Source organism: Telopea speciosissima, chromosome 2 (genome assembly GCF_018873765.1).
Source record: "Telopea speciosissima isolate NSW1024214 ecotype Mountain lineage chromosome 2, Tspe_v1, whole genome shotgun sequence".
Lineage (NCBI taxonomy): Eukaryota > Viridiplantae > Streptophyta > Magnoliopsida > Proteales > Proteaceae > Telopea > Telopea speciosissima.
In genome coordinates this window covers 50,018,075-50,072,414 of record NC_057917.1, presented here as the reverse complement: position 1 = coordinate 50,072,414, position 54,340 = coordinate 50,018,075, and the positions used below count along the sequence as shown (strand labels likewise).

The window sequence follows — 54,340 nt, the reverse complement described above, 5'->3', positions numbered from 1 at the left end:
GAGACAGCCCTTGGTTTTATGATGCAAAGTTGGGCCTTTGGACACCAGGCTGACCTTGATGGTTAAAGTTGGATGGGCCTGCTTGGTTCCCTTGATTCCAGGGGAAATTGAAGTGATTTCTCCATCCTAGATTGTAACTATTGCTATATGGGTTATTTTGGTAGAGAGCACTTACATTCTCAATACTAGAATTGCCCACTAAGGTATTAGGACATTCCTCAGAAAAGTGTCCAGGGGTTTGGTACCAACTATATACCGACACATGGTTGACCTAATTAACTGGTATAGACTCTTTAAGAACTATGGACTCCAATCATTTTATGAGGCTGTCAAGTTTGGCCTCTTTGGCTGGCATACCCTCAATGAGATACCCCTTAGTGGTCCTTTTAGCCTCTTGGGAAGATTCACATTCCCTAGTTAAGAATGTCCATGCATCATTCTCCTCAGAAAAAGAAGTAAAGTCTGCTGGACATATGGACTCTACAAGTTGCTTGGTCTGATAATCAATACCCTCATAAATAATTTGGCATAATTGCCATAAGTCGAAACTATGGTGAGGGCATTCTAAGAGGAGGTCCTTGAACCTTTCCATAAATTTAGAAAAAGACTCATGTGATTTCTGCCTGAACTGGAGGATGTCACTCTTAAGCTTATTGGTGTTGTGAAGAGGGAAGAATTTTCTCAAAAAGACAATGGTGAACTCATCCCATGTATTAATGGAGTTTGTAGGCATTCCATAAAGTCACTTCTTGGCCTGGTCTTTCAGGGCAAAGGGTATAAACCTAAGCCTAACTGCATCATCAGTCAAATTCTGGACCTTAATTAGAACATATACCTCCTCAAATTCCCTAAGGAAAAGATATGCATCCTCATTAGCCATCCCATGGAAATGGGGTAACATGTTGATGAAGTTGGTCTTGAGTTCATAGTTATTCCCTGTAACAACAGGCAGACTAATGCATGAGGGCTGTGTAGCCCTAGTGGGGTAGAACTTATCCTTAAGAGTCTTGGGTTGTTGGTCAACCATGGTCAAAGGTGGGGTTAAGGGTAGTGGAGGAGGTGGTATTCTAATAAGACGATTAGATGAATCACGAGTCCACACCATAGCCACCTAAACAGATATGAGGTCTCCTTTGAAAAATTAAAGAAGAAAAAAAATAAAAGACTTAAGGAAAAAAAATACTAAAAATAAGAGGGAGCCCAAGGTAGATAGTGCATCTATCCCTAAAAAATCGAAACAATGGTTCCAAAGTTGTAAGGATGTCATATAGGTTGACAGCAAGGGAACCTATATAGTCTTCTATAGCCACCTACGGGACTCCAAATGGATTCTGATATAGAGTGGAGGACTAATATACGTTTATGTTTTCAACACTCTCACTATGTTGCTTTCCTGTTATCAAGAGTGGTCACCTCCAAAGATAAGTCACATGCCAATCCACCCAACCAAGTCAAGATGTAACGTTATAGGTAACTTAATCCTATGAGGGACACCAAAAGATGGAGGGTTGAAGCATATGAAGGACTTTAGATTGGGCGCACACTATTTGAAACAGAAGAGAAACAAGAAGAGGTTTTCAAAAATTTATTTTTTATTTTCAGAAAAAGAAGAGAAAATAATAAACTAAAACACTTCGAACTACTTAAAAATCAGATAAATAAAATGGACAATAATCTCCCCAGCAGCGGCGCCAAAAACTTGTTTGAGTTAAAATAAAACCGCAAGCGTACGGATCAATCGTAGCTACGGGTCGAACACGAGGAAATATACGCCACTCTATTTAACTAACTTAAAAGTAATGCATAGTGAATCAAATTAAAGTGTTAAATTAAACTAATTAAACTAACGAAAATCAATGCATCCTAATTCATAAGCATCTAACAAAATTAAGGGATTAAGTCAACGTCCTAATACATGAGCATCTAACCTATCACACTAAAGCGAATTGAAAGGAATAAAAATTACAGCCACACATACTAACCACATAAAAAAAAATAAGGGAATAAAAATACATCCACAAACCACAGCCATATAAAATTAAAATAAAAGAAATAGAGGGAGAAGAAGAAGAAGATAGAGAGAGATAGAGAAGATGGAGAATGAGATTGAGAGTTTAGATAGTAAAACCTGGATGTGCTTGCATGAATGTAATTAAAAAGCTTGAATACTTGCATAAACTTATCATGGCCTCCTCTTCTAAATCTTCAAGTCTTGTCATCAACTTAAGAACTTAGACTAGAAGGCTTAAAACCTAAACTAGAATTAAGAAATTACAACCCAATTGAAGACTTAAATTGAAATTAAAGCATAAACTAAACCTATTATAACCATTAAATGAAAATAAAAAAAGCAAACTAAAACTTAGAAAAGCCAAAAATCACAAATTAGAAGGAGAAGAAGAGAAGAAATTTCACTAAGTGAATGAGCAATTTTTTACAAGAGAGGTAGGGGTATTTATAGGGGGAAGAGAAGAGAAGAGAGAAGAGGGATGTGTATGAGAAATATTCCCTAAGAAAGAGAATATTCTCTTCTCCTTCCTCTTTTACAATGCCTTGAATCCCAAGAAAAAAATTAAAAATAGAAAGAGGGAGAGAACAGAATATTGGTTACATAGACTTTCTATTTCTAGAAAAGTAAATTTCAAATTCTGACTTGTGCTTCTTTTTCTTTGAAGATATCTTCTCCAAGCAATAAAATCTTTGATTTTTCAACCTTCCATAGATGAAAAAATATCTTTCAAAGTAAATCTATCGCAAGTGAAGTTCCAGGAGTGCCCTTGAAAAGTTGGAGGGGAGAGAGAGAGAGTGATGACTAGGATTCTACTCATAATTAATGAAATGTCAAATCTATCCTTCAAAAAACGTGGAGCATGGGGTGGTTATATAAGCCTCACCATTGTGTTCCTTGCGAAAAATCACCCAAAATAGACCCAAATTTCGTCCAATTTGGAGTTCGGGAGCCCAAGATATCTTAAGTTGAAGTTGGACTGTCCAAAGCCCTCCAAATGGAATCTCTCGGCTAACAGAAAAACGTCTCAGAATTGCGCTAAAGCCCCTCGAATCCGAACTTCCACTTTATTTTGTCCCCGGCCAACTGTCAATAATTATAAATAAACCCCTACAGACCATTTTCGCGCGTCATTACGGAAACAGCCGTAATTTCTTCGTTTCAACTCGGAATCAAGTGCCGTTTGAACCGTTACAAAGCTGACTCGATGAGCTACGTATCCATACTAGCTTAAAAACATTTTCTTAGCATCATCTCCTCCATTTTCATAAGAATTCACCTAAAACCTAAACAGTACAAGAAAGCACCGAGTAACTCTGTCCAATGTGGTAAAATGTATGCTTTATGCCCTAAGATTTCACACATAAATGTGCTCATCAATCCTCTACTAAGATAACTGGTCATGGTATTGTTTCTCCAACATCATCCATGACTTTCTCTCCTGTTCTTCATGGTCCTAAATTACCCTTAAATCTTGTTTCTGTTAGCCAACTTACTAAATCCCTTAACTGCTCTGTAACCTTTTATCCTTCTTATTGTGTTTTTCAGGACCTTCAAACAAGAAAGAAGATTGGTGGAGGGCTCAAGCATGATGGACTATATTATCTGGATGGCATTGGACCTTCCACTGCTGCTACATCTACTACCATACCATCTCCCATGCAATGGCATCTACGACTTGGTCATCCATCCTTTCCTAAATTTCAATTAATGGTTCCTAGTTGCAAGACCACATCTCACCTTGAACGTGAGGCTTGTGATCTAGGCAAACATCATCATTCTTCTTTTTCTTCCCGTACTTTACCTAGAAGTTCTTCATTGTTCTCTTTAGTTCATTATGATATTTGGGGTCCGTGTTGAGTTCGTAATAGGCTAGGGTTTTCTTATTTTGTTAGTTTTATGGACGAGTATTCTCGCTCCACTTGGGTTTATTTGTTACAAGACCGGACTCAGTTTCTTGCTGTATTTCAAAATTTTTATCAAGAAATAAAAACTCAATTTGCCACATCCATTAAAACTTTTCGTTCAGATAATGCCTTAGAGTACACTCAGTCTGCTATTTCTAATTTTTGTCTTACTCATGGTATTATTCACCAAACTAGCTACTCGTACACTCCACAATAAAATGGGGTGGCCGAATGCAAAAATCAGTACTTACTCGAAGTTGCCTGTTCTATTATGATCCACATGAATGTTGCCAAATGTTTTTTGTGTGATGATGTTCTCCCAGCCTATTATCTTATTAATGCTGTTCTCACAGCTTGTTATCTTATTAATCGTATGCCATCTTCTGTTTTACAAAATAAAATTCTTTTTTCTATTCTTTATCCTGACCGTCCATTGTTTTCCTCTCCATCGCGTGTTTTTGGTTGTGTGTGTTTTGTTCACATTCTCCATCCCACCATTGATAAACTCTTACCTCGGTCTGTTAAATGCCTTTTTCTTGGTTATTCTCGTACTCAGAAAGGGTATAAATGTTTTGATCCCATTTACAACAAACAATTTATTAATGCCAATGTTACATTCTTTGAAAATACACCTTATTTTCCCTCTTCTACTGTACCATCTATAGTGAACAGTGAAGATCCTTTAGGTCCACCCATACCTGTTCCTATACCTGTTCCTTCACCAATTCAGGTCTATCACCGTTGTCGACGTCGACCACCAACATTACCTGCTCCCACGGCTCTGCCACCTGTACCCATCTCTAATCCATTACCCACTCCTACTACAGACCCTGTTCCTACTATTTCGGTACTACCTAGTGATACAGCGGATGCCACTCAGCCCGATACTCAATCTGACTCCGATGCTAAAGGCTCCATCGACTTACCCATTGTTGTTCGTAAAGGTACTCGATCTTGTATTCACAAACCTGTTTATCCTATTGAGCACTATGTAACCATTTCTCATCTTCCTTCTCATTATCACCCCTTTGCTTTCGCATTATCTACTAACTTTATCCCTCACACCCACCATGAGGCATTCTCTCCCCCTGGTTGGAATTCTGCCATGGACACCAAGATGGATGCATTGCTATCTCGCAATACTTGGACTCTGGTTTCGTTACCTGCTGGGAAAGATCTTGTTAAGTGTCAGTGGATTTATACTATCAAGTACAATCCCGATGGTTCTATTGAACGACTGAAGGCCCCGCCAGGTTGCAAAAGGCTATACTCAAACCTATGGTGTAGATTATTTTGAAACTTTTTTTCCAGTTGCTCGTCTGGACTCTGTTCGTATCCTTATTCCCTTGGCTGTTAATTTTGATTGGCCATTATATCAAATGGATATCAAAAATGCTTTTCTCTATGGTGATCTTCACGAGGAGGACTATATGGAGCAACCTCTAGGGTACGTTGCTCAGGGGGAGTCTTCTTCCAAAGTTTGCAAACTTCGTAAGGCAATTTATGGTTTGAAACAATCTCTAAGAGCATGGTTTGATAAGTTTGGATCCATTGTTACTAAGGTCCGGATCTCGCAACGTTACTCTGACCATTCTGTCTTTGTTTGCCGTCAAAATTCTAAAGTGGTGGTGATGGTCATCTATGTGGATGACATTATTGTATCTGGTAATGATGCTTCTGGTATTGCCCAAGTTAAAGCATATCTTCATCAACATTTTCAAATGAAGGACTTGGGTGTTCTCAAGTATTTTCTTGGTATTGAGGTTTTGTGAAGCAAGACCGGTATTAGCTTGCCTCAAAGGAAATATGTTCTTGACCTTCTAACTGACACTAGAATGCTTGCTTCCAAACCTGTAAATACTCCCATGGATCCTCATTAGAAACTTGGATCCGTTGAGGGTGAGGATTTTTCAGATATTCATCAATATAGAAGACTAGTTGGCAAACTTATTTATCTTACAATTACTTGCCTGGATATATCCTTTGTTGTTGGGGTTATTGGTCAATTTATGTAGTGTCCAAAGAAAATTCATTGGGATGCTGCTTGTCGTGTGTTGTGCTATCTGAAGAGTGCTCCTGGTAAAGGTCTTATTTATCGACCTAATCGAAATGCTAATCTGGTTAGGTTCTCTAATGCTGATTGGGCTGGTGTTGATGGTGATAGGCGGTCTACTTCTGGTTATTGTACCTTCGTGGGTGGAAACTTGGTTACTTAAAAAAGCAAGAAACAAACCACTGTTGCTCAATCTAGTGCTGAAGCTGAATATCGAGCGATGGCACATACTACAGCTGAGTTGATGTGGGTCAATCCTTACTCCAGGAATTAGGGTTTCCCATCAACCAGCCTATGCAAATGTTTTGTGATAATCAAGCCACTATCTATATTGCAAGTAATCTTGTTTTTCATGAGAGGACAAAGCACATTGAGGTTGATTGTCACTTTGTTCGTGATGCTGTTATGAAGAAGTTGGTCGTTACTCCTTTTGTTTCTACTACCAATCAACTTGATGATATGTTTACAAAGGCACTATTTGGACCTACTTTTCATTAAAGTTGTTCCAAGTTGGGTCTTGGTGATTTGTATGCTGAGTGTTGAAGTACTGTTCACGTGATACTATTCACATGAACAGTGATTTTAGGATTATAATCTCCTAGCTCTAATTTGAGTTATGAGTCCTAGTTGTTAGTCCTAGTTTTACTTTGAATTGTTAGTCTTAGTTTTATTGTTATTGTAACTTGGAACCCTATCATGATTAGGAATTCCTAATCTGAATAGGAGTTCCCCTTTTCAATGTAATTTCATATTATAAATACAACCCTTTTGAGGGAGATAGCATCTGTCTCTTCTCCTTCTCTCCATCTCTTCTTCTTCTTGCCTTTCTTTCTCATTCTCGATTATGGTGTTTTAGCTTTATACTTTGTTACAATCATATTTTGGACCTTGCATAGATTCAGGGGGTGTCTATGGTGCCATGGGCTAGTTCTCCTGGCTGTCCACATGATGTTGTAGATGTACGACACTTGTACCCGCGACACTGCATTTGTACCTTGTACCTTGTATGACCCTGAGATCCCCGCGACGCCGTGAGTGTGGCTCTTGTACGCCCACGACACCGCAAGCTGGGATCCCTATAAATAGAAGGGCCGCCTCACTTCTAAGACACAAAAAAAATCACCTATGGAGGCATGACCAAGCCATTTTTACCCCCTCTGATGCCTTCTTAGCATCCTTAAGGTCCCTCCCTCTCCTGGGCAGTCCCTTGATAGTCCTTCGGTGCCTTAAGCTTGTGAGTAGAGAAATTCTCGAAGTTGGCCCAGAATTGCATGCTTTATTCATTTCTTAGCCTAAAATACTCCAAGGAGTTAGTCCATCAAGAGAAAGAGAGAGAGAGAGAGAGAGAGAGAACCAGATAATTGGTCCACCTCCATCTGAGTCGGGAGATCTTATTCTTTCATTATCTTCGGAGTGAAGGAGTCCTCCCCTTTCGACCCTCATCAAGGTTGACTTCAGATATAATTTTCTTTGTTTTCTTTTTCCATTTGGCATAATGTAGACCATTAAAGCAACAGGTTTTAGTGTAAATAGTAATATGCATGTGTAGAGAAAATATGTAGTTCTCTTTTGATGCAGTTGGTATATAATAGTTAATTATATGTTAGCCATGCATGTTGGTATAAGATATTTTATTTTGGAATAATGTTTAAACATCAGCATGTTGTAGAAAGCAAGGCTTAAAATGTCGTTTCGTTTTGGTGTTTCGGTCTGACTGAAATATTGTATTTTTCCTGCAAGATTTCGGTTGGTCATTTCAGTGGGTTTTAAGCCAAATGAAGACCGAAAACTTCATGGAAACCATATTTTAGGCTATATGAACACATATAAATGTTCAAATTGCAAAAATAGCCACCCAAAGTAGTGTTTTGGACTTGTACCCTTGATTGACAGTATACGGTCGAATCCTAATGTGTAGCTTAGTTAATTAGACTTTAAGTACTAGTGGACATAATTATTAATAAGCAATTTAAACAAATAAATTCTCTAGGAAACATAAAGTCAATGACTCATAAGTCATAATATTAAGTACAATAATGGGATGACATCAATATCCTAATATAAGTTAATTAGTGATCAAGTGACTCAAATATCTATTAATAATAATTACTCCACCATCTAAGATTGACCCCACTCATAGTCCAATAGAGCTGACGTACATTATTCTCTGACTGTACGACATATGAGTGTCGTATAATAGTCTGGGAGAATAAACGAGTATAGTCCTCCATAGTTGTCATGTAAATTGCATCATTGACATGCTGAAGGTAACCTATCCTAGGATATGGGTCACCAAAGTGTGAAGAAATATCCACTGATCCGCTGTGATATGATGGCTCTGGGAGCATGTACGGCTACGGCTGGTGGGTTGGGTAGGAGAATATATCATCCACCAAAGATGATCCACTATGTCCCTATGAGTGGGAGTCGTACTCAAAACTGGGAATGGATGGAGAAGATATATACTCCCCCCTGCCCCCCAAGTCAATTTCCTATATAGATGTGAATGAGATGAACTATACTCTGATGGTGCTATAGATGGACTGCTCTCTCCACAAAAAGATGGGGGCACGCTAATGCCCACTCGATCTGTCGTCCCTGTCGCCAATACTCAATCCACCAATAGAGCAAGATAAGGTATCAATGTCCATAAGATTAGCTTGCCTACTAGTATCAGGAGGATGAAACTGGCTATGACTCCCTCTCGAGTAAGACTTACGTGTGGCCAATGTAGGGGCACGTGTGTCATGGTATGTATCCTGTGTGGCATGATCAAATTGTGTTTCTCCAGTGAATCGGATCGACTCCTGCTGCTCTTCTACCATATACTGCTCTCGATTTCCATCATATGTTTCACCACCACCACCATCACCATCATCATCTCCATGACTACTAGTATGAGTAACTAGTGGTGAAGATCTGCGAGTTTGAGTTTGAGTCCCACCACCAAAGGACATGGACTAGTCAACTTCCTCCTCATCAGCATTGTTACATGTAGGCTGGAACAGTATGGGTGACGATTCCTATGCATGTACCTGACCCTCTTCAGCCATGAACTCATCCACATCACCACCTATTTGTTCAGCTATCATGGGGTCATGCCTACCTCCAGCCTGATCCAACACTGGCTCACCTCTATCCCTCACCCAATCCACAGTAGGATCTTCATCATTTGAATCCACCTGGAAAATGTCGGCGAGATTGATATTTTTCCTAATACCCTCTTGTCCCATGCGTATGTATTGGATCTTTAGCCTCAAATTGTAATGCACATACACCAAGTCAGATAGACATTGGGAACCAATCTGCTTCTCCTCTTGAAGTAGATCAGAGAAAATGTACTCCAATTCCATTCATAGCGATGCGAAACATGTCTGGGAGAGGACCTTGATTGTTATTTTTCCTTAAATTCTTTGTCGTACCCCCATACAACACCCACCATTTAATGCATTACAACAAAAAAGACATGTTAAATCCATTTCACAAATTTCAATATATATGTAATTGAAAGAATAAGATATTGAATTGAGTAATGAGTACCTGCATCACCGCGTGTCCAGCCTTACTCTGCAACATCAGTTCCAAAACTCCCCAATGCATCCCTAAAACTCTTCATCTATACTCATTTGAAAAATATTTAAAATTAATAATGACTCATTACTATTTACTGAGGTAATTCTAAATGAATTATAAGACTCACCTTAGTGTTGCAGATAACTTGTAATTTGCTGTCTGGCTCTAACTTTAAAAGATGTAATTGCATAAAAAAAAATACTCACCAACCTTATGCAGCGGATGCATAAGTTGAAGCTCCCAGAGATCCTTGATAATTTTGAGGAAGTGTTTGCTACCTAGTGGATTCGCATTATACACACTTTCATTCATCAAGTCTATGGCAGCATACAAATATGGCATGATTGGCCCCTCGAGCAGAGTCAATTATATGCAAAACCTTGACCACTGAGTCCAAAATTTGTACCAATTTATGCATCTTTGTCCAAAAGTCATCTAATGAAATGGTAGTCTACGCTTCCTGATGAGCACATTTATGTGTGAAATTTTAGGGTATAAATTATACATTTTACCACATTGGACAGAGTTACTCGGTGCTTTCTTATGTTTTTCAGGGTTTAGGTGAATTCTTGTGAAAATGAAGGAGATGATGCTAAGGAGATGTTTTTAAGCTTTTTAGAAGTGTAAATGGATGCATAGCCCATCGAGTCAGCTTCGCAATGGTTCAAACGGCACTTAATTCCGAGTTGAAACGAAGAAGTTATGGCCGTTTCCGTAACGACGCGTGAAAATGGTCTGTAGGGGTTTATTTATAATTATTGACAGTCGGATGGGGACAAAGTGAAACGGAAGTTCGGATTATAGGGGCCTTAATGAAATTATCAGAAGTTACTTTACTGTACCCGAAAGATTCCATTTGGAAGGCTCTGGACAGTCCAACTTCAACTTGAGATATCTTGGGCTCCCCAACTCCGAATTGGATGAAATTTGGGTCTATTTTGTGTGATTTTTCGCAAGGAACACAATGGTGAGACCTATATAAGCACCCCATGCTCCACGTTTTCTAAAGGACAGAATGGGTATTTTATTTATTCTTGAAGGAATCCTAGTCATCACCCTTACTCTCTCTCTCCTCCAACTTCTCAAGGGCACTTCTGAAATTCTACTTGGGATAGATTTATATTTTCTCATCTATGGAAGGTTGAAAAATCAAAGATGCTTTGATTTTATTGCTTGGAGAAGATATCTACAAAGAAAATGAAGCACTTGTTCAAATTGGAAGTTTATTTTTCTAGAAATAGAAGGTCTATGTAAACAATCTTCTCTTCTTCTTCTTTCTATTTTTTTTCTTTTTTCTTAGGATTCAAGGCATTGTAAAAGAGGAAAAAGAAGAGAATATTCTCTTTTCTTAGGGAATATTTCTCCTACACTTCCATCTTCTCTCTTCTCCTCTCTTCCACCTATAAATACCCCCTACCTCTCTTGTAAAAATTTGCTCATTCACTTAGTGAAATTTCTTCTCTTCTTCTCCTTCTAATTTGTGATTTTTGGCTTTTATAAGTTCTAGTTTGCTTTTATAATTTTTAGTTAATGCTTATAATAGGTTTAGTTTATGCTTTAATTTCAATTTAAGTCTTCAATTGGGTTGTAATTTCTTAATTCTAGTTTAGGTTTTAAGCCTTCTAGTCTAAGTTCTTAAGTTGATGATAAGACTTGAAGATTTAGAAGAGGAGGCCATGGTAAGTTTATGCAAGTATTCAAGCTTTTCATTTACATTCATGCAAGCACATCCAGGTTTTACTATCTAAACTCTCAATCTCATTCTCCATCTCCTCTATCTCTCTCTATCTTCTTCTTCTTCCCCCTCTATTTCTTTTATTTTAATTTTATATGATTGTGGTTTATGGATGCATTTTTATTCCCTTATTTCTTTCTATGTGGTTAGTATGTGTGGCTGCATTTTTATTCCTTTCAATTCGCTTTAGTTTGATAGGTTAGATGCTCATGTGTTAGGACGCCGATTTAATCCCTTAATTTTGTTAGATGCTTATGAGTTAGAATGCATTGATTTTTGTTAGTTTAATTAGTTTAATTTAACACTTTAATTTGGTTCATTTTGCATTACTTTTAAGTTAGTTAAATAGAGTGGCGTATATCTCCTCGTGTTCAACCCGTAGCTACGATTGACCCGTACGCTTGCGGTTTTATTTTAACTCAAACAAGTTTTTGGCGCCGTTGCCGGGGAGATTATTGTCCATTTTATTTATCTGATTTTTAAGTAGTTCGAAGTGTTTTAGTTTATTATTTTCTCTTCTTTTTTTTTTTTTAAAAAAAAAAAAAATCAGTTTTTGAAAACCTCTTCTTGTTTCTCTTCTGTTTCAAATAGTGTGCGCCCAATCTAAAGTCCTTCATATGCGTCAACCCTCCATCTTTTGGTGTCCCTCATAGGATTAAGTTACCTATGACGCTACATCTTGACTTGGTTGGGTGAATTGATATGTGACTTATCTTTGGAGGTGACCACTCTTGATAACAGGAAAGCGACATAGTGAGAGTGTTGGAAACATAAACGTATAGTAGACCTCCATTCTACATCAGAATCCATATTGGAGTCGCACGTAGGTGGCTATAGAAGACTATACGGGTTCTCTTGCAGTCAACCTATATGGCATCCTTACAGCTTTTGAACCATTGTTTCGATTTTTGAGGGATAGAGATGCACTATCTACCTTGGGGTCCCTCTTGTTTCTAGTTTTTTTTTTTTTTTTTTTTTTTTTAAGTGTTTTATTTTTCTTTAATTTTTCTAAAGGAGACCTCATATCTATTTAGGTGGCTAAGGTGTGGACTCGTGATTCAAGTAATCGTCTTATTAGAAGACCACCTTCTCTACCACTTTTGACCATGGGTGACCAACAACCCAAGACTCTTAAGGATAGGTTTTACCCCACCAAGGCTGCACAGCCCTCATGCATTAGTCTGCCTGTTGTTACAAGGAATAACTATGAACTCAAGACCAACTTCATCAGCATGCTACCCCATTTCCATGGGATGGCTAATGAGGATGCATATCTCTTCCTTAGGAAATTTAAGGAGGTCTGTGTTCTAATTAAGGTCCAGAATTTGACTGATGATGCAGTTAGGCTTAGGTTTATACCCTTTGCCCTGAAAGACCAGGCCAAGAAGTGGCTCTATGGACTGCCAACAAACTCCATTAATACATGGGATGAGTTCACCATTGTCTTTTTGAGAAAATTCTTCCCTCTTCACAAGACCAATAAGCTTAAAAGTGACATCCTCCAGTTCAGGCAGAAACCACATGAGTCCTTTTTTAAATTCATGGAAAGATTCAAGGACCTCCTCTTAGAATGCCCTCACCATGGTTTTGACTTGTGGCAGCTATGCCAAATTATTTATGAGGGTATTGATTATCAGACCAAGCAACTTGTAGAGTCTATGTGTCCAGCAGACTTACTTCTTTTTCTGAGGAGAATGATGCATGGACATTCTTAACCAATTTGGCTGATAAGACTAGGGAATGGGAATCTTCCCAAGAGACTGAAAGGACCACTAAGGGGTATCTCATTGAGGGTATGCCAGCCAAGGAGGCCAAACTTGATAGCCTCATAAAACGGTTGGAGTCCATAGTTCTTAAAGAGTCTATACCAGTTAATCCAGTCAACCAGGTCAACCATATGTCGGTATGCAGTTGGTGCCAAACCCCTGGACACCTTTCTGAGGAATGCCCCAACACCTTGGTGGGAAATTCTAGCACTGAGAATGTAAGTGCTCTCTACCAAAATAACCCATATAGCAATACTTACAATCCAGGATGGAGAAATCACCCCAATTTCTCATGGAATCAAGGGAACCAAGCAGGCCCATCCAACTTTAACCATCAAGGCCAGGTTGGTGCCTAAAGGACCAACTATGCACCACAAAGCCAAGGAATGTCTCCTAACCCCTTTCCCCCTCGTCCTCATCCAGGACCTTCTATTAATTCTGCTAGGCCTCCTCTCCTTGCACCTTATCAGCAACCCCCAGGGTTTACCAATATAGGAGAGGCAACAACACTGAATGAGATGGACAACAAGATAGCTCTTCTCATGATAAGCCACAATAACATAGAAAAACAACTCACCCAGCTTGTCACAATCCAGCATGAGAAGGAAACAGGAAAGTTACCTAGCCAGCCTGAGCCAAATCCTAGGCATCAGGTTCATATTCAGCAAGGTACCCAAGCTCCTCCAACCAATGTTGCACAAGGCCAATAGCACCAAGGGCCCTCTAGACAAGTAAATGTTGTTTATGCTTTAAGGAGTGGCCGTGAGTATCAACAGGCTAGTGCACCTCAGTCTTTATCATCTCATACTCCTGTTGACTCTCCCCCTTCTGAAGAGGCCATTGAAGTGCCTACAGTTTCAGGTTCGTCTGATGAACCTAAAGATATACCAGATGATTTGGTTGAGGAAACCAAAGAGGATTCTGTTGAGGAAGTTAAAAAGACCAACCCTGAAAGAATTTATACCCCACCTGCCCCTTTCCCAAATAGGTTGGTTAGCAAGAAGTTTCCTTCTATGGAGAAGATATTGGATGTGTTCAAACAGGTTCAGGTGAATATCCCCTTGTTGGATGCTATTGCCCAGATCCCTGCTTATGCTAAAGTCCTCAAAGACTTATGCACCCAAAAGCGGACCAACAATGTGCCCAAAAAGGCATTCTTGGCTGCTAACATTAGTTCTCTAATCTCACAGCCAGTAGCAGCCAAGCATAAGGATCCGGGAAGCCCCACCATCTCTTGCACTATAGGCCATACTACTATTGATCATGCCTTATTGGACCTTGGTGCAAGTGTGAACCTCTTACCCTTTCATGTCTACCAACAATTGGGATTGGGAGAACTGAAACCGACCAAAATTACTCTTCAACTTGCAGATCGGTCGGTTAAAGTTCCTAAGGGAATGATTGAGGATGTCCTGTTGAAGGTTGGGGAATTTATTTTTCCTGTAGATTTTATTATTTTAGATACCCAACCCACTGCCAACTTCAAGGACCAAATCCCAATCATATTGGGTAGACCATTCCTAGCTACCAGTAATGCTTTAATCAATTACAGGAATGGTCTCATGAAATTATCTTTTGGCAATACTTCTATTGACTTCAATGTGTTTAGGTTGGGCAAGCAGCCTGACATGGATGAAGAGGTGCATATGCTTCAAGGATTTTCCGATGATATTGATACGTTCTTTGAGATTGATTTTGATTCGGGATTTCAAGAATGTATGCAAGAATTGGAGGGTGTTGATGATACTCCTTTATCTGAGGTCTGGAGCATCCAACCACCTTTGGAGCCCCTTGGACCCCTATCCACTTGCATTCCCAAATTCTCTATTATTGAGCCCCCCATATTAGAGTTGAAGGCATTGCCCTCCAACCTCAAGTATGTCTTCTTAGGACATGATCATACTCTTCCTGTTATTATTGCTTCTGATTTGACTTCTATTCAGGAAGAAGAGTTGATTAAGCTTCTAAAGGACAATAAGGAAGCCATAGGTTGGACCATGTCTGACATCAAAGGTATTAGCCCCTCCATTGTTCAACATCATATACATCTGATGGAGAGTTCCACACCTTCTAGGGAACCCCAAAGGAGGGCTAATCCTGTGATGAAAGAGGCAATCAAGAAAGAGATCCTAAAATGCTTGGATCATGGCATCATTTATCCTATTTCTGAAAGCCAATGGGTGAGTCCTGTGCAGGTTGTGCCTAAGAAAGGAGGAGTCACTGTAGTTGAGAATGCTAATAATGAGTTGATTCCAACCCGTATCCAAACAGGATGGAGAGTGTGCATTGACTATAGAAAATTGAATGCGGCAACTTGGAAGGACCACTTCCCCTTACCTTTTATTGATCAGATGTTAGAGAGACTAGCTGGCCATGAATATTATTATTTTCTTGATGGTTATGCAGGCTATAACCAAATTTTTATTGCTCTAGAGGACCAACACAAGACCACTTTCACATGCCCTTATGGAACCTTTGCTTACCGGCGTATGCCTTTTGGGCTTTGCAATGCCCCTGCTACATTCCAAAGGTGCATGATGAGTATCTTTTCTGATATGGTAGAGCACTTCTTAGAGGTGTTTATGGATGATTTTTCTATTCACGGCTCTACTTTTTCTAATTGCTTGCATCATCTCTCTTTGGTTCTTAAAAGATGCATAGAAAAGAACTTGGTCCTGAATTGGGAGAAGTGCCACTTCATGGTAAAGCAAGGTATAGTTCTTGGTCACATTGTGTCCAAAGAAGGGATCAAGGTTGATAGATCTAAGGTGGACCTTATAGCCAATTTACCACCACCCAAGAGTGTGAAGGACATTCGATCTTTTCTTGGCCATGCAGGTTTTTATAGAAGATTCATCAAGGACTTTAGCCAGATAGCTAAACCTCTCACCTCTCTTTTGGCAAAGGACTGCCCATTTGATTTCTCTTCTGAGTGTCATGATAGTTTTGAGCAATTGAAAAGAGCGTTGACTTCAGCCCCCATTATTCAAGCTCCAATTTGGACAGTTTCATTTGAACTTATGTGTGATGCCTCTGATTTTGCTATAGGGGCTGTTCTTGGGCAAAGAATCAATAAATTGCCCCATGTGATTTATTATGCAAGTAGGACTCTTAATGATGCACGCATTAATTATACCACCACCGAGAAAGAATTTTTAGTCGTTGTGTTTGCTTTAGAGAAGTTTAGGCCCTACTTGGTTGGATCACATGTGATTGTTTATACTGACCATGCAGCTATCAAATATCTTGTGCAGAAGAAAGATGCCAAGGCTCGCCTCATTAGGTGGGTCCTTTTGTTACAAGAATTTGATCTTGAAATTAGGGATAAGAAAGGGTGTGAAAATTTGGTTGCGACCCTTTATCCTGGCTGCCTAATTCCTTGATCGTTGATTCTCCACAACGAGAATTTTCCGATGAGTATCCGATGGCGTGTCTAGTGAACCTTGGTTTGCTGACATTGTTAATTATCCGCTACGGTGTGACACCTGCACATTGGTCCACCCAAGATGAGAATCGTTTCTTTTCACAAGTTAAGTATTTCTTTTGGGATGATCCTTATCTTTTTAAGACCTGCCCGGATCAAGTAATCCGGAGATGTGTCCCGATCATGAGCAACAATCTGTCTTATCTTTTTGCCATGATCAGGCTTGTGGAGGCAATTTTGGGCCTAATAAGATCATGCGCCAAAGTTTTACAAGTGTGGATTTTATTGGCCTAGTCTGTTTAAAGACGCTTTACTTATTGCAGGGGCATGTTCTTCATGCCAATCCTTAGGGCGTCTTACTAAGAGAAATATGATGCCCCTCAACCCAATTCTGGTGGTTGAGGTGTTTGATGTATGGGGTATTAATTTCATGGGGCCTTTCCCTAACTCTTTTGGTAACCTATACATATTACTTGCTGTGGACTATGTGTTCAAATGGATTGAGGCAGTTGCTTGTAAGACCAATGACCACAAGGTGGTTGTGAAATTTCTGAAGGAGAACATCTTCTCCCGTTTTGGTACTCCCCGGGCTCTCATTAGTGATCGGGGCAAGCATTTTTGTAATCGGCCTTTTGAGGCCCTCATGAAAAAGTATGGTGTCGTCCATAAGTTGGCCACACCCTACCATCCCCAGACTAGTGGCCAGGTTGAGGTTTCAAATAGGCAGATCAAGCAAATTCTTGAGAAAACCATCAACCCGAACCGCAAGGATTGGTCTAACCGATTGATAGATGCGTTGTGGGCCCATAGGACAGCCTTCAAGACCAATCTTGGTCAATCTCCGTACCGTCTGGTGTATGAAAAGGCATGTCACTTACCTGTAGAGATTGAGCACAAAGCCTTTTGGGCTATCAAGAAGCTTAACTTTGACCTACGCACTGCAGGTGCCCATAGGAAACTCCAACTATCTGAGTTGGAAGAGCTTAGGAATGAGGCATATGAGAATGCTCGAATTTACAAGGAAAAAACCAAGGCTTTCCATGATAGGCACATTTTGAGAAAATCTTTTGAGGTAGGCCAGAATGTTTTGTTGTATAATTCTCGTTTACATATCTTTCCAGGTAAGCTGCGTTCTAGATGGGATGGGCCCTATATTGTTCAAAAAGTTTATCCTCATGGGGCTGTTGAAGTCCTCAATCCAAGTACATGAGCTACTTTCAAGGTCAATGGCCAAAGATTGAAGCCGTACATAGAGATGCCTACTCCAGTTGACGAAGAGGTCATGAATCTCCATGAGCCTCTTTACCTTGACCCCTGATATCCTGGTATGTATCCCCTCCATTGTCCTTATTCTTTCTTTTCTGCATGCATTGAGGACACTGCATGAATTAAGTGTGGGGGGGTGTGTTGGACTTTAATTGTGAATTTTGTGAATTTTGAATTTTGTGAATTTTGATTGTGGCGATAGTTTTTGGGTATGTACATAAGTCTCTTCGATTTGCAAAGCGAGAGTGAGAGGGAATTAGGTGCCCTCCTAGCATGAGAAATAATAAAAAAATCCCTTTTCAAGGATGGTAGTTGGTTTGTATCCGGTGATGGGGATTGAGTTTGAAAATATGAGTGCTACTTCATGTGATGGTTAGATTCCTCTATGTGTTTATGGACCCCTTTGATCTTTTGGCTAGTAGTTGAGACCAATTTGTTTGTGGCAAGGTAAGGCATGAAAGTGGAAGTGAATGAAAAAAAAAGAAAAAGAAAAAAAACAAGGAACAGAAAAGAAAGTGGAATTCCTTAGGACTAGACAGGGCACTATGCCTCATGAAGCAGGGTGACTTGATCGAAATTCCTTGGAAGGAAACTCAAAAAAAAAAAAAACTTTAGCATCAATGTCTCAATGTCTTATGGATATATGCAAAAAGCGAAGCTACCAAGTATTTGGGTGTCTGGTGTATGCTCCACCATGTCATTCAGAGAACAGTAGTGGAGTAGAAATAGAGTTTGTGGTTGAGAAAGAAAAAAAAACTTTTGCCTTAATGCCTGAAAAAAAAAAAAAAAAAGTATGGTCAACAATACTCAATGCCTAAGTCTTTGGTTCCATCGATGCTATGGGGGGTTTACTTGAAGATGAGTAGTGTTCAGAAAATATGAGGAGATCCCTTGAACTTGATGCATGCTTGTTACATGAATTGATGTGGGGTGATAAAATTCAAGTGTGGGGGAACCTTTGGCTCCTTGATCATTAGTTGAACACTTTTTGCGATTATGTGCACTGTCCTACTTATGCCATGATTAAAATTTGTAACATTTATTTACAATTGAATTTTGGGTGTATATTCACTGCAAACACCCACGAGACACAACTCGTCCACTAGGGGTAACCTAGGGGTTTAAAGGCTTGTTGCACATGCTAAGTGCAACCGTGATTCCTACGAAAGTGAGTTAGGATTTTCTGCATTCTAGGTTAGTTTTTGTTTTTGCTTTACTTGAGGACAAGTAATGTTCAAGTGTGGGGGAATCTGATGAGCACATTTATGTGTGAAATTTTAGGGTATAAATTATACATTTTACCACATTGGACAGAGTTACTCGGTGCTTTCTTATGTTTTTCAGGGTTTAGGTGAATTCTTGTGAAAATGAAGGAGATGATGCTAAGGAGATGTTTTTAAGCTTTTTAGAAGTGTAAATGGATGCATAGCCCATCGAGTCAGCTTCGCAATGGTTCAAACGGCACTTAATTCCGAGTTGAAACGAAGAAGTTATGGTCGTTTCCGTAACGATGCGTGAAAATGGTCTGTAGGGGTTTATTTATAATTATTGACAGTCGGATGGGGACAAAGTGAAACGGAAGTTCGGATTATAGGGGCCTTAATGAAATTATCAGAAGTTACTTTACTGTACCCGAAAGATTCCATTTGGAAGGCTCTGGACAGTCCAACTTCAACTTGAGATATCTTGGGCTCCCCAACTCCGAATTGGATGAAATTTGGGTCTATTTTGTGTGATTTTTCGCAAGGAACACAATGGTGAGACCTATATAAGCACCCCATGCTCCACGTTTTCTGAAGGACAGAATGGGTATTTTATTTATTCTTGAAGGAATCCTAGTCATCACCCTTATTCTCTCTCTCCTCCAACTTCTCAAGGGCACTTCTGAAATTCTACTTGGGATAGATTTATATTTTCTCATCTATGGAAGGTTGAAAAATCAAAGATGCTTTGATTTTATTGCTTGGAGAAGATATCTACAAAGAAAATGAAGCACTTGTTAAAATTGGAAGTTTATTTTTCTAGAAATAGAAGGTCTATGTAAACAATCTTCTCTTCTTCTTCTTTCTATTTTTTTTCTTTTTTCTTAGGATTCAAGGCATTGTAAAAGAGGAAAGAGAAGAGAATATTCTCTTTTCTTAAGGAATATTTCTCTTACACTTCCATCTTCTCTCTTCTCCTCTCTTCCACCTATAAATACCCCCTACCTCTCTTGTAAAAATTTGCTCATTCACTTAGTGAAATTTCTTCTCTTCTTCTCCTTCTAATTTGTGATTTTTGGCTTTTCTAAGTTCTAGTTTGCTTTTATAATTTTTAGTTAATGCTTATAATAGGTTTAGTTTATGCTTTAATTTCAATTTAAGTCTTCAATTGGGTTGTAATTTCTTAATTCTAGTTTAGGTTTTAAGCCTTCTAGTCTAAGTTCTTAAGTTGATGACAAGACTTGAAGATTTAGAAGAGGAGGCCATGGTAAGTTTATGCAAGTATTCAAGGTTTTCATTTACATTCATGCAAGCACATCCAGGTTTTACTATCTAAACTCTCAATCTCAATCTCCATCTCCTCTATCTCTCTTTATCTTCTTCTTCTTCCCCCTCTATTTCTTTTATTTTAATTTTATATGGTTGTGGTTTATGGATGCATTTTTATTCCCTTATTTCTTTCTATGTGGTTAGTATGTGTGGCTGCATTTTTATTCCTTTCAATTCGCTTTAGTTTGATAGGTTAGATGCTCATGTGTTAGGACGCCGATTTAATTCCTTAATTTTGTTAGATGCTTATGAGTTAGGATGCATTGATTTTTGTTAGTTTAATTAGTTTAATTTAACACTTTAATTTGGTTCATTTTGCATTACTTTTAAGTTAGTTAAATACAGTGGCGTATATCTCCTCGTGTTCGACCCGTAGCTACGATTGACTCGTACGCTTGCGGTTTTATTTTAACTTAAACACTTCCCTACCACTTTGGGTATTGGACCCATTCCACTCAAACCACTCTTCAAAAGCAAACATAGCTGTAAATCTGGACTTCGAGGTCTCAATACTCTTGAGTGCAATGTAGTTGGTGGAGAATCTAGTTATGCCCGGCCTCACCAAGTCATCCCCACATTTCTTCCTCAAGAGGTTTAATGCAAACCCATGGTTGTATACAAAATTGGTCATTTGTCTTGCCTTTTTCACAATACTCTATACCAATTTGATCTTCCTCATATCCTTCAGCATGAGGTCTATACAATGGGCATGACAAGGTGTCCAAAATAATCGATACTTACTATTATTCATCAACCTCTCACTGGCCTTCTTGTAGTTGCTTCCGTTGTCTGTTACAACCAGGACAATATTATCCACTTCTACCTCTGCTACCACCTCCTTCAATAACTTATAGATATATTTTGTATCCTTTCAATGGATGCATCCATAGACTTGAGAGATATTGTCCTCCCATCGCAATACACCATAAAGTTGATGATGAACTTTCTTGTGGGACCAGTCTAACCATCACACATGATAGTCACCCCATAGCTCTCCCACATCCCACTCATTTTAGCAATATAGTCTTCAAACTCACTCTTCTGTTGGGATAAATAAACATTCATGATCTCATATGGGGTGGGCCCCTTATACCCTGGGCCAGCTTCAGCAATAGAATCTATCTTAGTCTGATAAAAGGGGCATTGTGCAGTGTTTGCTAGGATGGTATTGTCTAACATCCACTTAGCTATAGATTCCTTCACCATCTCTTTCAAAATTTTCCATGCTCCCTTTAATATAGGCTGATTGTTGCCTTTCTTCCTGTAAACGCTAGGATCCTGGTGTAGTGCAGGGTCAAGTTATGGTGATACTACTAGAGGTGGTGGAGGCAGAGCTGCTCTTGTACTCTGTGATCTGCTAAAGGGACTAGGCAACCCAAGCTGCCTACCACCTGTTCTAGAGGTACCAGCTCCTCCACTAACACCTACTCTTTGTCTCTCTAAGTGGCTCTGCTCCTCAACTGTGCTCGTCTCCAATCCCTAGCCTCTTGCTCAGTCTGTATATCATTAGGAACATAGGTAGGATCATCACTGTCATCATCATCATAATCAACATCATCGTAACCTCCCACTATACTCCTCACTACATCATCAAGTTCTACCCTTGTCTTCTCCCTATGAGTCTTCCTCTTACTCCCTCCCTTCGTGTACTCAATGACGGCCCTAGATATCTCAACAGGGACCATATGGCATGAGACCACTTCAGGAGAATTCCCAGCCAGATGTTGTTTGAGTCTTGTGGCTCCACTTCCCCAAAACTTCTGGTGACAGTAATTGCACTGTATTTTTCTTTTATCCCCATCAATTGGGACTCTGTGCGATCATGCAATGTCATCCCCAGTGCGCTTGGGTGGTCTCTGCTCCCCCTGAGCCTGGCTCTGCTCCCCTTGCCTCTGTCGTCTATTACGTTCTGCCATAATCTAACTTGTTTACTGTTGCATGAATAAAACAATTTATTAATTATTGAAGCACATCAATTCTTTTAGTTTGAGAACACTAAAACAAGTATATAGATATTTAGTATTTTTACCTTAGCCCTTATATTTTTCTCATATTTAAAAATAAAATTTTCAAATATTTTTCAAATAAATATTGGCCTAGCACAACAAAACTGAAAATGATATGCAATGGGCATCACTTAAAAAACATGTAGAATTTACTTTCATATTTTTCATTAATTTTCAAACCAACACCTCATATTTTTCCATATTTTCCCCTTTTTATTGAGTTTTTAAATAATATTCATAATTTTTGAAAATTAAACTAATTAATTATTGGCAAAAAATTATTTTTGACACCGTGAGGCCGTAGATCGGCCATGGTGCTCTACGGCCTCATGTCTAACATATATGAATTGATCCCCATACAGTTTACATAACCCTTATTTTTTTTGTAGGAAAATCAAAAATTTGAAATAAAAAAAATAATAATAATATATATATATATAGAAGAAAAAAAATTCGACACTATGAGGTTGTAGATCGGCCTCCGGTGTTTGAAATACAATAGTTTTATCACTAACAAACATTTATTGATCATATTTTTTAAAAAAAATTAACATATTTGGAGAAATAGTTTTATCAGAAATAGTGGAAAGGCTTCACTGATGTGCTAAGAAGATTCAATACTGTGTTTACCTATCCAAAACCGAAAAGGTTCATTACTGAGTTTCCCAAGTGATTTCGGTCGTAGATGCAGTGAAGCTTCGAAGAAGAAATAAAAAAATACCAAAAACAAGTGAAAGAAGAAGAAATGAGAGTAAAAAAGTGAAAAAAATAAAGGCTTGTGAGCTCAGAAAAATCCCCAAAAAATCTGTTTTACTGGTTTTGCACTACATGCCACGTGGAAAAGTGACCGGCATGGATTTCGGTCTTAAAATGAGTCTTTTAATTAAATGGGTCGGACTCAAAAAGCAGAGTTTTCCGTCTGTTTGGTTCGGTCCGGATCAGGTTTTCCCAAAAAAGGTATAGCTGTCCATCATTACTCCGCCGAAATTAATGGGCCAACTTCCAACTGTTACCCGTTTCAATTTTCAGATATTATATTATATTCAGTCCACCGTCCTCCACTCCTCCACTCCTCCATTTTATATGCAATGCTTTTCTCAGCGATCCAACATGAGAGAGAGAGAGAGAGAGAGAGAGATGAGTTGGTTTTGGTTGCAGGCTATCGTGTCTCCACCTCCTCCATCTATCTTCATCGGAACCATGTCCGCCGTCGGCTTAGTATCACTAGCTTATTGTGGTTACTCCGAGGTAAGTGGTAAACACTTGCAATACTCCAAATTCTGGAATGTAAATCCACAGAAGAAGAAGTCAATAGTGAAGGAGATTACAATCTCTAGCAGAACCGGCATGCTTATCTTGTACACTCCGGCCTTTCTGGCTGGTGTTGCCTCTTTTGCCATTTTTCCAGATAAAGATCTCAGGTTTATGCTTGTTAGTGCAGCTCTCTCCATCCATTTCTTCAAAAGGGTCTTAGAGGTACTCTTTAAAATTCCTTTTTCTAATTTCTTCCTCTTAATTTTCTTTATGTTCCTTATAGTTGGGGACTCCCTAATCCCTATCAAATCTCTTGCTTTAATTTGATATTTGATGAGGAGAGGAGAGGAGAAAAGAAAAAGGGGTCTGGAGAAAAGTTTTAACAAGTAGAATAATCACTCAACAAATTGCCAATTCATTGATTAGTTTCTGCCTTATAGGTGCTCTTTATTCACAAATATAGTGGAAGGATGGTTCTTGATTCTGTCATCTTGATCTCCCTCAGCTATTTCATCAGCACAGTAAGCATGATCTACGCCCAACACTTGACTGAAGGAATCCCTGAACCAGCACTTGATCTGAAGTATGTAGGGGTTGCTCTGTTTTTAGTGGGAATTAGTGGAAACTTTTACCATCATTACCTCCTTTCAAGACTAAGGGAGAAAAGTGATCATGGGTATAAGATCCCCAAGGGAGGTTTGTTCAACCTGGTGATTTGTCCACACTATCTTTTTGAAATTGTAGGTTTTGTAGGAGTCTCCTTCATCTCCCAGACTGTGTATTCGTTTTCATTCACTATGGGCACCATTCTGTACTTGATTGGAAGGAGTTATGTTACCAGAAAATGGTACCTCTCCAAATTTAAGAATTTCCCAAAGGAAGTCAAGTGTCTGATCCCTTTTCTTTTCTGAGTTCATAAGATGGAAACAGAATATATGTAAGGTAATTGAAGAAGTTATTCTTCAATACAGACTATATGTAAGGTAATTGAAGTGTCTGATTTACCATCTTTTCTATATTTGGAAGATTGAAGCTGGATTCTAGAATGAATACAAAAGGGTTATTAATAATTATTGAGAAATAGTTTTCTGTCGGAGTGTGGCCTATACCAGCACTCTGTCTATTTCTATCCTCCTCCCAAAAAGGGGGCAGAAATATCTTTTCATATTGGGAGGAAATAGATAAATTCATTAAGAAAATTAGAAAACTTTTTCCCATAATTATTATTGGACAAAGTTTTCTTTTGCAGGGGATTAAATAAAGAATCCATTTAGCTATTTTTTTAGGATCTATCATAGCAGAATGATTAAATCTTGGTCATTGAATATAATTTATGTGTTAAATTATACATTATATCTTGTATCAACTTCCTTCACTATATATTGGTGCGCTGGATTTATGGTATTTAGTTATGAATAAAAAAAACACTCAACAAGTAATCTACTTCTCTCAATGAGAATATCAAACAGGGAAAATATCCTAAACATGATTAGAGAAAATCCGGAGATGTTATCATGTTTTGTAAACTATTTACAAAAGGTTATGAAAATATTAATTAGCATTAATATTTATTTAATAAAGAATTTGGTGATCCAATAAAAAATTTAGATTCTCTGTATATGAAATTACAACGGACTGAGGAGGATAGTAATTATTTCTATGTCCGGAGGTTTATTATGTGATATTGGTTAGTGGAGAGACTTATACATAATTAACTATTACTTTAGGAAATGTAAGTGTTATATTTATCTTAGATGCATTTATTGATAAATATCTTTAATTGTGAATGAAGGATATTACCCAATATTGTGTTTGAGTTAGATTATCCCAATTGGGTTCCTATCTCTTCCCAATTTAAGCAAGCATAGAACTCTACGTATAATGAATCAGGAGAGACAAGAGGTTGCTTCACTTGAGGATTCTTATCCAAAGTTAGAAACAAGAGATAGAGACAAGAGGGTGAACAATATTAGGAAACAGCGAGTAGTTTCCAACATACTTAGTAAGTTCAGGTATGGCAATAATATGGGAACGATATGTACGGTAATTAATGGGCACATATGGTAATAATACATTTTCAAAAATCCGGTGCAATAAAACGTGTACAACAATTAGTGGTGTAAATGAATAGCCGAAATTCGTTTCCGTATATGTGTCCGTATCCGTTTAGCACTATTCGAATTTGTCCGAAAGCTAAACGGATGCGGATACGAATACGGATAGGCTATAGCTATCCGAAAAACTATATTTACATGTAAATGGATAAAATATCCGATCCGTATCAGTGTCCGTATCTGTATACCACTATCCGAATCCGTCCGATAGCTAATTGCATGCGGATGCGGATGCGGATATAGCACTATCTGAGTTGAATCCGATCTGTTTACATCTCTAACGACAATGATACGGTACGTGTTTTTATATGGTTGCTCTGTAAAAGTTCAAGAGTAAAAATACGGGTTTATCCTAGAAAAAATTAAGGAGCATACTAATTTTTTTTTTTTTGCAATTAAATTCTAATCTCTCATCCCTTCATTAACACTTAAAACTAGGGGTGTGAATGAATAGCCGAAATCCATTTCCGTATCCATGTCCGTATCTGTGTAGCACTATCCGAATCCGTCCGAAAATTAAACGGATGCGGATACGGATAGGCTATAGCTATTCGAAAAGCTATATTTACATGTAAATAGATAAAATATCCGATCCGTATCCATATCCGTATCCGTTTAGTACTATCCGAATCCGTCCGATAGCTAATCGGATGCGGATGCGGATATAGCACTATCCCAGCCGAATCCGATCCGTTTACAACCCTACTTAAAACCAATATGGCTTTCCAATTTGAAATCATTTCTCATTCTTTTGGATCTCTACAGTAGTGGGAACCTAGTGTATTGGCTATGGTTTTTTTTTTTTTCCCTAGATCGGAGATCAATCGGTATTTGATAGGGTAAGCAGGTGATTTTGGAGATCTAAAACCCCTGCTATATCTAAATAGGCTACATTCATTTATGCAAGTCAAGAACCAAACCACTTATTGATTATACTACATAACCAAACAATTGACTGTAAACTGATGCGACTTGAAAGAGCCAAGGTAGGTATTGGTACCAGCCATTAAATATCCACCATTGTCATGGATCAGACACTAGGGTCGGAATCCAGAGAGGTTTTTTTTTTTTGGTAAAAGAATCTAGAAAGTTATAGCTAGCACTTGAACGACCTAACAGCCTATGCTCTCTCTTATGGTGAGTCCAACTTTGGTTTCAAAATTGTAATCGGACTGTAGTATAACACAAGATCAAGAGGATCAGATTGTTTGTTATATGCGATGGTGGAAGTCCAAACCTTGTTGGACTCTTGGATTCTCTAGTACAGATTTGGAACAAGCCCTTACGGTTCCTTAGGATACTACACTCTCAGGGAATACCAGATCGAGAAGGAAATGAAGGATTTTGATTCAATTAGGAAGCTGGGATTCTATGCTTGTGCGTAATCCTCCACTATGAAATGATAAAACCATGAATCGAAAAAAACTAACACAAAAAAAAAAAACAAAAAAAAAAAAAAAAAAAAAAAAAAAACGTAGTTCATGAAGAATTGCAGATCTTATCAAACACAGAGAGAGAGAGAGAGAGAGATATGAAAGATACCTAGCTCTGATGGATATGGATTAGAACTAGAGTCTTTGAGGTTGATTAGGAAACCAGAATGCTTTCCCTAACTATGAGAGTAGATGGTTTACTAGAACTAGAGTCTTCGGGTTTCAGGTTTGGGGTTTTCTCATCGGCTTTTGGGCTTTTAGGTTTTAGTTTTCATTTTGTTTAATTAAAACTCATAACTTTGTATTAATATGCGATTGATATGGCAATTAATATGCATATAATACGGTGTTTCCTCAAAGTCATGTATAAAATTAGACTACTTGATAAAATACGGTAATAGTTGGCTTATTGATTCATACGATCAGATACACATTAATACGACAATTAATATGTGAATTGGACTTAAAAACTATATATGGTTTCCAATAAATAAGGGACGATACGGAGAGGGCCGGCCATGCACTCTCTCTCTCTCTCTCTCTCTCCTTTGGTGTTGAGAATAAGGGTTGTGAACCCTTAAAGTGATTGTGGGAGATAGTCTTCTATGTATTCTTCGTTTAAGAGTTGCATATGTGATTAACTTCTTGGAATCTCTTGAGTTACTAGGTTGTGGAAGAGCTAAGTTCCCTGGGAGGCACTATGCTTCTAGTGTTCAAGGTAATTATTCTTCCTTCCAATTATTGGAAATTTCAAAATACCATATAATTATGTGATGCATGATCATAGGGCAATATGATTAGAGAACAAAACTATTAATTTTTCCACTGCTTTTCCAAATGAACTCTTGTAATAATTAATAATTATTCAGAAGCCTACTATTCATTCCAACTTGCATCTTTTGGATCTACAAATGATGGGGAATCAGAAACTTAACATTCTTCAAACAATTTTCCAATCTCTGAGGTAAGATTTTCTAGTTAATTCCTTTCCTTCAAGAAGAGGGTTGTATCCATAGTAAAAGAAAATGAGTGGTGAAGAAGAACATAAGAACCCCACATGTTTATTCCCTTCAAGGTGAAGCACTTAAACAAAACCAAGAATGTTATATTCTATATAGAAGAATAACTTCTCAAATTAAGTAACATTCATTATGTTTCCATCTTTTGTACTTAGAAAACAAAGGGGATCAGACACTTGACTTCCTTTGAAAGATTCTCAAATTTGGATAGGTACCATTTTCTAGTGGCATAACTCCTTCCCATCAAGTACATCAAAGTACCCAAAGTGAATGAAAAGGAATACAAGGTCTGAGAGATGAAAAACACTCCTACAAAACCTAAAATTTCAAAAAGATAGTGTGGACAAAGCACCAGGTTGAACATACCTTCCTTAGGGATCTTATACCCTAGGTCACTTTTCTCCCTTAGTCTTGAAAGGAGGTAATGGTGGTAAAGGTTTCCACCAATTCCCACAAAAAACAAGGCAACCCCAATATACTTCAGATCAACTGTTGGTTCAGGGAATCCTTGTGTCAAGTGTTGGGCATAGATCATGCTTGCTGTGCTGATGAAATAGCTGAGGGTGATAGGAATGACTGTATCAAGAACCATCTTTCCACTATATTTGTGAATAAACAACACCTGCATGACATAATGATACTCCATCAACCAAATGATTCATGAAATTACATAATAAAATTGAAATATAGAAAATCACACACATATGCTTGCCTATAGGACTATATGTTGGATGTGTGTTCATTAAATTGATTAATTAAGTATTTAATATTATTGGTATGCAAAATATTAATGGGTAATTGGTTGTCCTTAGATTTTAACCTAAAATTCATTCATAGCTAGGGGTTCGACATTCTATTCATATGGATGTCACACGGTGGGTTCTTATGGATTGAGATTTCGAGATACAAGTGTGACTATACATATTATGTGTATGTTGAACTAGATCATATGAGAATATTCAAATGGACTATTTTTTTTTTTGGGTGAATAATTAATTAATTCATTACCAAAGGAAAAGGGGGGGGGGGGGAGAGCGTACAAAGGCACAAGGCCACAAACAAATTACAAGGCCCACCTGAGAGGAGACTAAGCCTGTAAAATCCAAAGCCCAAAGGGCAAAACCCAGAAAAGAAAGCCCAAGAAACAAAAGCCCACAAGAGCTTAGAAGTCTAACTGAAAGAGAAGGGCAGCCAAGTCATTTCCATGTAGGAAACTACAAAGCCTAAGCTAACTATCTCATCTCATCATGGACCAACCACTGAGGCAAAAACGGAGCATCACCGGAGCCAAAGAAACAGCCGCTGTAGAGGGGCGCTAGCCTTGTGGAGTAGCACGGCCAAGCTTGAAGCAGGCAAGCGAAGTGACAGCCACGTCGGAGAAGCACCAGCCTTGCAGAGGGCAAAGGTGACGCGGCTGCCGGCCAAACATAGGTTGCAGATGGCAGACTATGCAGCTGGAAGAAGCACGACATTACCCGAGCGAGCTAGGCGAATCAGACAGAAGACTGACCGAGAAGAGCTTGCAGCCAAGCAGCTGCAATCCAAGGTCGGGGCTAGCGGCAACTAAGAGTTCCGGTGATGAAGAACGTCTCGCGAGAGAGAGAAAGCAAGCAAGCCTAGACTACTAGCACTTCGTGGGACCAAATGAGGAGACCAAACTCAAAAATCCAAAGAAGCAGGGAAGAAAGGAAAGGAGAGAAGTCGAAGAAGAAGGGGAAAGGAGGAAGAAAGGAAGGGCGAGAGGGGGAGGGGGGGAGGAGAAAGAGAGAAGGAAAAGGGGGAAGAAGGGGGAGGAGCAGCCTAGCCGTGAGGCCAGGCTGCTCCTCAGTGACGACGTAGGAGTTCTGGTTTCTTGTTTTGACTAGCAGAAGAATTGATTGCTAAGAAAATCCCTCCAGAGGAAGTTAAAGAAGGTTAAGACGAGAAGAGGTAACTACGCTTTATTCAATGGACTATTTTCAATTGTGTTAGATACAAGATTATCACTAGTAGCTTACGATTGGTCGTCATATCTGAGGTCCTTATAGTTGCGATTAGGCACTATGGTTTTTGGTGTACCAATGGTTGATGTTTTTCTTAAGACTTATATATCCGTGCACTTGATTAATGGTGTTTAACTGTGAATAAAGGAGACGCACAATAAGGAATTTACTTCCCTCAAAAGAAATATCAAAGAGAAAGCGATAGAGATTATCTATACATTGGTGGCATGATTAATAAATAGTTTACAAAATATTTTTGAAAAATATTAATTGGTATTAAAATTCATTTTATGAATGTTTTGAAAATGTTGTAGTGGTCCAATCAACAGTTCAGATTTTTTGTATATGAAATTGCGACAGAGATGGTGACAGTAATTATTTCCATGCCCTTATCCACTGTGATTTTTTTAATTGGAGAGATCTAAGCGTAATTAATTATGATTTTAGAAGATATAAGAGTTATATTTACCTGAGATGTACTTATCATTGAATATATTATACTATGAATTTAAGATATTATCCAATTATATTTTAGGTAGAATATTCCAATGAGATCCTACTCTTATATTTTTGAATGTTTATATGTATTATTTTGGTGATTCTAATAGGATTGGGATTAAGTGTGAGCCTTGAAAACACCTAAGTGTGCTTGTGAACCTAGGAAGCAACCAGGCTTACTGTGAGCATCGAAAACAACTGTAAGGATATGATTGGTGTCGTTGAGAAGAACAATCGATAATGGAAATCCATGAGTGAGGAACTCTTGGTAGTTGACGTAGGTCAAGAGGACCGAAACACTTTACATCTTGTCTCTCATTTTGTGTGTCTATTCAATTATTCACTATCCCCCTCTACCTTCTTTAAAAGTAAATTGCATACGTGTCGATGTCTATACACCATCCAATTCACCCAGGATTAAAATCTTCTGCAGTTCAGGCATCTTGTGGTGCCTTGCAGTTCGGGCCTGAAAGCTTGACACATGAAAGATGCTTCATTCAACGGTGCGGGTTCGATTGACCCAGTTTTTTTTCTTTCTTCTCAAGCTCGGCACCGTTGGATGTCGAATCTTCCATGTATCAAGCTCTCAGGCCCGATCTACAAGGCACCACAAGATTAAGGCACTGCAGAGGATTTTTTTCCATTCATACCCTCCCTCTTGGGTTGCCATATAATCCAACACCGACCTCTTTCTAATTAGGGATGTAAATGGATAAATTCGATCCGCATTCGAATCCATCCGAATCCGTTTAGAGGTATCCGTATTCGACCAAGGGAATATATAGATCCGATCATATCCGATCCGTATCTGAGCCGAATCCAATCCATTTATATCCCTATTTCTAATTTAATAATCAAGCATATAACTCTATGTAGGATGAAATTAGATAGAAGAGAGGGGAAATGACCATGGGCAGCTCCATTTCCACAAGTTTATCTAATAGAAGGGCGGAAATGACCACCCTACCCCCTGCCCGAACACACTGCTCTGATGGGGTCCATCCTCCTCTATTAGAGGAACTAGGGGAAATGGAGCGGGCATGAATGGAGCAGATAAAATAGGATGAGAGGTTGCTTCTTTAAAGAATTCTTATCCAAAATAAGTAGCGAGAGAGAGAGAAAAGATAGAGCATTAAACCCCCATATCTCTCTTTCTCTCTCTAAGTGGAGAGAGTGAGAGAGGACTGGTCTCTCTCTCTCTCTCTCTTTCTCTCAGACCGGTCTCCCATCTCTTACCAGCCCCTCTTTCTCTCATAGAGAGAGCATTAAAAAGGAGAGAGGGAGAGAGCACCGGTCCCCCTTCCCATGCCAGCCCCTCTCTCTCGGACCGATCCTCCATCTCCTACCAGCCCCTCTCTCTCGGACCGGTCCCCCATCTCCTACCAGCTTCTCTCTCTCTCTCACTCACTTAGTCTTCTACGGTTAGGGATCTTCTTCCCTAATTGTAGTGTATTTCTGTCTCTCACTTTGTGTTGTGAGAACAAAGGTTAGGAACTCTTGGAGTGATTGTGGGAGATATAATCCTCTAATGTATTCTTTGTGCAAGAATTGCAAACGTGATTCATTATGAGGAATTCCTTCGCATGTTAGATTGGGGAATGGCCAAGTTCCATAGAAGGCATACGTTTGTGGTGTTTAAGGACGATCTGAAAAAATTTCTTCACAGACAAAGAAACGGAATATTTCACTTCCCCTTTTGGTTAAAAAAATACCTTCTTAGATTTTATTATTTTCCAAAAATACCCTTGGAGATTTCATTTATTTGTCTTTGCATTCGGACAGCAGGAAAGTTCTTGCAACCCGGGTAGCAGCAAAATTTTGTCCAGATCTCTTAGGTAGGATCCATCAAATGTTGGGTGATTCCCACCTGTGCTATTCCATGTTGTTTCATGACTCAAAATTGGGAATAATAAAAATGAATAAGAATTAATTGGCACAAAGGACTTTAAAGAGAAGAGTACCTCTAAGATCCTCTTGAGGAAATGGATGGTGAGAGCTGCATCGACAAGCATAAACCTGAGCCCCTCATCTGGAAAAATGGAAAAAGAGACAACACCCGCTAGAAACGCCGGAGTGTACAAGATAAACATTCCAGTTCTGCCGGAGAGTTCTGTAACCTCTTCCTTCCCTATTAATGTCTTCTTCTTTTGTAGATTATTTACGTTCCAGAACTTGGAGTACTGCATGTTCTTGCCTTTTACCTCCGAGTACCCACCATATGCTAGGGACATTAAACTCACGGCGGACATGGTTCCAATGAAGATGGATGGAGGTGGTGGAAACACAATACTCAGCAACCAACTCATCTCTCTCTCTCTCTCTCATGCAGATGTTGGTATTGCAGTGATAAATTGCACAAAAAATTGAGGACTCTAGACGAGACATCTACATGACCATAAATAAGCCACATCATCATTAAAAAAAATCTGAAAAATTATCAGATTACCCAAATTTGGATTTGGATTTACAAAATTACCCACCCAATGTTTTTGTTAATCGAACTCATCAAATTGAAATTGTGGTCTGTTTTTTTTTATATTTCAAATATACCCAAAACAGTGTGGATCTAAAACTCTAAACGTATGCCATACCTTTTTTATGAGGAATTGTCAATATACAGCCATTTGATATTTTCACTCTCAATCCCCATTCCCTACCTACTTGTGTTTATGTTTAACAGCTAGTGCTATAAATTGATAGCCAAAATTTGTATCCGATCCATGTTCGAATCAGTTTAGGAGGTTCTGAATCTGGAATTTTGGTTTCCGAAAATTATCCGAATCCGTCTGAAGATAGTCGGATTCGGAGTCAGATAGTTCCATATCGGATCAGATAATACCCAGCTAATTTTGTATCCGATTGTAAAATATATTTAATATTTTTTATAAAGACATGATTATTATATAAGTTATTTTGGTAATATGAATCCTAACTCCTAAGTCCTAAGAGTAAGAGTGTAAGACTCCTTTTTTTTTTTTTTTTTTTTGATAAAAACAAAGAAAATAAATTAAACAGATGGCAAATTTTTACATGGTTCATACACATAAGGATTTTTAAAGTATAGGCTTGGTGGGCCCATGAGATGATTGTGGTTGGCGAAAAATCATTCTGAATAGGTCGAAAGACAACGTCCTTAGTCCTTTCAGAAATCTGCAAAAAATAGGTTAGGACCTCCAGCGGCCAAGGAGAATGGGATGGAGTTGGAAGAAGTCCAAGTAGCAGTCTATTTGAGCACTAGACTTCTTTAAGCTTCAACCCTTTTTTCTCTGCAAAATTTAAACCAGCAGTGATTCCAACCAGCTCCTGCTCCATATCATGATGACTTTGATCTTATAGAATCTACAGTGAACAAAACGAATTTGTGCCCATCCAAAAGATCTTAAGTCTCTGGAATTAACTCCTACACATAACAAAACAAGAAATTGTAGAATTGGTAAACTAGGCAAATGATTGGTATGTAATACCTTCTTAAAATAATTAGTTACAACCAATGATGAAAATTGGGGAGGGGAAATATGCAAATCCTTCATCCATTGTTCAATCCTTTTCAATACCACAAAAGGATTAGGTTTAACTGAATATAAAAAGAAATTGTTTTTAGCATCCCAAAGAAAGTAGCAGGTTAAAATAAACACTGAAAAAAACCAGATGAGAATTGATTTGTCAAACTTGTGATTCAGGAAAATATAAATGTTCCAGAGAAGGGTGGGTAATGAGCTCAGTTCTTAGACCCAAAGGACCAGCTGCCCAGATATGTTTGTCCCAATCACAAGAGAGAAAGATATGCCAGGGGGTCTCATCACAAGTGTCACAGAAAGCACAAGTGGGATCGATCTGAGTCCAGTTTGAAATAATATCCATAACCGGAATCCCTACATATAATTCATGCCAGAAGAACATTTTAAATTTAAGATGTAATTAAGCTTCTAAAAAAAATTCCACCAAGAGGAAATAGAAATATCACGATTAGTGGAATAAGAGTGTACTATGTCCTACGAAACTCTAACGAAACATTCAGCCATTCTAAACTTTCTCGGCTTCTCCATTTTTGCACTTCACCGTCGTCCACCGCTCTCTCCACTCTCCAAACCATAACCATTTTTAGGGTTTCAGACTTTTAGGGACCAGTACACCACTCCAGAGAACAATCTCTGCCAGCATCTCCATTCTCCACAACAAATCGACATTTAAGAGATCAAAGAAATCCCTCTGGAGAATCTATTCTCAGAAATTAACCAAAAGTTCGAAGTAACCAACCCCTTCTCCCTCTCTCTCTCTCATCAAAACCCTAATTTCTTCAAGTGGTTAGTATTTCCAATCTCTTCTTTATCAGTTATTTTGTTTAAGAAATCATGTTAGAAGAAGAAAGATTACAGGATGATAAGGAACTTATTATTAGTTTTAGGGGGCGGTGGGAGAAATGGGATCTAAGGTTTTGGTCCTTCTTCCTTGATATTACTTAAGCATATGACATTAGTATTCCACTGTCAACCCTACTCAGTTCTTTCTGTCATGTTTGTTGTCCTTTCAAAATTTCTTCTGTTTATGTGCATTTTCTGTGCTCAAGGTGTTTTTACTTTCACGCAGGTAGTGGACTAGTGGTACATCCTTTCCGACTCTAATTCATCGGAGTGCTCACATTTCTTAATCCTCTCTATTACTGGACATCTCGGTATGGTTCTTTTCAAGTTTCACCCATGGGGTTTCTCTCTGGTGTCTCCCCGATCTTTTGCTACTGGAGTTTGATTAAGACTTGTCTCAACCTATCATCGAGGATTGCCATCTTTTGACAATTAGATCAGCTATTTTTCACAATTTGCTTAGCTGTAGTGTAATCATTTCTTGTCTTCATATGCTTGATCTACTGTAATTTTGAGTCTTTGTCTACTCTATTATTGCATTTCCTTCTTGTAAATCTAGTTATTATATGGTTTTCCCTTTGGAATACCAATCTCTGTGGATCTCTCGTATATCTTGCTTTATTGTGGTTTGTGTTGACGAGTTTTAGTTCACTTAGTTTCTTCTTCAGATCCTATTGTTTTGACTGTAGTTTCTTCTTTTGCATTAGTTTCTCTAGATTGTTTGCTTTTTTCCTTGATCTGTGTTGCTAGGCTTTTGTTCATTTAAGTTCTTTCTAACCTTATTGTCCTTTGTATGTTTTCTATCCTTTGTCTTAGATTATTCTAAATCCATCCTTGTCTGATTTTCTATGATACAATTTCATTTTGAATCCTTTATACTTGGCTTTTAGATTCAATTAAATATTCTTTTTATGACCTCATTTTGTCTGAAGCTCCCTCTCTTTTAGGATTGTTTACTTCTCTTCTTGGTTTCAAGTGGTCATTTTTGGCGTCCTTTGTTTCTTGCATGGGTAATTTGTTTCGGTTTCTTTGGATTATTTTCTTTAGTTCTTTTGTTATCCGTTTCTATCCATGATTCTTTAGATTTTCTCTGTGACTTCGTTTCTGATTGTATGAGTATCATCAGTCATTTCTGATTTAGTATACATTGTTTGGTGTCTATATTGTTGATTCATTTTAGTTTTGCATTTCTGATTTGTGATTTTATTTTGATACTTATGCCTTTAATTTGAATTTTGATTCTAAGTTTGCATGATTGATCAAGTTGATTTTAACTTGCTATAAAAATTCTTTGTGATGAGCTATTATATTCCCTTTCTAGATTTGGTTTAATTTGATAAAGGATTGTATTGAGAAGTTTAGTTTCTTATTAATGAGATTAAGAACTTGATTTGCGGCCCAACATTAGTTAAGGATAACACCAAGATGTCTAAGGTTCAAATTAGTTCGACCCAACATCCTATGGTTGGATTTTGGTAATTCCAGGCAAGATGTGAGCTTCAACTACTGAGTGCGTCGCGGCTATGGGTCGTGGCAAGAAAGCGGGTATCGGAAGTAAGAAAGGGGATCATTGTGGTGACGGAGGAAAGATGGGGGTCTGCAGCGGTAATGGAGGTAAGAATGGGGTTCCTGCAAGGTTGTACATGGAAACCCTGAGGGAGACACGTCGGTTTCAAAACATGGTGGGATTGCTTGCCCATCTCTGGGACAAGATGCATTCCCTCCTTTAGTTGGCCATGTGGGAGTTTCTTTGTTGGAGTTGGATGGCGGTCAGGAGGGTGTAGAAGGAGGAGAGGGGTGCTAGAAGTTGCGCTCCCTGTGTCTGGTGGTGAAGGGGTTGATGGTGAGAGCTTGGTGGGTCGAAGTCCAAGCTCCGGTGCTTAGTCTTGCATGCCGGAGGTTGATGCTGATGCAATGCCTCTGCCTTCTAAGGAGACTGCTCCTTTGCCTAGTAATGGATCGATGGTCTTCTCTTTTCTCTTCTTCTTCTTCGGAGGAGATCGGTTCAAGCTGCATTTTATTGAACCTTAGTCTGTGGATGGCATTCCCATGGCTGTTTGCCCAGCTACGGTGATCCAAGAGGAGGAACACAATTGGGGTAACACCCTTATGGGACATTTTCTTGGTAGGAGATCCCCATTCTACTTAGCTCATGATTCCCTGCTTAGGCAATGGAAACCATATGAGGAGGTGGAATCTTATCTCTTGGAAAGTGGTTTGTTTGTGTTTAAATTTTCTTCCTTGGATGTTAAGCTTAGGATTTTGGAGGGTGGTTGTGGTATGTTCAACGGAGACCCTTGATCCTACGATCTTGGACGTCTCAAGCTCGTCTCGATCAAGGAACCGTTGAGTCTATCCCAGTATGGGTGAACTTGCCTAACTTGCCTTTTCAATTCTGGTCAGAGGAGGCTCTGAGCATTATAGGGAGCAGTCTGGGAAAGCCTCTCTTCACAGACAAATGGACGAAAGCCCAGACCGGCCTCTCTTTTGCTTGTCTTTGTATTGACAATTCCACTGACTCAGAGATGTTGCATTCAATCCCCATCTCCTCAGGGGATGGAGCTCCATTTTTGCACTGAGTTATTTATGATTGGAAACCGCCTCGCTGCTCCCGTTGTGCAATTTTTGGTCATCGTGATGAACATTGCCCTTTGGGAGGAGTTACTAGCAACCACTCTGCCCCGGAGGCTGCTGCCAATGAAGCTAACCGATCTTGGCTTCCCATTAGGCGCACTCGTCACCATTCTCGTTCAGGTAAGAAGCCCTCTCATGACCCTTGAGATCAGAGATTCTCTTTCCTCTTCCCACTGCAGATGGGGCCGATGGTATTTATACTCTATCTCGTGGTTCATTGGATGTTGATTCCTCTCCAGACGAGAGGTGTACCATGTTAGAAAAGGTCGCGTCTCCATCTGTTGCTAGACAAGGTACCCAAACTGGCCAATGGGGCAGTGTCTCGAGGTGGAAAAATTCCCACTCTAGTGGTCATCTGTCTTGTCATACTTCTTCTGCGATGGGAATTCACACCCAACCAGCCTTAGAAAATAAATTTGCCTTGCTAGCCTCTTCTTTAGATGGAAACCATGCCTCCAGGGCCTGTGCCTTTGCTGTTCAAACTACAGGCACTTCGAACCTTTCAAGTGCCAGCTCGCCTACGTGTCGAGATATGGGAGATCGTCTTTACCCTTGCCTTGATAAGGAAGGGGATTTTTCACCTGCTCAATTACAACCTCAAATGGATGCCACGTTGTGCATGGTACAGTCTAGAAATAACATTGGACCACTTGCAAGGAAGGATTGCCAAGCTGAAGTGGCACATGATGTGATTTCTGCACATGAGCTTATTCAAATTGATCACTGTCATGGTGGAATTGAGGGTGATCATTTAGATTCAAATGTTGACCCGCCTTTGTCTCTTGATGGCATTAACCAAGAGAATAATGCATGCATCTCAAATGAAGGAGTTTCTCCTTCTTGCATGACCACTCCACCAAGTGGAAATGACATTGGAGTTATTGGTAGTGCTAATGGTGCCTCTTTGAATCGGAAGTGTCCTTTAGTTTCTAACCAAAGTAGGAGTTGGGTGATCCCTCTCATTCTTCCTTATAACCCTAATGGGAAGAAGGTAAATTCTATATATAGGTGATTGGTTGTCTGGTTTTGACTATGTCCTGTTGTTTTTCTTTGGGTGGTTTTTCATCAGCTTGATTTGGCTGTAGGTTGCTCGTTGTTTTGTTGTGGAGTGTTCTCCTTGTATTCTTTCTTGTTCTTTTCTCTTTTTGGAGGGGGAAGGTTTCTTTGTTCTTCTTTTTATATAGTTTTTATTCATCCAAAAAAAAAAGAACTTGATTTCTTTTAATTCTTGCTCATCCTACAGAAAACTTATATTTGTTTCATGGGACTTTGATAGACCTTGTATGGTTATTAAGGTTTAAATTCTTTGGTTCCTCATGAAAAAATTGGGTTATATGAAACGATCATCATGGTGGGAGAATCATTGTCTAATCTGACTATTAAATTGTTAAAAACACAGACATCAACATCAGTTCATTGTTTTGGTTATTTAAATTCCAATACAATAGGACTCTTAATATGCAAGGTTTTGATTGATTCAATTTGTATTTTACTTCTTGTCCATGATCTCTTATAATGGATACTTGAGTTTCACTTGCTGTACATGCTCTCTTATGATGGATATCTGAGCTTTACTTCTTGTACATGTTCTCTTATGATGGATTTGTGAGTTTTAATTGTTGTCCGTGTTCTCTTATAATGGATATCTGAATTTTAATTGATGTACATGCTCTCTTATAATAGATACCTGAGTTTCACTTGCTGTCCATGTTCTCTTATAATGGATTTCTGAGTTTTGATTGTTGTCCATGATCTCTTACGATGGATATCTGAGTTTTAATTGTCTTGTTTGTTGATACTTGATAATTGTCTAACGATAGAGACTAGAAATAGATGATCTTCATTGTAATACTGCATCAGCTACTACACCTGGCAATGTTGTCACTCCATCTAGTGCTAATGATAAGGGGAGTGACAATGTGATTTTGAATGAGGAGACGAGTCCACATAAAGAGAATGAGAAAAGATAGAAAGGTAGTTGTGTGGGTGTAGCACACGCACAAAACTCACAACCTATATGTCGGAAAACCATATCAGTAGGTTGGAATAACTTTGATAGGGTTGTTCAGGGTAGTAACAAGGTGACAACTACATGTAAGCAATGTGGAAGAATCTTTAATGGTTCGAGTACTTTGGGGACATCTCATTTAAGTAACCATTAAAAAAACCTGTAGTAGGAGGACCCATAAATATGTTGATCAACAACTTCTTTCAATAATAAATAGTACTCAAGTGAGTCTTCTAAGTTGGGAAATTATAAGTTTTATTTTGAGCTCACCCGAAAGCATTTTGCTCAAATGATTGCAAGCATACTTATCCACTCAACATGGCTAAGCATGAATATTTTCAGATATTTACAAAAAAAAATCTAACTCCCATGTTTTAAAAAAAAAAATAAAATGTTATGGATGTCTTTAAAGAAGAGAAGAGAAAAATATATAAGAAGTTGGACAAGTTGTCTTTTACTGTTAGTTTCACCATAGATTTATAGATAACAGAGCACTAAAATCTTGGTTATTGTGTTCTGACGTATCACTACATTGATGACGAGTGGAACTTACATAAAAAGATCCTTTCTTATAAGAAACTTCCAACCCCTCATATTGGGGAGGCTATTAGTGAGCACATAAGAGCTCAACTATTAAGTTGGAATCTTGACAAGAAGGTTTGCTCCATTGTAGTGGATAATGCATCCACAAATGATGTTATGATAAAACATCTAAAGAAGTGGATTAGTCGAAAAGGAGCATAAATACAGAATGGAGAGATTTTTCATGTGCGATGTTGTGCACATATTTTGAATCTTATTGTTCAAGATGGAGTGGTAGAGCTTAGAGATGCAATGATAACGATTTGACACATGGTTAAGTGGATAAATGTATCACCATCAAGATCTGAGAAATAGAAGTATGTTTTATCTTAAAGCAGGTTGTCTGATAACAAAAATGTCTCTGTGGACATTCAAACATGGTGGAATTCCACTTATGAAATACTTCATAATGCTTTAAAGGTGAAGATCTGATAGAATTGGATAACAATTTCAAGACTTTTCCAACTGAAGAGGAGTGGGTGAAGTGCCAAAAGATTGAGCAATGTTTAGAAATTTTTATGATGCCACCATGCAAATGTTGTGTTACAAGTATCCTACTGCAAACTTCTACTTTAAACATATATGTGATACTCTTTCGGAGATACGTGGATGGAAGAAGAGCAAAGACGATTGTATTAGTTCTATGACCATTACCATGAGATTAAAATATGAAAAGTATTGGAAGGGTGCTAATTTGTTTATGACGCTCAGGGCTATTCTTGACCCTCACTACAAGATGACACTCATTATGTTTTGCATGCATAGAATTTGTGGGAATGATGATGCTGAACATTAGGTTTCACAGATTAAATTTGATGTGGCTAACCTCTATGTTGAGTTATGTAAGTATGGTAGTTCTTGTACCCAATCTGTTGGGGATGTCTCTGAAACTGTTGCTAATAGGAAAGAGTCTTATGATGGAATTTCTAAGAAAGAGAAAAAAAGTATAATGATGATTTCAAGAAATTTATAGCTGAAGAGTGCAGTAGTTTAATGCAACCCCTAAAGTCTGAATTGGATCAATACCTAGAAGAAAGTTTATTTTCCGATGTGGACGATGATTCTCACTTTGATATTTTACATTGATGGAAAAGCAATGGCCCCAAGTTTCCAATCCTTTCTAGAATGGGTCGTGATATATATCTTGGCAGTTCAAGCTTCATCAGTTGATTTAGAATCTGCCTTTAGTATTGGAGATATATACATTATTGAATCTCAATCATCGTTACTTCTAGAAGTTGTAGAAGCTTTAATTTGCTTGCGATTGCCATCATTTAAAGCTAGTAAGTATTTACAAAGTTTATAATTTTAGTTATTCTGATATTTATAATGTGCATGGTATAAACTTATTGTTTTCTTACTAATTTGGACATTTTTGTTATGTTTAATGGATCAGATTCCACTGTGGATGTATGAGCATGACTATTAGGTGTTAGTTGTTGGTGTTATATCTACTACTGGTAAGTGGTAACCGTTGATCTTATTTATAGCAAGTAGATAACATTAGACCATGAAATTATATGTGTATTCTGACATGTGGGGCTTTGGTTCAAATTTATATCCTTGTATTTTTATATTGTTTTAGTATGTGTTAAATTTTACACTTCCCTCCTTTACAATATTTTACACTCTTAATAAGATTTTTGTTAACGATTGGAAAAGGGGATGTTAAACAAACCTGGCTTCTCTGTAAGACTGAAAGGGAAGTAGGGTACCATTAATTTGGAGGTTTAGCCTTCTCTTCTTCTTACTTCAATGAGATTCAGGTCAAGTCAATACTAAAAATCAATGGGCTCAAATAAAGTAACTTATAGATATTACTCTTACCATTTTACTAAAAGTTTATTAACAGATTGAGGATCAAGTAGATAAGATCAATTGCTAAGGCTTGTCATACTTCTATTGCAGGCAGATGGTTTCCAATTTTCACACTGATTGGAGCTATTATAAGCGGGGCATCCTTGTTTGAAGCACAGACTAATGACAAACTTGTACAGTTTTAAATTTGAAATCCCATTTACATGGGTACTAGTGTAATTATTTATCTTTGTTCACTTCAGAATTGCAAAATACTATGGTATTGTCTCTGAGTAAGGTTTTGCTAAAGTTTTACTTTGACCTCATGCTTAAGGATTTATTGGACCTAATCTAAGTTTTGTTTTGCATGGCATCTCTTGCCTTATGGAATATCCTCGTTAGTTGACCCTTCTCATGTTAAGGGATGAACTTAGAGCTTTTCATATTCTAGTTTAACGGGTGAATGGGTACATATCGTAGAAGTTTTCAGTGGCACTTTTGAATGACCTTTGTTCTATAAGTATATGTAAGGGTGTCAAAATCAAACCGAAATCGTTTACCGAAACCAAACCGAATCATTTAAACTGAAATCGGCAGGCCGTTTAGTTAAACGGTCTGGTTATGGTTTTAGAAATGACACCGTTTATTTAATCGATTCAGTTCGGGTTAGACCGATTAATCCAACGGTTTCAAACCGTGTAAGCTAATTAAAACTGATTATAACCAAATCGTCTAACCTTTTAAAAATCTGAATTTCAGGGTAGTTATTGATTCATACTGTTATGTGCTTATGAGTCTCTGTATTTTGAAGCTCTAACCATGGCTTCCGTTTGTTCCTATTGCATTCTTAATTTTTAGATGCATCTTCCTTAATGGTTATGTGCACTGCCAAAGATTCCTATTTTCTATTAAAAAATGCAGCAAGTAACCAGCGTAAATTAGACTAAGTAAATGGTTTATGAAACCATCTAACTGAAACTGTGTAAAACCGTTTAAAACCATTTAACTAAAACCGTTTAAAAATCGTTTACCAAACGATTCAGGTTTTGATTATGAGACCGTTTAGTTAAATGGTCTGGTTATGGTTTCTATCTTAAAACAGTAAAAACCGAATCGAACCGAACTGTTTAACCGTAATCGGACCGTTTAACACCCTTAAGTATATGGCCTTTGTAAAACACATGAAAAGTATTTACCATGGAATTTTGTAGTTTTCAGATGGCAATGGTATAAAAAGTTTCATTTTGGAGTTTGATTTGGGGATCAGATGTTCAATTTATCCATTAATCCATCATCTAATAAATGATAATTCAATTCAAAGACCAAAACGACACCTTTCTAAGAATTGGTAGTGGTTTATTTCCAATGAAACCAGTAATCAGAGACGAAAATCTGTAATCAATATATGTCAGATTAATTCACTAATTGGAGAGTTTATCAGATCAGATAATATCCGGATATCTAAACTCCTGGATTCGACTATGATAATAGTTTTTGAAATTCCGTTAGATATCGGATCGGATTCAGACATGTCATTAAGTAAACGGATTTAGATTCAGATAGTAGTAAATTCGAGCCGAATTTGAACCGTTTACAACCCTATTTATAGCCAAGAGCCATCATTCCGATTTGATATTTTTATGTAGGGAAGAAGAATGTTGCACGAATTTTGGTTACCCAAAAAAAAAAAGAAGAAGAACGCTGCCCACTCGCTGCTAAAACTCCTCCCACCCTTCCTTCCCTCACCCACGTTAACTACTTTATTTCCCTTAAACTTACCGGCAAGAATTTTCTGCTTTGGAAGACACAAATTACCCCTTTCTTAAAAGGCCAGAATCTCTTTGCCCATCTTGATGGTTTGACTCTGTGCCCTATGGATACCATAGGCACCCACCTTTGGTAGCAATTGAACGCTACCTTAATGAGTCTACCCATTGCATCCCTCTCTGAAGATGTGTTTCCTCTTGTTATTGGCAAAGTACGAGTAGAGGTATTTCAGATACTCTCATTGTTACCTTTGCCTCTACTTCCACCACTAGGATTTTGTCATTCCATCTTGCACTACAGGATCTCATTCACAAACTCGGGGGATCAATCAAAACTTTTTTACAACATGACAAGTCCATCGTTGATGAACTCGTTGAGGCAGGCAAGCCCTTTCTTCTTGAGGATTTCAATATCAATATTTTCCGCAGTCTCCATTCAGAGTTTAAGGACATCATTCCCATGCTTCTCTCTCGCCCTGATCCGATTTCCTATTCGAAACTAAAGTTTCCTCGATTTGTCCAGGTGTGAGAAGGGTTTGGGGTTTGTGTCTATTGAGGAGAGGTGGATTGTGAGTTTCGGTGAGAAAATTAACTTCTGGCAAGACAACTAGCTTGGTAAATCCTCAATTATTGAAGTTTCGGGGCTGGGCCCATCTTTCTTTCAAGATATGAATTCTAAAGTTTCAAACTATATCTATAGATCTTGGTGGAATTTTCTGGCGGTTTCCTCAGTTTTCGTGTTGTAGACACTGAATTTTGTCACCCCCGGCAATGATGACAACTGGACACGGACAGACATCGATATCTCTCTCAAGAAAGACTCTTGCCCCTACATTTGAGCCAAATCATCCTAACATCCCTAAAAATGACTTATGAGACCCTTTTAGTAAATGTTGAAGGAGGTACTGCTCACCTTCCCCAACCACGACGGTCCCGTTAGCAGCCCCCTACCGGGGGTGACAGGGGGCGGAGCCCCTGACAAAAAATTTTATAGAGAGTCAAAAGGGAGGAAAAATTTCAGAAAAAGCCTAATAGACCCAAATTGACCCAAAAAAGCTCAATAATGCCTGGTGACGTCATGCCCAGAGCACGACGCTGTGGTAACCTACCAAGGCGCAATGGAAAAGGACAGACGTCATCCATGGCGCCGTGGAAGACCATCATAGCGTCGTGATCAGTGGGTCACCCCCTATAAATAGGGAACCCCCTCCTTTATTTTCAAGCAAGAGGAAAGTGGAGAGAGGGTCCCAACCCGTTTTTATGGCCTTTTTGCCCCCATTCAAGCCCCTTTGAGTGATTTTTGTGAGGATTCTCTCAAGTCGTGGATAGATCTTTCGATTACCTTATTTGAAGAGGGAGTGGTCCCATCTCAAGTTAAGCCGTTATTCTGTCTGTATACGGATAACGAAAACCCCTTATACAGCCGTTGCTCTGCCCGAAGTCTGAGTAACGAAACTCATCTCATATAGTCCTTACTCTATTCGACAAGAGAGAGGTAAGCCGATTATCCGTTTCCACCTGAGTTGTGGGACATCGCATATTTCTCATTTGGTATATTTCTCTTTATTCTTTTTATTTCTTGACAGGTATTTATCTCTTTCCTTTTTATTTTGGCATAATGTAGACCAGTAAAGTAACTCGCTTTAATGTACACAGTAGATGATTTTTCCTTTTCTTTGTCATGTTTAGTACATCATAATCTAGTCTTACATATTGATATAGGACATATTATTAAGAGAGAATTTTTCAAAACCTTGCATCTAGTAGAAAGACTGGTTTAACAGGGCAAGATGGAGTGCTAATACCTTCCCACGCTCGTAACCTGATCACTTACCCATAATCTCTGACCAGACCATATGGAATCACATAGCCTTTTTCGCTAATCCCGGATGCGGCTGCACCCATTGGGTCCTAGGCCCTAATCCTATGTGGCGACTCCATTTCTATGAAGCATGATCCCAATCCCTCATAATGATGTATTGAAATGATACGTGATAATCCATGAAAGATAAATTCTGTCGCCATAAGGCCGAGGAAACCCCCCTCATGAGGACCGCAGTACTTACACATGTCTAATATTTATGACGTTGTAAGGAAAGTCAAGCTGCCCTTAGATTTTATTGAAGATAGATGTTGTTGGAGTTTAACGCATATAGGGTTTTCACTGTGCATTCGGCATGGGATGAGATAAGGGTAAGGAATCCTAAAGTGCCTTAGGGGTATACTATTTGGAGAAACAACCTTCTTCCTAGGTAGACCTCTTTTAGTTGACGAATGGTGCATAGGAAATTACTGGCAGATGATGTGAGCTTTGTAGTAGAAATCTTAAGTATTTGCACATGTCTTTCTTGACTACAACTTCTCTAGTTTGGCTTGGGGATATTTCTTAAATTTCTTCGATCTCTCTTGACAACAACCTTCATTTGTTCTAGATCTCATGCAGTGGTGGAAGTGTAAGGTCAAATGCCTACCCCTTAAAGGGCTTTGCCTATTAGGCAATTCTTATTCCTTACAACTTGTGGGTAGAAAAGATTTTCAAAGGTTTGATGCCAAATGAAGAATTCCCAATTAGATTTCCAGTTTGGTTCTACTAGATCTTAGGGATGTTAGTCATAAAACAAAAGGTTCGATAAGTGGTCAAGTGCCTAGCGCACTTCGTAGCTAGTGGTGCGTAAAGGTCCATTGCTACCAAGAGGTCTTAAGTTCAAGCCTCCTGGTTCATATCCTACATCCCCTCCCCTACCTATCAAAAAAAAAAAAAAAAGGTTCGATAAGAGCAGTTTCGGATATTCAATGTTTGGAAAGATTGGGTATCCCTATTCAGCCTCCTCCCTCTCCTAATACTTTGGAAATTTTCTAATAAAAACCAGAATCTAACTAGATTAAATTGAATATTGATGGTTGTTCGTTGGGAAATCCAAGAAGGGCCAGTGCAACTGGTATCTTCAAAGATCACTTGAGAAGCATCGTCCTTCCTTTTGTGTATTCCTTGAAAAAAAAAACTAACTTTGAAGCCGAGTTTGAGGGGTTTATTAGTGACCTGCTCAATGCTATAGAATTGGGAATGTAGAAACTATGGATTGAATGTGATTCAATGTCGTTCTCTCCATTCAAGCAAAGTCGATTCCCCAGTTTGTGATGCAAGTTCATGTCCTTTATTAAATAGAAAATTTCCCACTATTATAGGGAGGCAAATTCCATTAGATTTTTTGGCCACGAAAGCGGCAAAATGTTGGAAAATTACCCATTCAAGAATCCCACATTCCCAAATTGTTCACAACTAGGTTTTAATGATAACAAACACTTTAATATATTTAATTAACGTGCATTTAAAGTCTTATAGTTACTCACTGATTTAAGTTAACAATCGAGATAGCATTTCATGAGAGTAATAAGACTAAAAGAAGAGATAAGATCCAGACTTATGAAGTCAAGTCAAGCTTATCAAGCTAAGCCAAGGCAAAGCCTCAAGACAGGGTACAAGATTGAAGTCAAGTCAAGGCAAAAGACCATATAGAAGATTGAAGTCAAGACACATTCGAAGGCTGAAGACAAAGCTTCAAGGATGCTCATATGCACCTAGATTATTTTAGAATACTTGTACACATTTGCATTACATACTTGCATACTCATACAAGTATAGATCTGATGGCCAAGGACCCTTGAAAAGGCTAAAAATATGTCAAAAGACCATTGGTGTAAAAGCCTCAAAGACAACTAAAAACATAGCAAAATTGGGCTAAAATTGCACCAACCAGCTTGACTAGTCCAACAATCGGTTTGACCAGTTATTAATAAAAGCTACTAGTTTTAAGCAGCACCATAAGGTTAGCAACCGATCTAACCGGTTGGCCTAACTGGCCAGAGAATGTCCAACCGGTTGGTCTAGCTAGTTATCCAATATCTATATTTTTTAAACTACTCTTTCAACCAGTCTAGTCGGTTCATGAACAGGTTGATCAGTTGACTCAAAATGTGAATGTTATTTGACCGTTGGAGATTTAATTGCTCACACTTTTTTGCTATAAATAAGCCAGTAAAGGACAAACTTTAAATAGCTTTTGAGGTATTCAATACTACTCATAAGAGAGCATTTATTAAAGGTTCTTTGTCCTTTTGTTATTAGCATTTTAGTTGTGCGTCGATATTATAAGATTAAGTTTTTTAATCAACTCAATCATTGAAGATTTGTATCGCAACGTTTAAATCTTCTAATTAAATAAGTCATGAGATAGCCTTTGTCATATGTATACACTCATTCTCATATCATTTTGCATAGGGAGTATTCTCCACATAAATAACATCATTCCTTATTTACTTGTTTATATTCAATTTTAGTGTTGATATAAAAGTTGGTAGAACTCATGATCGAACTGAGTGTGCATTAGCCTAGACCAAATTTAGGTGATTGCACGGATATTCTTATCCATAAAAGATTTTGTCCACGGATCCTCTTATCCTTACAAGATTCTTTTGCTCTTGTCCTGTAACAAGATTGCGCAAAGATGTTGTTTCCACCTACTGTACTACAAGGAATCATCTAGTGGAATTCTTTCAAGCACTGAGAGTGGACGTAACTCTTAGAGTCGAATCACTATAAATTGCTTCTCTTATGGTTGCTTATCTCATTAATTTTAATTGTGCGATTTAATTTTATAAAAAAAAAAGACACAATCCACTAGATATAATCTATTCACCCTTCCTTTTAGGTTGTTTCACAATTAGTATTAGAGAGGGAGCTTAAACTTGAAGACTTTTGTATTCATAAAAGAGTAAAAAATCTATGGGATTTTTATCTATCATAAATGGTTTAGAAGAACTGAATGTTTCTAGACCACCATTATCCAGTGGCGAAAATTTTGTCTAGTGAAAAACCAGATTTTGGAATTTTGCTTGTGCACACAATATAGATGTATGACATGTTATTGAAAAAAGACCTTATATGTCTACAACAAGGAAGTAGAGGGTAAATACATATATAAAGACACAAAGGAATTGGTCACCTTTGAAAAAGAAAAAGTCCAACACAATTTTAAAGCAATCACTTTCTTGCAATATACACTAAGTGAAAGTGAGTTCAATAAGATTGACATGTGTGAGACAACTAAAGAAATATAAGATACTCTAGCAATGACATATAAAGGGACTTCTCAAGTAAAAAAGTCCAAAATAAACAAGTTTGTTTATGCATATGAATTATTTAAGGATTTGTTTGGTTGCAAGGGGAATGTAAATTTTTTATGTAAAGTGAAATTTTTTTCCCTAGGGTAATAATTTTAGGTGTTTGGTTGCCAGGGAATTGTTTTTCTCATGGAGAATAAATTTCACTTTTGAGGTAAGATTGCAATTTTTATTTTTTGACAAAAAACGCAAGTAAATTCAAAACCCGAGAAATCGACTTCGAGCCTTGCTTTGTGCGTTGTTTTGTCGATTGAAAGGGTTGGAGATTTGAAAATGTTTGAGAAGCTCCAAAGCCCTAAAACGTCTCTGGTGCTGGTTCGTCTCTCTGAGAAGGCTTCGAAGCTCTCACTCTTCCTAGTTTAGTCTCTCGGAGAAGGCTTCGAAGCTCGAGCAAGTGGTAGTGGTTATCTCTTGGAGAACCTCTGAAGCTCTCATCTCTTCGAACGAAGGTACTCTCATATCCTTCTTCCTCTTCTCTAATTTTGATCACAAGGCATGAGATCTAGGTATTTCTAACATCTCTATCTTGTGCTGCTTCAGTTTCTCTGAAAAGCTGCAAAGCTTTGAGCAAGCAGTGGCGGTTCTCTCTTTGAGAAGCTCTGAAGCTCTCATCTCTCCAAACCTCTAGAAGGTAATCTCATTTCCTTCTGCCTGTTCTCTGGTTTTGATTCCAAATGAAAGCTAGGATGGATTCCTTAGTAGAAGACAGGATTCTCTACACAGTTTAGGTGGATTTCTGCCCCATTCTATCAATGGTTCTATTGTCTATTAGATCTAGCTTCATATTCTGTTCTGTTAGTTCCATATCCCATATTCTCTGTTCTGCGATTTTGTTTGTGGCTCTACATGGATTTTTCTGGTTTGGGATTTTGTCTACAGTAGCAGTTGAGGTGACTGAATCCTGTTATGTGTTGAGTACTTAAATGTGAATGTCCCTGATCAACAATATTAAATTTGGTAAATATGAAAGAAAGGAATTTCTGCAGATCTTTTTTCATTCAGCTGAGTCACTAAGTCTGGTACTTAATCATTTTGGCAGCTGCTAATTCTAGTTTCTAGTTTCTATTTTCTGTCTTGGTTTTGTAACCTGCTAAAAGTGGGATTCTTCCCTACCTCTGAATCTGGCTGTTGGAATATTGTCCAACTTTGATGCCTGATGGTCTATTCTCCTTGACAAATAAACTACTTGGCCCATGTTTTAACCCCCTCAAATGACAAATACACTACTTGACCCATTTTTCAACCCCCTCAGTTCAGTCCTTGTTAAGCTATTGAATTTCTCCCATTCTGATCTTGTGGTTCCTTATCCCTTTGATTCTGGCTTACTTGAGGTTTTATAGACCCAAATATTAGTTGATTTAGAATACCCCATTATGTGGTCATTATACGGGTACACCATTATCTTGAATTTGAATATATTTGAGAGAATCTCTTGAATTTGAATTGATCCAAGAGAGTTCTGATAAATTCCAGTAAGATGTTGTGGGATTTCAACAACTAATTAGAGACCTAAAATTGTTAGACCTTTAGTACTTCAATCCTTCTTAATATCTGACCATCTCTTTGAGCCATAAACCAAATAAAAATGTGCTAGAACTAGAAGTAATACCTGATGAAATATCAGATATCAAATGACATGTGTGTCACTAATGAAACTATTTAACAAATAAATACAGTTGCATGAGGGCCATCATAGAGGCTATCAACTATGGTCTAATGTTCCTTTCACTTGCCTAAAATATGTTTCTTTTACTTAAGACACCTACATGCAGTATAGTCTAATTTTTACATTATCAATATGCTTGTCTTAAGTTTTCATGAAACAACATCAAGAGATTGTACACCCACCACCTATTTTTGAAAATCTTAACAATTTTTCACCCCCTCCCCCACCCCAAAAAAAAAAAAAAACTGAGGCTCTCCGTCTTCAGTTACAATATTAAAAAGGCCCACAATTTCCCAGAAGAACCCTAAAAAAAATTTCCATTTGTCTTCTAAAACTGAAGGATATGCCACTTGAAGTAATAGATAAGTGTATCATTCTAGGGTTTTAAAGGTTCAGGGGATCAAGGACATGCCACTTGAAGTTGTGGTGTAATAATAGACTAAATATCAGCCCTTGGATTGAGTAAAAGGATTATATACATACTTAATATGTATTGTTTTCCATGGATTCTCATTTAATTTAAGCGAATCCATGTTATATTGTATCATTGCAGATGCTAGCTAGAACTCCTTATATCCATTTTTTCTCAAAATTCCACTTCTGTTTTGAGGCAAATTCTTGTCTTTGATTGCCATTACATAAATATAATCAGCTCTATTTAAGTTCTAATAAGACAGAGAATCTAAGTGAAACTTGTTTGTATAAATTTCTTTAACTATGTTAGATTATCATTCAAGATATCAACTCTATGATGAGCTTCCAACTGACATGAAATCGATGAATGGAATCGCGGTAGGCTCGTTCTCTTGTTCCTTACTTTTTTGTTCTACTTCTTCCTCATCCTTTCTTACATTATCTGTCACCTCGCTTCAGTTATAGTTCGTGTTTCATTTGTATATGCAAACATTGATGAATGCCCAGGAATTTTATACTGAAAATTCTTAAAGTGCTTGTGGCTTCATACTTTCATCTGTGTTGTTGTGTAAATGCTGCTATTTGATTTTTCTATTGCTGGATTTGCTATTTTGTATTAGATTGTTGGTTCCATTTTGGGCCTTCTGATGCAATACCTCAAGGGACCCTTTTTGTTATCTTTGTCCATTGACAACTAAGGAGAGAGAGAGTGATGTGGATGTTGGATTGTCTTCTCTTTTTTTTTTCTGCTAAAGTAAATGTGAGACAATGGGGTAATTTTACTCTTTTTTTTTTTACCATGGTAGACATTAGGTTGAGTAGTTTTAATGGAGGACTCACATGTAGAAGGAGATGGTGACTCAGAGGAAGAACTTATTATTGACATTGCAACCTCTGTAGCAACATCAGCAGCTGTGGTATGCAACGCCGTGGAATACTACTCAAAATTTGTGGACAAGTTAATTTATAGGAATACTTATTATACTCATCGTGATTTTGTGAGTCGTTTACTGGAGTCAGATGAGGACTGCAAACACATGACTAGGATGACTGTAAATTGCTTTCAACGCTTTGTCAATATTTTTAGAGAATCAGGTCATCTTCACGACACCATTCATTATACTGTTGAAGAACAAGTATTAAGCTTCCTACACACAATTTTCCTCAACCAAAGGAACCGTACCGTACGTATTTGCACGAAAAGATCTGGAGAGACCGTGTTTCATTACTTCCATAAGGTTCTAAATGCTATCTTAAACATGCAAAAAATGTTCATCAAGGATCCTATTCCTGAAATCCCTCAAAAAATTTAGGATAATCCTAGATGGATGCCATATTTTCAGGTACAAAACTTGAATACAATAAACATTTAAGCATATATTAATTTATTTTTACTAATCAATGGAACATATCTCTTTTAGGACTGCATAGGTGCCATAGAAGGCACGCATATCCCGGCTAGTATAAGTCTTGAGTATGAAGCTAGGTTTCGTGGTCGTAAGCAAAATCCCACCCAAAATGTGTTGGCCGCATGTGATTTCAATTTGAAATTCATATGTCTTAGCGGGATGGGAGGGTTCAACGATGGACTCCAAGATATTGGCAGATGCTATTCATAGGGAGAACCCAATTGTCTGTTTGTCAGGTATGAAATTAGAATAGTTGACATCATAATTTACATATTCAGCCTCTATTAGAGTAATAATTATCTTAATAATATTTATTTATAGGAAAATATTATCTTGCTGATGCTGGGTTCCCACTCTTGTGCCATTTCATTACCCATTTTTGAGGTGTACGCTACCATCTTAATGAAGTTCGGGGTAGAACGCCTCAAACCGAGATCGAGTTATTTAATCATAGGCATTCATCCTTACAAAATGAGATTGAACGTGCATTTGGAGTTTTGAAGATGTGATTTAATATCCTAACCAACGTACCTATGTACCCGTTCCAGATGCAAGTTGACATAATTATGGCATGTTGTTGTGTCCATAACCACATCAGAACTATAATGCCAAATGATTACCTTTTAGAAATTGTTGATAATGAACTACTACAACAGCCTGTGAATCTCGAACCTGAGCCTGATGCCCACATAGTGCAACTCCTTAGTAGAGTGGCAGAAGCAAGAGAAGGAGCTAGAATTAGGACTGCAATTATGAGGCAAATGTGGGTTGACTATCGGCAAAAGCGACACAATATCCGTTAGAGCTAGAATTGGTTGTACTTTTTTTTCCGGTCTTGTAATAGCTGTGAAGTTGGATTATGTTCTTGAATATCTTCATCTTTTTTTTTTATGCTATGTTTGTAATAGCAATGAAGTTGGATTCTGTTCTTGACTGAGATTTGGAATGGAATTAGGGAATGAATATCTTTGTGACAAATCACCAAAGTTGTGTTTCCATTTTTTGTTATTCACTACATTACTTGCATGATTTGTGTTATCTCATTCTTTTTTGTTATTCAGTTGTATATTAATAGCTTTGGAATGAAAACAAAGACTTCAGCTAATAAGAGTACAGTTGTTGCACTTACTGATGGCATTGGTCAGGTAAAACTCACATGCTCAAATGAAGTTTTGATGATGTATTTGATGTCTGAAGCTATTCTATTTTGAATTGTTATATAAGAGGATGATTTAGGGAGTAGTGAACACAGAAAGAACATCACTTGGACTAAACAAATGGATGAAACAATGATACGGTGCCTCCAAGTCCAAGTATGGGAAGGAAGAAAAGTAGGAAATGCTTTTAAAGAGTTAGCTTATATTCTTGCTGCCAAAGAAAATGATATCTCTATGATGGTCAAGAAGTGATCTAGCAAACCAGATTAAATTCATTAAACATGAACAGTTTGGATCATGCTTTCTAGTAAAATTTTTGCTTTGAATGCCTGCATTTTTACATAGACTGTGCTCATCAAGCACTAATCAATCCAAGGCTAAAAGGTTGCAGTTTTTTACTTGGGCAAACCATCTTTTGGGCCTTTATGGTGGTGATATGGAAGAGAAGAAGAAGAATCTCAATTACACCATCACCTCTGAAAAAAATTGGAGAAAGATGTGGACACAAGAACAGTCGTGGGCTTGTCCATGACCTCATGTGATGACATGAGAGAGAGAAGGTGTAGTGCCTGTAGCTACCCTGCTTAGAAGTTGTCTTGTGATTTTTCTTGGTTAGCTCTATCATTATTTAATCATGGGTTCATGTGATATCCCATTCTAAAGTTGACAAGAAGCTTCCCAACTACATTAAATTAAAGGACCTCAAGTAGCTTTCACACTACACCTCTCTGCTTCATCGTTTTGGACTTTTACAAACAAAGAAAAGAGCTTCCTTAGTACACTTTATTTACAAACA

The 54,340-nt window shown here is 38.0% G+C and overlaps 2 protein-coding genes and 1 non-coding gene across 3 annotated transcripts; 1 reads left to right on the top strand and 2 right to left on the bottom strand.

Moving 5' to 3' along the window:
* Positions 1 to 12,757: 12,757 nt before the first annotated feature.
* On the bottom strand, positions 12,758 to 12,864 carry LOC122653386. Its single transcript, XR_006331816.1, has one exon. It is a non-coding gene; the product is annotated as a small nucleolar RNA R71 (small nucleolar RNA).
* A 10,523-nt stretch (positions 12,865 to 23,387) lies between these two features.
* LOC122653114 (3-oxo-5-alpha-steroid 4-dehydrogenase 1-like) lies at positions 23,388 to 24,499 on the top strand. The gene is made up of 2 exons (XM_043847051.1): positions 23,388 to 23,745; positions 23,964 to 24,499. The coding sequence occupies exons 1-2, from the start codon at positions 23,407 to 23,409 to the stop codon at positions 24,432 to 24,434; spliced, it is 810 nt and encodes a 269-aa protein (XP_043702986.1). The 5' UTR covers positions 23,388 to 23,406; the 3' UTR covers positions 24,435 to 24,499.
* Positions 24,500 to 28,190: 3,691 nt separating this feature from the next.
* On the bottom strand, positions 28,191 to 32,886 carry LOC122653113 (3-oxo-5-alpha-steroid 4-dehydrogenase 1-like). The gene is made up of 2 exons (XM_043847050.1): positions 32,531 to 32,886; positions 28,191 to 28,711 (listed from the first exon to the last, which is right to left on the bottom strand). The coding sequence occupies exons 1-2, from the start codon at positions 32,873 to 32,875 to the stop codon at positions 28,241 to 28,243; spliced, it is 816 nt and encodes a 271-aa protein (XP_043702985.1). The 5' UTR covers positions 32,876 to 32,886; the 3' UTR covers positions 28,191 to 28,240.
* Positions 32,887 to 54,340: the final 21,454 nt, after the last annotated feature.

What these genes read in the sequence shown, in the direction of transcription:
- LOC122653114 (XM_043847051.1), top strand. Translation starts at nt 23,407, where the DNA reads ATGAGTTGGTTTTGGTTGCAGGCTATCGTGTCTCCACCTCCTCCATCT. An exon ending in TCTTCAAAAGGGTCTTAGAG is followed by an intron (nt 23,746 to 23,963) that starts GTACTCTTTAAA and finishes TCTGCCTTATAG; the next exon opens with GTGCTCTTTATTCACAAATA.
- LOC122653113 (XM_043847050.1), bottom strand. Translation starts at nt 32,875, where the DNA reads ATGAGTTGGTTGCTGAGTATTGTGTTTCCACCACCTCCATCCATCTTC. An exon ending in TCCTCAAGAGGATCTTAGAG is followed by an intron (nt 28,712 to 32,530) that starts GTACTCTTCTCT and finishes TATGTCATGCAG; the next exon opens with GTGTTGTTTATTCACAAATA.